The sequence below is a fragment of the Artibeus jamaicensis genome, unplaced genomic scaffold, assembly GCF_021234435.1.
Source record: "Artibeus jamaicensis isolate MK-2021 breed Jamaican fruit bat unplaced genomic scaffold, CSHL_Jam_final scaffold_474, whole genome shotgun sequence".
NCBI lineage: Eukaryota > Metazoa > Chordata > Mammalia > Chiroptera > Phyllostomidae > Artibeus > Artibeus jamaicensis.
In genome coordinates this window covers 38,325,751-38,397,839 of record NW_026522046.1, presented here as the reverse complement: position 1 = coordinate 38,397,839, position 72,089 = coordinate 38,325,751, and the positions used below count along the sequence as shown (strand labels likewise).

Genomic DNA, 72,089 nt, shown 5'->3' with positions numbered 1-72,089 from the left:
CCTGCCTTTCCACTCCTTTGGGTCTTTACTTCTGCTTTAAGCCAAGAATTGGCTTCAACGCTTAGTTTTTGAACCACCATTTGAATCCCTAAGAACTTTATTGCTGGTAACAGAAAGGTAAGTTTTCTCTTTGCCAAGAGACTATTTATTGCCTGCTAGTAAAACATTCCAACTTTTCCCATTTTATATCATTAGTTTTTATGGATTGAATTAAATTCTATGTGCCTTCAATGATACACTCTAGTAACTACAATCCACCTGGGTAAAGTCACATTCTCAGCAGATTCTAAAGTTTCCTTTTTCTGGAGAAATCTAACGGAGAGGGGAGCCAAAGACTTCACCATCACTCCCACCAAAAATGGATCATTACATCAGATAAGACTTTTTATAAGAGTTTGGCTTCCCTTTTAGTGAGAAAATGTGCAGGCAATAACAACAAAAATAGAAACTGCTCTTCTTCTGCTCGTTATTCTCATGGCAAAAGAATATACGTTCAATAGTTCCTATCTATTCTTTTACATCATTGTGTTTAAAGCCTTCAGCTTGGATGAAGTCATTTAAATAAGTGGCTCTTACACTCTGGTTTCTCTTCAGATACTATAAATCTTTCATCTTTTTTAAATAGGTGTCTCACTCTTTAATAACATTCAGGGCTAAGAATTCCATTAAAAATAAGAGGCCATTTGGTTTACTTCAACAAAATAAATATTTCTGTCAATGTCTATCTTACTAGAGTTGTAGACCCTATCTCCATTCCAGGGTGTCAGTCCATAACATGCCCCCTTATGAATATTCAAATATCCTCATTGTTATGCCTTTTCCTTGGCAGATTTTTCCTCTGATATTAATAAAAGGAACCAAAATTTCTTACTTTTTGCCCCATATCAAGCCACCTTGCTGTCCTTTTCTTTTCCTAACAGTCAAGAGTAACAAAACCTACAATGTGTGCTTATGATTTCTACCTCCTTTTTCCCTGTTAAATCCTCTGTGTGTTGTAACTTGGCTTCAACCCTAATAATTCCTCTAAATCTGCCTTAATTATCCCCCAACATCCCCTTTATGCCAATCCAAGTTCTTATGTAACTTGATCTCTTGGGCGTTGGCTTTTGGAGTCCCTTTCGTTGTTTACTTGAATTTATTCACATTTATTTACATTTTATAACTAATTACTTCTGCTCCTTTTTTTAGGTGCTTCTATCGCTCTCCCAAAACTTGAAAGTTACCTTCCCATATATTTTTTGCTTTTAGATTTTTTTCTGTCTTCAATTTTCATACTTTTCCTAAATAATTTCTTCCATGTTAGCTGTTATAACTATCTGCATCAAAATGATTTAATATTATATTGCCAATAAAAATTTCCAATTCACAGGATGCTCTAATCTAATTGTCCACAGAGAACTTATCTTCTACCTTTTGACTTTATTTATTCATAGATTCATTCAACACTTATTTATTAACCATCATCTATATGTCAGGTACTAGTTTGGGTGTTATGAAAGGAGTCAGGACCAAAAAAAAAAGTCCAAGTTACAATAGAAATGAGGCAGAAGGATTAGCAGAGTAACTGGGGTAAAGGAGTAGGTTAAGGGAAGGATTGTAGGATGCACACATTTGAGAAGGAATATTCTGAGTTTGGTTTTGTAGAGGATAAACCTGAGATGTCATTTAGAGAACCAAATACACAAGTCTCATAGAAAGTTAAATGTTTTGGTATTCAGGGGGGAGATCTTAGTTATATGTAATAAATAATACAGAAACCAGCACTTAGATGTTGAGATTCATGGTACTGAATGAGAACATCAAAGAGATGATTACAGATAGGGAATGTCAGAGGTCTGTCTGAGTCCTTGGACATATCGACACTTAGGAAGATGAAAATGGAACAGCAAAGTGCAGTAAAAAGTCAGAAAATTAAGCAAGGTTTCGAAGAGGTCACATTAAGAAAGCGTTTCAAAAAGGAATGGGGGCCAATGTTGGAAATGCAACTGGTATGTTGAGTAAGGTAAATTCTGAGCATTTTTATTGGTTGGAAACAAGGAATTCACTCGTGTCTGCATCATACGTGAATTAAGATTGGTTCCCATGAAAAGCAGAGATGTTGGCCTGTTCTGGAATAGGTTAAACAAACAATGAAGGAAAAAAAGCCATCTATGAATGACCAACCATCTTTTTGAGAAGTTTTGTAATTAAAAGTGGAAAATAAGTTGTAGTTAGAGGTATATGTGGGTAAAGTTATTTTATTTTGTTTTTGAGGTGTGTGAAGTAATATGATGATTTAATGGTAAAGGGGACAATTAATAGGGAAAAACAGAGATGCAGAAAAGAAAGGGGAAATTAGAGGAAAGGTATTCTAGAATAGGCAAGAGTAAAAGGACGATAACTGAGGTGAAATGGTCAGCCATAGACACTACTATAAAATGTTTAGTTATAGGTATAGAAGAAAATGTAAAAAATGCAGTGAGTGAGTGGATGTAGTAGTCTGAGTTTGTGGAATTTCACTTCTATGCTCACCTATTTCACCAAGAGATGAGATACAATGTCATCACATGAACACATTGGTAGGACGCAGGGAGGAGAGAGTGTTAAAGAAGTTGTTAAAGAGTCACTTAGAACAGTAAGGGAATGGAATAGGGGATTGTCACTGGATTTTCCTCAAAAATCACTAAGGACATCTTAAAATTAATAGCCATAAGTTCAATGTCTTCTTGACACTGTATTTTCAGCACAGACATATTTGGATACATGCATGGACTAGGCATAAAGTTAGATTTAACCAGAGTTTTTGTTTGTTTGCCTCCCAAGAAAACATAATGAAGGTGAAGTTTCGCAATCGAATTGAGAGTATATAATAAATAAAACATTATAGTAAAATCTAAGCTCAATAAGCAGACAAATGAAACGAGGAGAGTATGAAGGGTTGGAAAAAGATTTGAAGATTATTGCTAAAGAACATTAAAGATGAAAAAATCTATAATATAAACCAAGAAGTTCAAGAAGTGACAGGTAAACTATTGAGTCTGAGATTATTCTCAGTTTTTACTAACGATATGTTCGAGGCCTGTGATAAAACATAAAGTTGGAGTTGAAAATGGAGTGGGGATAAAATAATGATATAAGAGCAAGTCAAAGAACTGAGATGCTCAGGGAATGAAATAATTTTCTAAGTGGATACACACACACATATGGAGATATATAAAATGAACCATGTCAAAATGTTTGAAAATAAACAAAATGGAGAACTCTTTATGGAATGAGGCATAATATGCAATAAAAGTTGTAAATAACTCAGCAAATATTTGTAGTGATATATAGTGGCCTACGAGTAGAGGTGGTCAATGGGTTTCAAAGGTGGGAATTTTCAAAGAAGGGATGATGAAGGGGTGGAAGATATTACTGAGAGTAATAAGACACTTAGCTAGCACTGATGTCCAGTCTTATAAAGACTATGAAAGCATAAAGAAGCATCTGTAAGAAAAACATTTCCACAAGAAGAGGAAATAGCAAGAAGGTGAAGAGAATATTTGATAAAGCTTGAGGAGGAGGAGGAATTTGCCTAGTCTGAACATCAAGAGTGGTAAGCATCCAGGTAACAAAAAATTGGGTATGTTGAGCTTCTTATGACACTGATACAAATATAAAATTATCATATAATGAAATTAATATTTTATATTTTTAGAGTAATTGTGGTAATGAAACTGTGGGTTTGGAGGTTAGAAAATAGTGAGATATTGCTAGAAATAACCACAACTCTGATATATAATGTAATTGTATTAATGCATACAAAAAAAATCAATGAATAAAATTCTGCCTTATAGTTCAGGATATAATCTGATGTTTTTCTAAACTTTTTCTACTTCCTTCACTAAAACATTGAAAAACACTTCCTTCTAAAAATATTTTGCGGTCATTCCAGCATTCCCACCTAAGTTCATGTGTTTTTCCTATTAGCCTAGATTCTTCTAATTGCCTCTTTGGCTCCATCTTCTTCCTTTGAGTAGTTAACACCAGAGTCTCTACCCTTCCTAAGACAATCTCTTCTTCGTAGTGCTAAAGACAGATTCTTCTAACGTGAAAATTTATTAATTTCAGTTCAAGTCCAAAATTTTGTTGGTTAAAAATCTAAACACCTTTCACAGTATTCAAAGCATTTTGTAACCTGGTATACACTCTCTTTCACTCAACCATTTTTCAGTTCTAACTCTGTGTGGTTTTCTGAACCACATGTACATATCCCATCTTCATACAAAGCCTTTCATCTGCCAAATCTGATTGCTACATTTATTTTCAAGTAAGAGGTAACTCCTCTATATGGAAGCCCCTAGTTATTCAGAGCTGACCCAGTTGCCCTCCTTCCCTCTCCAGTGGTGCTCCAAGACAGGAACCATCTTTTCCTCTTCTAATTTTCCATTGAATAACTCCATTAGGCAATATGTTTGCCTTCAGGAAAGATGTTTTTCCTTTAATGTCCTTTTTTTCTACCTGTCAAGTAGAAAGCTTTCAGTAAATATTTATAGGTAAATGATGCACACCAAGAACAAGGTAAATTTAGTATCACCATGGTCTTCATTCAAATATGCTTTACTTTTTTTCAGAAATATGTGAATAAGAAAAATGTAAAAATTGGCAATATTTTTTTCTAGTAAAATTTGCTTTACATTTAAATGGAAAACGCCACTGTTATAAAAATGGTGATAAAAATCCTGCCAACATGGCAGAATGTTTTGATTTGGCAGAATGTCTACCATCATCAACACGGAAGAGAGATGTATCCCTTTTGTTGCAGGTTGATTTTCCTTCAAGGTTTTTATGTTCTGTTAATTTCATATTTGGTATTGAGGTAAAACAACTCATGATGGGTACAGTGAATCACACTATTGGCCTCTTCTTTGTCAGACTGGGAGGTTAACCTGCACATAGATGGGTAATTTTTAAACCATTTTTATACAGTTGAGTCAAAATACTTCTTCCTGGTTTGTTTTCTGTTTTTTTTTAATATTTTTTATTTTATTGATTATGCCATTACATTTATTCTATTCCCCCCTTCATTCCCCTCCACCCTGCACACCCCTCCCCCACCATTCCCCCCTTTATTCATGAACATGTGTCTCAAGTTCTTTAGAGTCTATATTTCCCATACTATTCTTGCCCTCTCCCTGTCTATTTTCTATCTACTGTCTATGCTACTTATTTTCTGTACCTTCTCCTCCCTTCTCCTCCCACTCCCCTGTTGCTAACCCTCCGCATGATCTTCATTTCTATGGTTCACTCCTGATCTAGTTGTCTTCTTAATTTGCTTTTGTTTTAGGTGTGGTTGTTAATAACTGTGAGTTTGTTGTCCTTTCACTGTTCATCTTTTTTATCTTCTTTTTCTTAGGTAAGTCCCTTTAACATTTCATATAATAAGGGCTTGGTGATGATGAACTCCTTGAATTTGATCTTATCTGAGAAGTACTTTATCTGTCCTTCCATTCTAAATGAAAGCTTTGCTGGATAGATCAATCTTTGATGTAGGTCCTTGTCTTTCATGACTTGGATTACTTCTTTCCAGCCCCTTCTTTCCTGTAAGGTCTCTTTTGAGAAATCCACTGACAGTCCGATGGTGTGTGGACTGAAATGACTTATTCATGACTCGTTTCAAAGTGTCCTTAGTAACTTAAGATATATAATTTTTATCTTCAAGCAGTTGATATGTTTAAGCTATTTTGTAAAATAGAGAGGTTAAGAAGTTTAAAATATATAAACAGAATTTATAGTTAGGTTATGAGTGTCAGTTGATCATGCAGAGAGTATCAGGGACATTCTCATTACTTCCTCAATGCTTATAACATTGTCTCTTTGTAACTACTTTTTCTTATTTCAGCGTTCACACTTCCTTCCCACAACCGTGTGTTATTGTGGGACACAAGTGCCAGAGCTGAACTAATGGGCGTAGTATTGGCCAGCAGGCATGGGACTTTATGAAAACTCAACAAATGGGATGAAGAAGACATATCTAGAATTGCATGTTCTGTCTTTGTCCTCCTGTGGCAGTGCAGGGTGTAAATGAGACTCCTATTGTGCTGACTTGGCTTCCATTAATTAAGGAAGCCGGCTTTAGGATGAGGCTCTTTATGGAAGTCAGAGTAGACTCTAGAAGCCTGCTTTCTCATGTGGTAACCCAGCAACAAGACCAAACAAAATAGGAACTTTTGAACTCTCTGAGTAGATGGGCCTGTAAACTGCTTTACTGTTTAAACTTTAGTTACATTTTCCATGATCTCAAGTTTAAAGAATCCTAACTATCAATCATATAGAGCATTCTTATAAGAAACTATCATGACTATCACATACAAGTGATACAAGGTGGTTGCTCTGTGGCGTGTTTGGAGTGGAGATGAGGAACATTCTTTACCAAAATAGCTGTCCCCTGTTTGATCTGATAACTGCAGAAATTCCATGAAGGCATTAAACATGCTGATGGGTCCAATGGTGAGTATAAAAAACAATTCTGAGAGAATGAGGGCAAAAGACTAACATGTACAAAAACTTTGCTTTCACCAGTTCTGTGCAGGTTTGGACAATGGGAAGCTGGGTTGTGGGGGGGAAGATTCCTGCTGGGGCCTCTAGAGAGGTTCGGATGAGAAGGACACGTGGGTCCCAACTCAAATTGTGTTTACCTGCCAAAGTGGCCCATCTGCCAGGATGGTAGTCCTCCCTTACCAGCCAGGTGTACCTTCCAAAACTCCTGTGGATGCTTGAAACCATAGACAGTACCAAACCCTATATATACCATACATTTTTTTCTGTCCGTTCATGTCTATGATAGAGTTTAATTTATAAGTTAGGTACAGTAAGAGATTAATAATTAATAATAAATTGAATATACTGTTACAATTAGAAAATTGTAACAGTATACTATAGAAGAGTTATATGAATGTGGTCACTCTCTTAAAATATCTTATTACACTTTATTCAGCTTTCCATTTAAAGGCTTTTGTTTGGCATGCTCGCATTGCTCACAGCGCTGAGGTTGTGCTTTAGGGGTTTAGGTAAAATAGGGGTTAATGGAGCACAATTACTGCAATTCTGGGCCAGCTGATCTGATAACTCAAATGACTGCCAAGTGATTAATGGGTAGGAGACATACGAAGTGTGGATACACTGGAAAACTGTGATTCACACCTCAGGGAGGATGGAGGAGGACTGAGCAAGATTTTGGTATGCTACTCAGAATGGCTCAGGAAATATGTATGTCTGAAAATGTCCATTGAATATTTTCAGACCATGTTTTAACTCTGGGTAACTGAAATGAATGAAAGTATAACTGTGGATAGGGGAAACTACTTTATGTAATACAGGTGCATGCAGATAGACAGAGAAGAGAAACAGAATTTGACAACTGAAATAGTTGCACTACAGTTATTTTTTTTTAGTGTAACTTTTAGATCTTATAATTTTTGGAAGTAAATTGGTATTTTTGCATTGCAAAACACAACATATATTAGGTTTTCACAATATTTAAAAACGGATCGAAACAGGTTATAATTGAAGGAACCCCGAAAATATGCTTGCTTAGCTTATTTGACAGGTCTCATTATTAGTTACAATTATGAATTCCAGTGAAGACCGAGTCAGGATTGGGATTTAGTTCTTTTTTAAGTCCCTTGGGTTGTTTGGGTATAATTTAGGGTAAAGCCAGACTAGTGAACTTTTGTCTCCATAAAAGAGTGTTGTTTATGACTTGACCATTCCCTGCCTATTAACTGCTTCCCTATTTCAACCAATAAATTTTCACAGCATCCACCAAAGTCAATGAAAACTCAGACTTCATGACAAGTGCTGGTTGCTAATGCCACATGCAAGCTTGTTACAAATCTGTGTAAATACTAAATGACCCATGAGCACAGGATTTCAGTCACACTTAATTTTTTTACTTTATGTAAAAAGTATTGTTACATTCAATAGTCTCCTTTGAATTGGTTTTTTTTTCCATGCTGGAAAGAAATAAAAAATTAAGTTGCTAATAAAATTTCTTTTCATTTATTCACTATAGTAAGGAAATTGTCATGTAGTAGACGAAACCAAAGTTCTTAAATCCAACTCTTCTGGCAGAACATATTTTAAAAGTATATTCATGTATAAATATATAAACACCCACATTCTGTTTAATATGTGTTTAATGCTAAGGAAGGTACTTAAATATTTTATTTTACAGATTTTTTATTTAAAATACCAATTGCCTTTACACGAATCATATTAGTACTTTTCCTTTGTTTTTGCTACATTCATTTTGATTAATTATTTATGGGCAATGATAAATGCATTTAATATACCATAATAGCAGATTTAATGTGTCAGCATTTTCTGTTGCTAAAAATATAAGTTACTCAAATAGAAACTCAAGTATAATTATAAATTCTTGGGTCAAACAACATGTCCTTAAAATTTTCAAGTGTGTTTTAATTAAATTTCACTTATTAATTAGCCAGAATATATTCCATGTCACATGTTCAATTCTGATATTATATTGTGTTAAATCAAGAGGCACATAGGATAGTGACCAGCAAACTTTCCTGCAAAGAGGAAAAAAATAATTATTCTAGCTATTTGATCCATAAGTTCACTGTTGAAACTAAAAACTGTTATTTTAGCTTTGAGAGCAGCATGGGCAATATGCAAATCAGCAGGGTGGGTGTGATCCAGTAAGTTTCACCTACAAAAATAGTCCATGGGCTGGGTTGGGTCAACAGGCCATAGTTTCACTCACCTGTCATCTAAATACATAGGTAAAATATATTATTTCCTAAATAGACGAATCTATTCAGTCTGCCCTCAGCATAACGTCATTATTTATTACTATTCTCATAATATACATAAATATTATTTTTAGTATTTCTAAAAAAAGTAATACTACAAAGGTTAACCAAAATGGCCCTGTTCTCATCAAATACATTTAAGCCTGCCACATACATAGGACTAAACATTGGGAAAAAGGAAAAATACATTACTAGATTCTTGAAATCAATCTTTACAATAGTATTTTATATTTTTGAAGAAATTCTATGAATAATAAATTTTATGTTGCATTTCATTTGATATTTTGAACCATTCCAAGATAGCACATATTAACATAAGTGTTAATGCAACAAATGTGAATATATTTGAAGTTTCCTTTTATAAAGTATCTTATTTATTACTTGAATATGATGTGGTTTTAATGTTAGCATTAAATTTAAACTATATTTTAATTAATATCCATTTGTACAAAAAATACATATATCAAGGCATTTAATATCATGTTATCTTCTCTACCACATTTGCTGTCAAAACTTGTAAATATTAAAAAGTAATAGTGTTTTATTTTTAGGTTGAATGCGTAAAGAGTTTGGAATTTGTCACTGTATTATTATACCAAGAAAAAGCTATATACTGAAGACAAATGACTTTACATAGATTTATCAGGGCAAAATGCACTTTGCAGTCTGAAGAGACAGCAAACCTGAGATGCATGGCCAAAGTCTGCTAATCTGGTGTAGATGCTGCTTGAGTCGTAAACTATAGGAACACGTGACTGGGAATTTTGACAAATGGCTAGAGGCTGAGCATAGACTAGTATGGAAATGAAAAACCCTTGTCCACAAACTTTCGAGATTCCCACACTTTCATGGGCTCTACCTCCAGAAATCACATCAGGATGCTATGGTGAAGAGTTATAAAAGGTTGCATGTATCTCTAGCAGGGAGAGGGGGATAGGAGCCATTAGAAATATATTCGTAACATTCCCAAGGCCTATTCCCCTTGGAAAAGGATTTTACGAGAGCTCTATCTGACTTATAGGTAGGGCACATGCCTGGCTCCAACCCCCTCTAGCCTTCCTACTTCACCCATGGAGGGAGGGGGGCTAAGAAAAACTTGTAAAATCACAGTTCAAGGTTACAAGTCAACTGAAATGCTGATATTTAAACATACAATTGTAGAAGACTTCTCCTTCCACATCCAACCCTAACACTGACAGAATCCAGGTTAATCACAGTGGATTACGAGGGGCTGTGAAACACAGACTCTGTTTGAAAAAAGAGCTCTTAGCAAATCTCAAAGACATCAAGTGAGACAAAATCTAAGATACTAGAGGAATCTGAAGCTCTGGCATCTACATCTATGCCAAACGACAGCAACAACAACAGCAGCAGCAACAACAAAGCAGAACTCTTAGCTGGATTGACATAAACCATTACACTAAAGACCTAGTAACTCAATACATCATGTCTAGATTTCAGCAAAGAAATTTACACACCATGCTAAAGGGCAAGAAGAAACATGGACAAATAAGGCAAACATCGGAAACAGATATAGGACGTATTTTGAAATTATCAGACAGAGAATTTAAAATACCTACGATTGATGTATCATGGACTCTGATGGAAAAATTGATGACTTGGGTAGTAGAAGTAAAATACATGGAAACATCAGGAAAGAATTAAAAACACCGCAACTGGTATAAAGAATCCCTTACATTATGTCGTTAATTAGACTGGACACAGCTGAGGAAAGAATCAGTGAGCTGGAATATATGACAAAAGAAACTGCCCAGATTAAACTGCCAGGAGTAAAGGAAATGAAAACTATAACATTCAAGAGCCATGGGACGATGTGCAAAATGCAATGTGTGTGTAATTAGAATACCAAATGGAGAAGAAATAAAACAAAACAGGAGAAATGTTTGAAATAAAAGTAGCTACTTTCTGAAATTAGACAAGCATAAAATAATAGATCCAGGAAACTCAGAGAATCTTAAGCAGGCTAAATACTGAAAAATCTATACTAGCCATAATGTAACTGAACTTCAGAAAAGAAAGAACTTGAAATAAGCCAGGAGAGGAGGCTAGAATGATCCCTTGGGTAATAGAGTACATTAGAATAAATCAGTATGAACTCATGTTTAGCTTAATACAGATACAGATGTTTACATGTACAAATTTCTATAGATATGGTTATTTATACAAGTTTCCGTATATACATATATTTCCCTGTTTTATCAGCTGAGGGGACCTAGTGGAAAAGACACTGAAGCAGCAACAAGCACACCTAGGGTTCAGATCTCCATTTTTAATATTAATCTCAAATAAGAGAAATCAATACTCATTAAATAAATGGTTAATTTTAGGGTTGCAGCAGGAAATACACAAAAATCCACCTCGAACATTTTGTAGTTCCAGAAAGTACTCAAAATGTACACGCACACCACAATGATGATGGCATATTAAAGAGACACAGGAACCAACCGGAAGAACTTGCAATAGCCAAAGACAAAATAATTCAAACAAAAAGAAATAAAGTAGTGTGGAATTACAACATCAATGTCCACGAGTCAATAGTTATAAATAAATGCCTAGGGAAATAAGTGAGAAAGAAGAGACCAATCACTTACGCTGAAGAATTTCAAATGATTTGTGTAGTTATACCTCCTTTGTGGAAGTACAATACTGCACTTGTTAAGTGTGGGTTGTACCTAGTGACTTTCTTCTCAAAGGCAGAGTGTAAAAAAGATAAAATAGGGGGATACCTTTACAATAGACACATCTCACAAGCACCATCTCAGCCAGGTGATCAAGGACAATAAAAACATTAGCTATGGTGGTGGTATGTGCTCTTGATATGCTGTGATGAAAATGGCAGCTTTCTTCTGTGGGCGGTCTAATCATGAGAAAGATATAAAATTCCAGTAGAAGGGCCTCCTACAGCATGTCTGACCAGGATTCCTCAAAACTGTCAAGATCAAGAACAGGAGGTCTGAGAGATGGTCACAGCCAACAGAATCTTAAGGAGACACCACAGCTAAATGTAGTGCGGTATCCTGAATGAGATCCTGGAACAGATAAAAAAGTTAAATAATAGCTAAGAAAATATGAAAAAAGTATAGATTTCAGTTAATGTTTATGTGCCAATATTGGTTCATTGATTTTCACAAACGTAACATACTAATTAAAATATTAACAATAGGTCTGGGTATGAGATTATGAGAACCCTCTATACTACCTTCTCAATTTTTCTGTAAATCTAAAACAGTTCTAAAAATTAAATATAGAAATAAAATTATTAAATTATGTCCTTCATCCTTAAGCCAAGATTTATGACTTTGTTTAAAATTTAAGGCTATTGACATTCATAAATATGTTTGGAGTCATTTATTAACTGTCCAATAGTTTGACATTTTCTTATCATTGACACTCAGTTTAACATTTCTCTTTCAACATATTTTGTGTTCTAATCAAAATAAAATGAATATCCAAATTTAAAGCTGCTACTGAAATGTTAGTGATACTGACAAGTGTCTTTGGTATGCTAATAATTCCCTCCTATAAATCACTAAGGTCCTCATACAAAACCTGAGTACTTTTTATTATTAAACATAAATCACATTCTTACCTTACCACCTGAAATATGTGGATATGTGTAATGTTTATTTCTGTGCTTAAAAGTTAGGCTGAGTGCAGTTTTCATGGCTGCCAGTTAAACCTACTGGTCTCCTACAGAGTAAATGTAGTTTCCCTATAAAAATCAGACCAGTAGTAGTGAAAAGCAGTTCTGTTTAATACATCAGTGAATGTTTCTCAATGGCTCTCCTTGCATCTTACAGTATTAATTGAAATTTTAATGGCCTAATGAAACAAAGACTACATTCGTCACGTTTGGAGGTGGTAGGGCAGAAAAGGGGGGGGGATGAGATTCTCACAAAATATTTGCCATTCGTGAGGAAATATGTCAAGTTGTTTTCTCATCCTTGTTCCTAGTGGTGGTGAACATGGTAGCACTGGTGGTGGTGATAGGAGTAAGACCGTGGTATGGCGCTGCTTCTACTTTTGGGGTGATGGTAGTGGTGGTGGTGATTGTGGCATTGGTGAGTTTGGTGACTGTGTGGTGGTTATGGGTAGATATTGGTAGTGTTGTTGGTGCTTCGTTGGTACTGTGGTGGTTTAATTAAAAATAAAACAAGTCTAAAAATCACTAAAGAATTAACTTTTTTAAGGAAAACTTGCTGGTTGCTAGAGTAGTACCCAGAACATGATTATTGAATATGGCTAATTGAGAAATTGGCCCCTGGAAATACTTTTACCCTCATGCATCTGTCAATGGTCTTGACCAATAATGGCCAACATGGCTATGTAGTACAAGGTTCATGTGTTCACATGTATCAGGCTTTCCCCCAGTCCCATTCTGGTCTTTGGCTTACCACTCCAGTGCGAGACATTAGGGATAAAAAGTAAAGTCTGCTACAATTTCCCTTAAATATATTTACAGTTACAATTTTAAGCTCAGCATGTGTACCTTGGAGGAGAGAAAGAGAACCAGACCATTGAAATGGTTGTCGAAAATGAAATTCCTTTCCATCTGAAGTGTTTCACCAGACGATCATTAACTTGCAGGTGTGCAATGCCACAAAATTCACGAACACTCAGTTAAACAAATAAAGGGAAGACCATTTGGCAACGTTAAAGCTTTCTACCTCTAAGGGGATAGTGGTAAGGGAAAAGCCTCTACAAGACAAGATTTAAGTGGCAAATACAAATGTTGGGGCCAAAAATTAGGACTAAATTTGTGAGAATTAAAACATTGTTTAAGCACATGAATACTCTGAGTCTTCCTTGTTCCAGCAGCAAAAATATCCACTCTCAAATAAGAATAAACTTAGAAAATTCATGAGAATTTTCTCTCTGCCTAGTTTAAGCATTTTATAATTTAAACTAAGCTACAAAGAATAGCCAATCAATTGTAGCTGATTCTTTTACTTGTCAAGAATTTATTTACCATCAAATAAAGTGTATTTTGTATACTTACTACATTTTTTATTTATCAAATATTTAGATAATACTACCCATACGTAACTATGTTCCAAAAGTATGTTACCGAGGGCCCTGACTTCCAATAGTTTCTATGTTTAAATATTAGCAGTGTAGATCCTTTCAATAGGAAGTTGCTGATTACTATAAAGAAAAAGTACATTTCTTTACCCAGGTCTATTACTGTCTTCTATGAAAGTTTCGTATACACTATCATAAACACACATACACCTACTATGTAAAGACATATTACAATGTTTCACCTAAGAAAAAAGATATGAGCAATAGATTTTAAATTGCTTGGCAAATTCGATGAGAGCCCCTTGGATTTTAAAGATTTATATCACTACATTGCATTACATGTTGACTAATCTATGGGTTATATCATTGCTTTTGAAATAAAAATACTCAAATCACAGGATTTCACTAGGCCTTTGTTTTTATTAGTGAATAAAATATTCTATGCTGTGAAAACAAATTTGATAAAATTTTATTATTGTTCTTTTTTTGAAAAAGATTTTATTTATTTATTTTTAGAGAGAGGGGAAGGGAAGCAAAAAGAGAGAGAGAAACATCAATTTGTGGTTGTCTCTCACACGCCCCAAACTGGGGACTTGGCCCACAACCCAGGCGTGTGCCCAGACTGGGAACCAAACCAGTGACCCTTTGGTTCACAGGCCAGCACTCAATCCACTGAGCTACAATAGCCAGGGCCAAATTTCAAACTATAAGCCTGTAATTGACAGAGAGTTAAAATTTCTATTTCATTCTGAGAATTTCATTTTTTTAAAGATTTTATTTATTTATCTTTAGAGGGGAAAGGAAGGAGAGAGGAAGAGAACTGGCCTGCAACCCAGGCATGTGCCCTGACTGGGAATCGAACCTTGGTTGCTTGGTTCCCAGGCCCGCGCTCATTCCATTGAGCTACACCAGCCAGGGCGAGAATTTCATTTTTAATGCATATGGTGAATATTAGAACTTCACGTGGGGGCAGGTTCCAATACCCCCCAAAATGCATTAACATTGTAAATAAAGGCAAAATATTGTAATCTTATCTGACAGTAAAGGATTGATGGATCCAAATAAAAGTTCCAATCTACAAAGAGATATTCCTCATCTAGATTAAAAGCTTGTATAGTTTGTTGGATTTTAAAGTCCTATAAAGTCTCTGGCATGACAGGAAGAAGAAGTGAGACACTTGGCCCTGGATTATCTGTTTTGTTGATCGATCAGGGCATTGCTGGGTGAGTGAGGCATGGCTCAGAATCTATGATGAACAACTTGTTTTCTGCCTCCGATTCCCACCCACTGTTTTCATTCATCAGTTAGCATGACAGCATTTGTTTTATAAAGAAAAAGAGTAATTGGTTGTTGCTGTATTAATGTAGGACAAGAAATAGGTAGGAGAGTATAAAAGATTATATAACATATTTTCCCTACCTAGTCTCTTAATTTGGAACTTAGTTTCCTGTATATAGGGAGTAAAAATCCCAGCAGTATACAAAACGAGGACAAAGACCAGAGATCTAGCCAAGTTGTTAAAGAGAGATACCATGAAATTTCAAAATGAGCAGAGTTCTTTGGCTGTCCAAGTGGCAGAGTGTTTGGAAGAAGTACATCTCCTCTTCTCTTTGTGTAGAATCCAGAAATAATGTGGGTAACTGGATGCTTGTGATGCATCTGTAGAATATAGGTGATCACAGAACAGGTAGCACCTGTAACAGTTTCATGGCCAAACGGATATTGAGCTGGAGAGAAAGAGAAAAGAATAGTTGGACATTTGGTGGTGATGGAAGGTATGATAAAGCTGAAGTAACAAAAATGTTGCTCAACTGCAATAAGTTAACAAAGCAAAGTCTATTCTTACATACCCTCAATAGAAGGACTCTTCATCAGTCAAGGGCCCATGATGGTGGAAGCTTCATTCTGACAGGTGCTTCCAATGGAGATGCTCTTTGATAACTCATGTTTCACGATTGTATTTATTTATTTTTATAGAGAGGGAAAAAGAGGGGGAAAGAGGAAGAGAAACATTGATGTGAAAGAGAAACATCAATTAATTGCCTCTCATAAAAACCCCAACTGGAGACCAAACCTGCAACCCAGGCAGGTGTCCTGACTGGGAATCAAACCAGCAACCTTTTGCTTTATGGGACAACACACAACCTAGCCACACCAGTCAGGGTGATAACTCATGTTATATCTATTCAAATTAGTGGATCTTTTGTCCACATAATCTGATAATACAAAAAACTGAGTACATAAAAGTAAGGCTTGGGGCATTTGTCTTTCATTTGCTTTTGACATTTGTTTGAATAAAGAGTACTTTAGAAAAATTAAAACTAGTTTAGAAAATATTTTCATAAAAACAGATATTTGCATTATTATTTATATGAAAAGACTCTTTATGCAAATCATTGTATATAGTATAATTTTACTGTTGTACCAGTATTGTCTTAGTCAAGATCTCAGTAGAGGATGGATGACGTATTTGTCTTAAATAAGAATGAAAAGATAGGAAAGAAAAGGAGTTAACTTGGATTCATTTTAGCAGGACCTTAAAGCAGGTATTCCATTCACACTAAATTAGTAAAAGGCTTTACCAAGAACTGAGATCCAAAATATTAGGTGTGATGTAATGAAAGGGATAGCACTCATGAAAAGGTCTTTTAATTTTTTAAATCCTTGCCCAAGGATATGTTTGTTGATTTGAGAGAGAGAGGGAGAGAGAGAGAGAGACATTTATGTGAGAAAGAAAGATCAATTGGCTGCCCCACCAGGGAATAAACCCACCTAGACATGTGCCCTGGCTGGTAATACAATCCACATGGGATGATGGTCAGACCAATCAAGCCACAGGACCAGGGCACGAACAGCTCTTTTAAAAGTTATTATATCGCTAAACATGTGAGACTTAGGATTGTATCTCAGTGTTGGAGGCTAGAAAAACAACTATGGAAAAACACAGATCTAGTCACAAAATTAATGTAACATATTCACAGAGTATTTTGGAGGCAGGACATGTACTATTTAACTTTATAAATTACTTACATAAAACTTCAAAGTTGTTCTAAGTAGGGAAGAATGTGTAATAACTCTGAATTTCTCAATCCTAGAATTTCCCTTTCTCTACTCATCTCCATATACAGGGTTAGGAGGAGGGTGTACTGCCAAAGAAGTGTCCGTTTCCTGGGTATGACCATGTAGAAACCGTAGATCAGTTCCGGAAATGATCTGGATAACACTCTGAATGTTCCCTATTATAGTCACCCTCAGACCAGACAGACATTGAATGCTGAAATAATTTGGGCATTTGACCATTTCCTGATGTAAATATGAATGTAATAATGTCCCTATATCACAGTGATTGTTGTGTGTTGAATAGATATTGATTTTTGTTGCTATTGTTGTCCTTGTTCTGCGAATGCTGTTTCAGATTATATACTTTCTTGGAAGTAGGAGGAGAGTTTTAGTTGATTTGACCTATTTGCCTGTCTTGTGTTTCCATCAGGAGATTTTCCAATGCATTGTTATTGTGAAAAATTGTATGAAACTGTAAGGCTTTCTGGGAACTAATTGACTGCTGCTACAATTTCTTTATTTTCATAACCAGTGTCTGGTTATTTTGATATTATTATTTGGATGGAAAATGATGAAAAAATATTAAATATTTCTTCCTTTTTCTTAAATGTCTGCCAGATATTAAGCAACAGTTAGAATGTACTTCCTTTGAGGTTAAACAAATCATACTGTTCAAGTGATCTTTACCAAAAAAGGAAGAATATCAGCTCCATCACACCCTTAAGCAAATACATCTAAAGTTGAGATTTATTTTAGAAGATAATTGCAATTTGGAGGCAATACAGATATCCCTAGTTGTACCATTGGAATATGAAAAAGATAGTAATGTTTTTCAATGCTGCAACTGCCATTTAGTTTTATAGAAACACTTGTTAGAGAAAGATAAATTTTCATAATATAACATCTGGACAGAGAGTCCAAAAATTTGGAAACTCAAATCCCTCAGTAGAGGCCATCAAAAGTTTATACAAGTGAAAAATTGTAGATTTGGCTAAATGACTCCCTTACCTTTGTGGATTCATCACTTAGAAGGAAAAAAATCTCTGGGTACTTCAAAGAATTTTGAAAAGTTGTTTTAAATTCAGAAACAGAAAATCAAGTTCACCACACTATCTCATGCACCCTAACACGAACTGTATTGTAGCCCACAGTTACAACCTTCACTCTACTCTCTCAGGCTTTGGAAGTGGATTCCAGGGAGCCAAAATCCCCGTGTCTCTTCTTTACAACTCAAAAGGAGTTTCCAACCTCCTAGGGACATATCTCATACCTACTAAATAGGAGAAGAATATCACTGAAGACACCTCCATTTCCTACACATCAATCAAAATGTATGCAGAAGTCATAAAAACTACAGAAGACTCCAGAAAATGAATGCTCCAGCAGTGACCACAGAAAACTCATGCCTGTGACTTAGAGGGTAACTGTCTGCTGGAGCTTCCACGGGGCGATGAGCAATGGAAAAGTGTAAGCCTGTTTTTTCCCAGGGCCTCTGTAACTGTTTTCATATTAGTGCTTGTGAACAGTTAAAAAAATCAAAGGAGAGAGAACCTTCTTGGAAATTGCTCTCACATCAATTTCGCCTTGAAATTTAGCCACTACAGAGTATTTTATGGAAAAAAACCATAACAGTATGTAGTTGGTAACTTATATGAAAAAAACATATAGCAATGTTTAAAACACTAGGGGACATCTCAGACTGGGCCAGGGATTCAATGATACATCAACATAAAGACGTCGGCTTCTGCCCAGTGTGAGCAGCTGATAAGAGGGTAATGGAACAAAGATCATGTCAGGTGCAATGTGGTCACATGGGAGAATGACTCTCAGTCCTACAGGGGTGATTGAAGAATTCATTGGGTAGAAAATAGCACGTGAAAAGGTGCTCAACTTTATTAATCATCATGGAAATGCAAATCAAAACCACAATGAGCTATTACCTCATCCCTCTCAGGATGGCTGTTGTTGAAAAGACAAGAAATAACATTTGGAGAAGGTGTGGTGACGGGGGCTCTCATACACTCTTTGTGAGTGGGAATGGGAATTTGTGCAGCCATCATGGAAAACGGTATGGAGGTTCCTTAAAAAATTAAAATACAACCATCAGATTTGGGTGAAACTGAAAACAAAGAAAGCAAACATACTAATTAAAAGAGCTATCTGCACTCTCGTGCTCATTGCAGTGTTATTTACAATAGCCAAAATGTGGAAACAAGCTTTGTCCACCAGTAAATGATGGATAAACAATGTGGGGGTGTGTGTATTCAAATGTATGTTGAACCTAAAAAAATAAATGAACAAGCAAAACAAGACTCACAGAAAGAGAGAACAGATTTGTGCTTATCACAGGGAGAGTGAGTTGGGAGGTGAGCAAAACGGGGAACGTATTCAGTTATACGGGGATGGAGGGTCACTAGACTGACTGTGATGATCACTTTGCACTTACACAGGTATCCAGTAAAGTTGAACCCCTGAAACTAATGTCATGTTGTGTAATATTATTACCAAACTTCTATAAATTAATGAATGATACATTGGCATTTAAAGTGGTAAGTTTGTGGTAATTTGCTACAGTTGCTTTGGAAAATGGATACAAGGAGTCACTATTTCAAAAGATCCTTCCCCATTATTGAAAGATGAACTGGAGACTAGAAGTGTCAGAGCTGTGGCACCATTGAAAGCTTTCTGCCAGTGCATTCAAACTGTGTTAAAGAACATAGCAGCAATTCCACTGCAAGGATTATATCCTAAGAACCCTAAAACATCAACTTCAAAAAACCTATGCACCACAATGTTCATAGCAGCACAATTTACAATAGCCAAGAGTTGGAAGCAACCAAGGTGCCCGTCAGTAAATGAATGGATCAAAAAATTGTGGTACATTTACACAATGGAATTCTATGCAGCAGAGAGAAGGAAGGAGCTCCTGCCCTTTGCAACAACATGGATGGAACTGGAAAGCATTATGTTGAGTGAAATAAGCCAGGCATTGAAGGACAAATACCATATGATCTCACCTTTAACAGGAAGCTAAACAACAAAACAAACAAGCAAGCAAAATAAAAACAAAGACACGGAAATAGAGAACAAGGGGACAGCGACCAGAGGGGAGAGGGGAGGGAATTTAAGGGAAAAAATGGGAGGGAGTTAGAGGAACAAATAGGAAGGACACAGGGATGAGAACCTTAAGGGGGGTGGAAATGGGAGGGAGGTGGGGAGCAAGGGGCAGGGGAGGCTGGGATGGGAGAAATAGACAAAAAACTGTACTTGAAAAATAACTAAGTAAAATTTAAAAAATAAATAAATAAAGTGAAAGGATAAGCAATTCCCTTCTTACTTCGACCCAAACTGCACTGTTCTAACAGGTTGCTTGTTCTTTGATTCTTATTCAAATGTTCTATTAAAATAAAAGCTGAAAATACATATTTATTTTTCATATGCTTGTAGACCTCTTTCAGCTTTTTTCCTTCTAATTAGTCTCGCTATTCACTCTAAGAAACTCTCTGATACCACCGGAATTAATTTAAAAAAATTTTTCCAGAAGTCCATGTCCAGGCAACATTTATAAATAATAACAACAAAAAATTTTTTTCTTACCAAATGCAATGATTTTAGAAAAGTGTTTTTGGCATTTTGTCAGTACCTAATTTTACTCTTTTCCTTGCATAAAAATTTTCCATTCTTTTCAAATTCGAAAAATATCTATTACCAATAAATAACAATTTCTTTATGCATTTTACCCAATAACTTTTCCTTCTCTTGTAACAAATTGTCTCTGAATCAATGCATGCTATTAAAATGGTATTAATAAACACTTTATGATTTTTTAGAATATGCAAATCTACAGAGCAGGAATCTTGTAATTTAAAATTTGTAGACTCCCTAGATTATGACAAGACAGCTTTGAATTGTATGCCAAGGAGTAAATGAGAAATATAATATCACATATTGATAATTTCCACAAATGTTTTCTGATGAGTGCAATTCTTGCTTAACTTAAAAACTCATATATAGTAAAATTGAACACTCCATAATTTTTGAACTGTTATTTAATTTTCCCTCATTCATTTGTTCACTTATTTATTCTGCACAGATTTATTGAGCATCTATTACGTGATAGGCACTGCTCTCCATTGTGGGGATACAGTAAGAAGAAACGCCCAGCTAAACAACCCTGTCCTCATTGAAATCACCTTATAATTCTCAGGGAAGTATTTCATGTGTTACAATGTAGCTGAAAAAAAGATTATACATGTGGATTTCTATATGTATGAGACTTAATTTAGTTCATTTAAAATTATTACAGTTTTACATAATCGTAATTCCATTCTGCTTCTAGAATTGTTATTAAAAAACAAAGCAAATAAATAAGTACGAATCCTAACCCAAAGTATAGTAGAAACAATTTACAGACTGTTTAACTTGAATGAATAATTTTTTTTTCATTTTATTGCTGGAAATGAGGAACATGCAAATGTGGAGTAACTTGCTTGAGGTCACTCGGTGAGGCTCTGCCGACTCTGGGCTCTGGCTCAGAAATTCCCGATTCCCTGTGGTTGGGCCACAAGTTCACAGCCGCTGGCTCACAGCAGTCCGGAACAGAATGGAGTTTTCCTGTAAGCCCTGGGGAGCGCGTGAGGCCGCCACATCAACGGGAGTGCCTGCAGCAACCAGGCTGCAAGGAAGGTCAGCAACCGCAAGTTCCTATTGCTTTAACCTTTCCGCCTACATGGAGGAAAGTCACTGCAAGGTGAAGTCTCGCCAAAAGAAGAGATGTAAGAACGATAACTCTGGAGGAAATATCGTGTCTAATATCCATGAATGAAAATTCAGAGTTCACAAAGCCTGGGAAAATTAACTTTTTCTGTCGAAGTCGTCCATTAAATTTAGGATTCTTGGCAGTTTTTTGACAAACATTTTTTCTTTTTCATTAATCCCAAATGAGAAAGTACTAACTCCAAGTTAAAATTAGAGCCAGGCCATGAAGGGCTGCGAATCCATAAAGAGAAGTGTGGCGTGCTGTAGACTTAAACAGTTAAGCCTGAGACTGTGAAGACAAATCAGCTTGGATTCAGCACCAGCTAAAACAACTCCAAATCCTCTGGTGCACAAAGTGCAGGGTTTCCTGCCTTGATGGATTGCAGCGCACTTGGGTGGGCTTTGAAACTGTGAGAGAAAAACAAAATTACACTCAAACCACTGGATTGCTAACATTCAACCCAGGAAAATCACAATACTGAAATCTTACAATGTGGAAAAAAGAAACACAACACATCAGACAAACAAAAACATAAAAAACATACTCAGAGGACTCAGTCTGCAGGATCAAAAGACTCACCCATGAGACCCCTTGGCTGATGCTGGGGCACTAAGAAAAATAGAGCCAGTATCCTTTCCAGGGAAGGATGGAATTCTTTAGTTTATACCAGCTCTGGACACTGTGTCCTGCTGTGCAATTAGTCACCAACCCACAGAGATCCAATTCACAGATATTTATTGGATATTGAAATGTTTAAATACTTAAATTTAATATGTATCTTCTCTTTAAGGTACCCAGCATTAATTAAGGTACCGAAAAAACCACAATGCACAAGAAAGGAAGAAAACATCTCTGCTCTCATAGAGAGCCAATGTATGTTACACATTAACCAATGATTGGAAAAGATGATGTGTAGGTATGGACATGATGATCACGTCTACAAAGAGTCAGATCAATGAGGTCTCTAGAATCCTGTACCACGGACTCAGAGTCAGTGATTTGCTCACAGGAAGGGCTGATCAGGTTATGGAGAAGCTGAAATGTATAAAGACTTCATTGCTCGACGTGGATTATTTGTTTAGGTTGGATAGTTGTGGGAGAAAGTTGCTGATGGAGATTATCGGGGTGGAGGGCATTAAAACCCCTAAGGGTTTTTCTGATTTTATCTCTTAATACACTCAGCCATTCCCTTGGCTGGTGATATTGAATATTTCAAACCACAAGCTATTTGTGTCAATTATACTGAAAGAGTGGAAAAAACATCCTTTGGTCAATTGTACCACTTGTTCCATTTCCTTCCATAAAAACAGCGTTTTCCAGAATTAAAATAAAATGACTAAAATCCTTAAAGTCGTCATTCATTCATTCATTTCCTGTGTTCCATCATCCAAGTTCTATTATGAGCTGCTGGCTTTCTCGGCTCGTGTCAAACATATCACCCTGCAACAAAATGATCGTAAATGGCATCTGATCTACCTCTCTGATTCCAGGACCCTTTTACTATGTATACCACCTTCTTTTACCAGTTCTTAAATACTAATCTTATCATGGAAGATCTCTGCTTTGAAAACTTCAGTAGTGTTTATCTACCGTGTTGGTTTTAAATTCCACTGCCTGACACCAGTCTTCTAAATACTCACTGCTTCTTGAATGTACACATGTTCGGCCTCAGCGGAACCTCGGTCATTGTTGCTTTCCTCCTTCCCTCTCTCCCTCTCTCTCCTTCCTCTCTTCTTCCCTTTTCTTTGTCCCTCCTTTTTTTTCTTCCCTACCTTCTCCCTTCCTTCCTTCCTGTCTTCCCCAAGGCCCACCTCAGCTGCCGGATACTTTAAATAGGATTAATATAAAGTGTACTGATTAACATGGAAGAAAAGAAAATTAATGCTATCAGTATTTACCATTTTTTTTTGTTTGGAAAATATCAAAAAGATTGATGACACCTTCGTTGCTGGGAAATGGGTGCTTAGCTAGATTGGAATAGTGCTACTTAGTGCAAACTGAGTTGAGGGCCCCTGGGGGGTAATTACTAAAAGTAAAGATGCTTGTGGTCTGTGGGAAAGAGATGCAAGTTTTTGCCGTTTATCTTACAGAAATGTCCTCACACCTGTGTTCTACAATGAATATAATCTCTATTCATTGTTGCCGTTGTATTTTGTTTTGTTCTTTTTTTTGTGGTAAAGAGTTAGAGAGCAAGTGTTCATTGAGAGGAACTGTTTAATAAATTTTATACCTGGAACGTCATCTGAGTAGATAAATATGATGCAGTTATTTATTTAAATCATTAAATAAGATTATCTTTTACACAGGATTAAATGGGGCTCATTTATCAATAAAAAGGGACAAAATATTTACTCATCAAAGGTGAAGGATACATTAGATACATTAATTGGTGAATGGAGACAACAAAACAAGGTCGGGACAAGTGTGTACACGCAGCGGTTTGCGTCAGGTCTGGGGAACGCGAGACTGCACATTCGAATTCACTTCCCATCCACAGATAGATGTTCTGAAAGCTCACACGAGAAACTGGAAACCCGGTCAGGGTAGGAGGAAACCTTTCACTAAATGTCCTTGTTAAAATGATGGAATTTGAAAACGTATGTTTGAAAAGAGCAAGTTCTCACTCAACATTGCAGATACACTGACTTCTCCTCAACATGGGCTGCAGTTACTTAAAATTGAAGTGGTCTTTATCCCTAAAACCAAATGTCCCTTTAGTAGAGTGGTGACCAGAGCAGTGGAGACTCCTGGGACGCGGTGCAGATTTTCGAGAGTTCCCTGTTCTGGTGTCTGGAAAGAGTTCCAACTTCATTCAGTGATTTGTAACGTGTCTCTGGCTCCGACAGGATGTGGCAGGCGAGGTGACGGCAGATTTTCCAGCTTCGTAACGATTGCATATCCAAGAATCGACCACATGTCAGTTAAATTTCCTCATGTCGGTACTTTGTTGAGAATTACCGAATACTGGAGACACGTTAGTATCTCTGAAAATTCCCAAACCCTATAATGGTTGTTGTTTTCAAAAGAACATTTTAAGGAAATGAAGAAGATGGTGACACAGCTTTTACTACAGAATCCATTATGATTATGATTGTGAAAGAAAACATACTTTTCTTTTAGAATTTCATATATAGTTAAACATTATCTTAGATCTAAAGGCGCTAATTTCATATATAGTTAACATATAAAATTATGTATAGTTTTCATATATACTTAAACATTATTTCATATATAGTTAAATTTTATGTATAGTTAATTTCATATATAGTTAAACATGATTTTAGATATAAAGGGACAAACTTGTTCTCTGAATTGTTTTTTAATTCTTGTAAATATCTTTAAATTAAAAAAGCTTCTATTGTATAAAAATTTTGAGTATCTGATTATTTATGTTTCATGCATTTTAGGCACACACTTTTTTACAAAGAAAAAATGGAATTTTCTATTTGGTTACTGGAAGATTATTGCGGTCCTTTGGTGATGTCATGTTTTCTTGATTGTCACGTTCCTTGGAGTTTTGTACTGCCATCTTTACTAAGGGAGAAATTTGCCTGCAAGGGAGAAATTTCTTCCATCCGCTGCCACCACTAGAGGTTCTGAGGCTTTGAGGTTTTCTCAGACCACCTGGGATACTCCTGCTCCATCATCCTTCTTGCTCCTCCCATGGCAGAATTCTTCAGCTTTTATTCTTATTCTGAATCCTGCCACTGCCGAGTCCAAGTGCTGGCAGCCTCTGTTTTGTATTCCCAGCATTTGCTACAACTCAAATCTGGGGTCTCTTTCTCTCCTGTAGATGCTACTGGTTTTCTCTGTGTGCTCACTAGCTGCCTGGCACACACGGAGCGGCCACAGGGTGGGTGTTTGTGGTTAAAGCACGTGGTGTGCTGGGAGTGGTTCAGCTGGGGGGATCTGCAGGCGGGGTGTTTCTGGGGGCTCTTGAGTGAGATTTTTAATGGACTGCACTATATAACTTGGACCTGCGTCTCTTTAATGCCCTGTGAGAGTCCTATCTGCCATTCTCCCCTTGACTCTTTCTCTCCCCTTTTACTCCACCAGGACATGTAGCTCCTGATTTAGTGCTCTGGATGGAAGGAGAGAAGAATTACCCCCTTTGGCAACCACCCACACCACTGGGGAACTTGAATGCTCATGGACACATTTTCCTTTTCTCCCATGGGGGTAATCCAGGACCTAAAATCATCTTTTTTTTTAGACCTAAGCTGTGGCATTTTGGGGGACAGATGACAGGGGTAAAGTCAAACTGTTTCTATTACCCATTCCAATTAGTCCAAACTTACAAATTTTTGTTATAACAGGTGCTGGATTTCTCTTCTAGAAACCTGAGCTTCCAGAAAGGCTCTCCCGCCTGACTCAGTGCTCTCCAGGGACTCCTGGACCACGGACGGCCAAGAGGTGCCGGAGCTGGTTCATGAACGTCTACAGGGTCCACAGATGGAACCAAGGCCCGCCTGTGTCTCACTGCTGGGCAATACTTGGCTCCCTTGACCAATGATACTGGTTCCATAGGCACTTTGTCCATAGATGGATGACAAAGTTTTGTTGTTGAGATGGGAATAAAAACAAATCTTATGTTGCCATGATTCTAGGCAGGAAATAAACACTTAAACATGACTCTCAGAATTAATCTCATTAAGTTTTGGACAATTCATGTAAAAAAGAAGTAACATCAGTGTTATTACACGGTTCATTACTTAGCTAGGCTGCAATCTAGAATTATCGGATTTAAACAAAAGCCGTTCATTTAGGTAAAGATCTGGAACAGTTATGGTTATTTTTAAAAATTTTTCCAGATCTGTTGACCTGAACTAGACTCATTTATTTGTGTCCAGTAAGCAGTCAGTCTGGGCACTGACGGCTGGCGTGTAGGACTGCAGCAGCGTGCTTTGGGTTTCAGAGGCTTTCTTACATGATAGATGAGTTAGTTCCCAAGCAACAAGAAGACGGACATGATATATGAGTGCACCACAAGACTCTACTTGCATTGCATTTTACACATTCTTTTTAATTACATTTATTCAGGTGCCATTGGTTAGAGAGATGATACAGGTTTTGAGGGTACACATCCATGATACTAGATCTGTACATGGTACTGTGTGCCTGCCACCTAAAGTCAAACCACCTTCCACCACCGTATACTATGTCCTCCTCCACTTCCCACCCTCCCACCTTTTTCCCTCTGGCAATCCGACACCACGTTACTGTCTGTGTCCTTGAGTTTCAGTTTTATGTGCCACATATGAGTGAAATCTTATGGTTCTTAGCTTTTCATGACTGATTTATTTCACTTAGCATAATGTTTTATAAGATCCCATTAACCAAAACAAGCCACATGGGCAAACTCGATCATAGAACTGGGGAGATAAACTATACCTCTTGTTGCGATGATCAGCAATATCACATCTGCAAGGACAAGAATACAGGGGAGGGAGTGATTAGCCATTTTCACAGCATACAGCCTACTCTCTGGCCATGAATACTCACATACCACTTCATTGTCACATATGCTTACCCCCAACCTAAGGCCTTCAAAAATATCATGTAGTTACATCACTGGACTCGGAGTCTAGTATCTCATGATTCACTTCAGGTCCAGATATGGATCCCTTAGATGCAACTCTTGCTAATCCAAAACAACAAATTATATGAATACTCAACATGCAATGGAATTGCAAGGACAAGATAATCACAATAAAGACTCTCATTAAAAAGGGTAAAGAATGGGAAGCACATAATCACTAGCACTTAGAAATCTAGGCAGGTAAATGTTGTCACACCTACTCAGTCCAGGCACAGAGAATGTTCCTTGATTAAGGACTGGCTCTGTTTCCTGGGAATGACTCCACATTTCATCATTATCTCCTGTTTCTTGGAAATAGCTCCCTAGTTCATGCAATTCCATAAATTTTAACTAACCATTCTGGGCTTTGGGCTGGCCACTGAGCTTTCTTCCTTTTCCATAAAAAACAGCCCGTGAGGGCAGCTGAACAGTTTTATCATCCTGTTTTCTTCTTTAAAAAATGTGAGGGCCCAAAGGCCTACTTGTAACTTGAGCAGTTCTAGCCCCCTGTAGTCGAAGGTGATGACCATTTTCTGGTAAATTTTCTTAAAGACTTTGTAGGATGTCTAAGCACTAGATTCTACTCTATCTCAATAAAACAAAAATAAAACCCTATCTACATTTGTTTTCATAAAAATTCACTCTGTAGTTTGGGCAGAGCGTGGGGTTGCTGTGGGACCACTTCCTGAGGTGTGTTGGGACCCATTTTTTTTTCTAGTTGAGGTATACTATACCGGAATATTTAGGAGGTCTTCTTTTAGTTAAGGCTGCTGCTAAAAAGGAGAACAGACTGGGTGGCTTATAAACAAGAGAAATGTATGCCTCCCAGTTCTTAGGCTGCAATGTCCAAAATTAAGGATTCTTGGTCTGGTGAGGGCCTGTGGCTCTAATGTCCAGAGATGGCTGTCATTTCTGAACAAAAAATGCCAACAATAAATAACATTAGCTTAGTGAAAGTATTCACTTGAAGATGGTTACCGCAAGTGTTGGCCTCAGTATGTGTCTGTATTCAGAACCTGTGAGATCCTCCTCATTGCTTTTTATCTGCCTGGCTGAGGTGAGGCAGGTGCAATCCATTGGCTGTCCAGGACTGAGTAACTAGCCACACCGAACCTTGGGCAGCAATCAGCTCTAGGAAATCGCCAGCTCTAAGAGGTAAATCCAGGTGTCTCTATCTGAAGGGAGAATGGATGTTCTGTGGCTCATATAGCACATGTCTAGGAAAACATTCTTTATAAGAAATCAGTGAAAGGCAAGCAGGTTAAAAATGAGATTGCAAATAAATTAAATATGGGAAAAGGTAATCATTCTTTATAGATTCATAAAAAACTAGAGTTACTAAAATCTTTAATTTAGACTTATCTAACACAGCTACAGATGTATTGTTTATTTTCAGTATTTTAAAACATAAAACAGTGAAGTTCTTTATGCTCTTATATTAAAATTACTTATATATCTACAATATGTTTTTCAAGGAAACATAAATAAAATGGTATATATGTATATATACATATATGTCTTCCTTCATATGTATACACATATAAAAATATAATCTTATATATGTTTAAAAACAGGTTGATATTGAAGTTTTAAGAATCCCAAACAATGCATTAGATAATTTAAATACATTTTTAATTATATATATTTATATAAGTATGTTTACATAGCAGTTGTATTTTAAGGAATAGTCCATCAAAGCCAACCATCAGGATAAAGAAGAATCTTACAGAGTTGACTGCACTGAAGATGCTACTTTCTTAAAGTTCCCATGCTGCTCTGCTCTGAAGATGCATCATTAAAGATGTCACATTCCAGTTTCGCTCACAGGTGACTCACAATTACACACTCAAAGCAGGAGAAGCAAACTCACTGAAGGCATTCTAACCCCACCTCTATTTTTTATATGAAATGGGAATGTATAAAACACCTTATAATGAATAGTTCTTTGATATAGATGATTCATTCCAACACTGCTATTAAAATACCATTTACAAGTCAAGCAGTGTGAATCAGAAGGTGAAACTTTCATACGTGAAATTTCCTCCATAAACTAAGAGTAGCATATTCTGGCATAGAACAGGTCATATTTCCCTAATAGATGCTGTAAACTTTTAATGTCAGGGAAATACTGTGTGATTTATATCAGAAATATTTAGTTTCATTTCATTTAAAATATTTGCATAGGGCCTTAAGGTGTTTCCAGAAATATATGCTCATTTTCACTGGAGTAGATGGGATTTATCAACTGGATTTATTATCCTCTAAATAGTTTAAGTGCCCCAAAAGGTCATTTTGATGAAGTAATCAAAGACCCAAATTAAACCTGCAGAAAACAAAATATGAGAACATACAGAAACAGAATTTAATGAAAAATAACAAATGATTTATTTAGATCAATTTCAGTCAGTTAACACATAGTTGCATTAGTACATATTTCTTTAAGAAAATATAGCTACTCAAAGGAACTAAAGAAATGTTTGCTTTACACATAGTGATAATAATAGAGAAATACACATTCTAAGACACCAACTTTGGCTGCTTTGTCCAACTTTTACTACTTGATTTTAGATCTCAGCTTGATTTTCACAACTTTTACGTTTTAGGAAATAACTGTGCTTTATATTCCAAGGTGCAAACAGGTGTCGTAAACTGTAATTTGGCCCCATTTCCATTTCTCCCGCTTCTGTAGTTCCCTCACTAGTGCCCACACTCTCCTCTCTAGAAGAAGAAACACTCTTTCCTGTGTGCCTGGTCCCATGCACCTTTTGCTTTATGAAGTTTTGCTCTTCATCCAACTCATGCTGTTCATATTTTTAATCCTTTTCTCCCTTGTGAATCATTTTAAACAATAAGCATACCCTAAATTCTTCAAACTGAAAAAGAAAAATCCAATAGATAACTTTCATGAACCTAACCTTCAATTTATAGTCTTTCCTTCCCTCTTTCTTTCCTTCACCATCAAATTTCTTGAAGAAATCCAGAATCAGACATCCCTGCCCAGCTGGTGTCAGGAAGCATTGGTTTAGATTAAGGCTTTGACACAGAGAAACTACTTAGACTCTGGAATTTATCCACGGCCTTGAGCAGTTTTTAACTCTGCTGTCTTTAGGATACCTTTTAAAAACAGGAGATGGCAGAACAGAACAAAGTATACTAAGGCTGATCACAAACTTGACAAATAATTTATATGGGGAAAATGAGGGGTTGTGAAAAGCTGGAGGTGTTCCACTATGGGCACTCCCTTCAGGAGGAGGGACTGCTCAAAAAACAGAAAAACATCCCCCATCCAAAGCAGCACTCAAAAATTTTTATTTTTTATTGGTTACGCTATTACAGTGGTTCTCCCCCTCTGACCACCTCCCCTCAGACCCCTCCCACCTTAGACCAGCACCGCACTGTGGTCTGTGTCTGTGGGTCATGCCTACATGTTCTTCAGCTAATTCCTTCACCTTCTTTCAGGTGAGATCAGGCGCATTCAGGGTGGTATGGCCGTAGACTCCTTCACCTCTCATCCAGCCTCCTCCTTCCCCTTTTGCACGTACATCTGTTAGCCTGTTCCATGTAGCTATACTTCTGTTTCTATTTTGTTTCTTAGTTACTTTTGCTAAATGGATCCCACCTATAAGTGAGATCGTATGGTATTTGTCTTTCACTGACTGGCTTATTTCATTTAGCATAATAATCTCCAGATCGAACGATGTCACTGAAAAAGGTAGGAGTTCCTTCTTTTTTAGATGGATGAACCTTTAACCAGACTCATCAAGAAAAAAAGAGAGGATCCAAATAAATAAAATCAGAAATGAAAGAGGAAAAGTAACAACTGATATCACAGAAATGCAAAAAAATGTAAGAAAGTACTATGAACAATTATATGCCAATAAACTGAACAACCTGGGCAAAATGGTAACATTTCTAGAAACATACCATCTTCCAAAACTGAATCAGGAAGCACCAGTAAACTTGAATAGACCAATAACAACTAATGAAATAGATGCAGTAATGAAAACATTCCCAGAAAACAGAAGTCCTGGACCAGATGGCTTCACAGGCGAATTTGACTAAGCACTCAAATGTTTGTTCTCCTAAGCCATTGGGCTTGTTTACTAACACTGTGGCCAATCAAGGTTGTAGCTCTTGAGAAAAGGAAAATGTTTGTGTTGGAAAACCCTTACTCCTCCTCCCTCCCCTCCCCCTACTTCTCTGACTCTCTCTCTATCTCTCTCTCTATATTTATCTCTATCCCTAGCATCTCTCTCTCTGTATCTCCACCTTTATCTCCTTCCTGCTTTCTCAAAATGCTTTATATTGTCATGATTCCAGGACTTTTTACATTTTATTCTTTTGTTTAGAACCCCCTTTCTTCTTTTCTCCACCTAGCAAATTTCTGTTTATTTTTCAGTTCTCATCTGTGTAGTAAAGCTTCTTTCTTCTCTTCTAGCCCACATCCTCTATCAACACGCAACACCTAAAACTTTTCACTGTGTCTCCCCTTTGATAGGATCTGTCTGTGGTGGACTGAGAATTGTATTTGTTGACTGCATAGAGTTTATATTCAGTACAATTTAAATGTACACTGTGACTTTCAAAATGTACAATGCAATTATTTCTAGGTAAAAACAATTTCATTAAGATAATTAGTGCTAATGTCTTTATTTTCAGTTACTGTAAAAGTTTAAATTTTGTGTTTACCTATTAGATATAAAATAGAGTTGTGTAAGTTTAACATTAAATTTCAGAAAGAAAATTGGGATTTGCGAGAGGGATTTGTAATTGCCAATTCTTTCATCTTAAATTTCTCTTAAAAACATGATCAATATATGGATTCTGGCTAAAATTTAATTTAAACAACATTTATTGATATTCTCCATTTAACTCCTTTTTAAATCAAAGTATAATTCTTATGTATATTCTATTTTTTTCTCTTCAAGTGACTATTATAGTTGAAGTCACATTTCTTCCGGCAATATGTAAGTTATTGACTAAAAAGTATGGAAATCATAAGAATAAAATTTTAAATGTTTAGCCTTATATGATTCAACAGAGTATTCATTGGGCCAAAAACACCTTTAAAAGTAATTCTGAAGACTTAGCTCATCTTTGAAATATAGATCCATTACTTTAGACATCCCATGATTCAAGAAGGAAGTGCAAAAAATGTGATAAGGATAGCCTGGAAAGAGAGAATTCTCCAAGGAAAAGAGAAATCTTTTCACAAAACTAAAGAACTGTTTCATTGGTTAATTCTCCTGTGTCTGTTGTTACTACAAATTTCTGCTCAATCCTTGAAACACATGTGCACACACTTTTTGAATTATTCTTTTGATGAGCCATATGGAGAAAATAGTACTTTTCCCCCAGAAGTATGTTTAGCCTAATTACAGATAAAAACACAATGAAATTCAAAACAATCACAGGTACAGCCTGTAGTCAGAAATGTTTACCCAAACAGGGTAAACCCATTTTGCAAAAGTTAGAATCTTCTGTTAAAATCAGGTAAAAACTGTAATATCCACTTATTTGACCCAGAGACTCATGGAAAATGTGTCAGCATTTTAGTTGGTTTGTAGTAGGCCTGAGTGACCCCTTTGATGGTGGGTGGATGTCTATTTATAAGTAAGTTCATTTTTGTATAAGAATAATGGAATACATAGCTTTGAAAATTACCTATCTCAAAATGTCTCATTATCAAGAAATGGTCCTCAGACAGTATTAGAAAACATAGAATAATTGCAAACATTATAAAGTAGCCTTTTGTTACAAAAAGTAATTCGACAGTAAAGGTTTTAGGAAAATTTTGAACTAAAGTTCTGTAGGTTTTAATCAGTTGTCTACCTCATTTTTTTTTATAACCGTAGGAGGATGAGTAAAATCAATTTAAAAATACACGACCATGGAGTGTTGTACAAAGGCCATTGGATGTTGCAGGAATTTGCTCCAACTGGAATGAGTAGGTAAAGGCTAGAATGAAATATTTTGCCAAGTAGACAGAAACCACAACAGCTGTGAATGAACCATTAGTCACACATTTGAGGTTCTGTCATTCATTCTTCAATGATGTTCAGTTTTTTAATTGTGTAAGCTTGTTTGGATTTGTTGGTGTCTTTCTCCAGCAGACAATTGGACTCAATGGTAAAATATTCCAGCTACACGAAGGCTTCTTTGTATGGCTTCATAGAAGTTAGTATATCCAAATAAAGTAAACTGAGATCATTCAGTGTTATCAACAACCATTGTTAGGTTGATGATGGCTCATTGTATCTAGTGTAACGTCTGAAAACTCAAAGAGCTTAGAAGCAACCTGTGTAATTGTCCACGGCTGGGAATAATGCAGCTGTATATGATGTTAAACTATAGAGTAAGTCAGAAATAGCATGTAATATTTCCAATTCATAAGTTTGCTCTATATTCATAGTTTTTTCTCATACTGAGAGTTACCAAATTATGGAAAAGTAGTAAAAAATTATAAAGAGAAGTAGAACAAGTTAAAATATTTTAGAGGTAGAACATTGCTTAAAATTTAAGCAAGCTAAGACTTCTATATCAGTTTCAGCCTTAGGCACTAAACTTTATCACACCTATGATGTTTGAAATCATATGAAATTGGTCTAGTAGTATATTTAACATTAATGATTTTATCCTTCAGTTCTTAAATTTTGTTAAGCCTTTTTAACTCATCACGTAATAGAGGAATTTAAAGTTTTTCTTTACTTAGCAATGTCAAATGATCAACTGTAGCCATCAAATTTTTATAACACCTCTAGAATCCTAATATGTTTAAAATAACCAGTTGACAAAGAACACAATGACTTAGAATTCTAGTAGATTGATAAGATAATCATTACTTAAAGCATTAGTTTCAAGACTGGTGCATGTGGCCATGAAAGACTATATCACTTCCCCATATGATACACAATTTAATCTATTTAGTATCAAGAAATTCTTTGTTCCTGGAATGCAATTTGGGCAGGTGTAACTGACAAACCCAGATGGAGGGACTGCCTCCACTTTTCCAGTTGTCAGGTCAAAGCCGTGGAGTGAGGCAAAATCATGATGTGGTATCGAGCTTCTTGCTTTTTGTGTACACTCCCCAAACCTCCTTTTACTTCTTTCTCTTAACCAATTGGCACATCCTGCACCAGCTTTGGGATCTCCTGTTGTGTTCTGTCTTTGATTTGTATGTCTGCTGTGACAAAGTGCCATAAAAGGAGTGGCCTCAAAGATAAGAAATTTATTTTCTCACAGTTCTGGAGGCCAGAAGTTCCAAATAACCTGCTGGTAGGGCCACGCTGATTTCAAAGAATAATCCTGATGCCTCTCCCAGCTTCTGCTGGATACTGACATTCTTTGGCTTGTGGCAGCATAGCTTAAATCTCTGCCTCTTTCTTCACATGGCCTTCCTCTCTATGTTTTTGTGACCTTTCCTCTTTTACAGAACATAGTGGATTGAGGGCGCACGCTAAATCCATAAGGTTTTCCTTTCAAGATCTTTAACCAATGACCTTTGAAAAGGTTTTGTTTTCCGTATAAGGTCTCGTGAGGTTCTGGAGGACTTAAATTTGGGGGTGGCGGGGCAGTTTTCAAACTGTTCAACATGTTTTTTCTCTTCTCACTTATGCAGAGTTGATTCAGCAGAAGCCTCAGGCTTCCTTGGGTAGCTCCAAGTGTTTGCGAAAAGCCAACGTCCATCTCTGGCAAGGGACTATACAAAAGGTTCTATTTCCAGTACTTTACTAATCAGGGACATAAAATAAACACTTTCATTTATGCCACCCCACATCACTGTAGGAATAGTAAGCTATGTGTTTGACTGGAGTTTGGATTCCAAATGTCAAGAATTCTAATTGTACAATGGAATGTGCCAGTTGGCAGGGCTGCAGAATTGTAGCTTCTGGAGCAACAGCTGCATCTCGATGTGTGTCCCCAACTGAAAGAGAGGCTAGAGAACAGAAATTCTTAACTGCTTCCAAGATAGACTAATGGATGGAATCAACATAGTTAGACATGCACATCTGTTCCTGCTGACATCAATGAATATGTTATTTGGCAGGGCATCTGTGTCTGTGTTGTTGAAGAAGAAAGAGTCAGAGCGCCCCTAGAAAATTGCCAGAAGCAAACTGTGTGTGGTAACGTTTTAGAAAAACATTGCAATACAAGGTCATCAAGGTTGGGGGGGGAAGACATTCAAGATGGCCTGTTACTAAGCTGGTCACAAGGAACATAGCTGGCTGCTGGGTGTTGTAGGATGTGTACAGAGAGGTCTTTTACATCCATGGTTAAATTTACTCCTAGGTGTTTCATTTTTTATTCATTTGTAAATAGGATTATTTTATAGGTTCCTCCTTCTGATAGTTCATTATTGGTGCATAAAAATGCAACTCATTGCTGAATATTTATTTTGTATCCTGCTACTTGACTGGATTTATTTGTGATTTCTAATAATTTTTTGGTGGACTCTCTAGGGTTCTCTTTATTCAATATCCTGTCATCTGTGAATAGTGACAGTTTACTTCCTTTCCAACTCAGATGAATTTTATTATCATTTCTTGTCTGATTGCTTTGGCTAGGACATTTAGTACTATGTTGAGGAAGAGTGGGGAAAGCAGACATCCCTGTCTTGTTCTTGATCTTAAGGGAAACATTTTTATCTTGCCCAATGAGTGTGATGTTGGCTGGGGTGTGTATAGACTTTATTATGGTGAATTATGTTCCCTCTATCTCCACTTGGCTGAGTTTTTATCATAAATTGGTGCAGCATTTTATCAATTTTCTTCTTCATCTATTGATATAATCATGCCATTTTTATCCTTCATTTTGTTTAGTATACTACTTTTATTAATTTGCAGATATGGTACCAACCTTACATCTCCAGAATAAATCCAACTTTATCATTGTATATGATGTTTTTTATGAATTGCTGGATCTGGTTCACTAATGTTTTGTTGAAAATATTAACATCTATGTTCATCAGGGATATTGGCTTATAAATATTTTGCAGTGTTTTTATCTGGTTTTGGAATTAAGGTTTTGGAATAACTGTAAAATGAACTTAGAGTCGTTCCTTCTCCTGATTTTTGGGGGATAGTTTGAGGAAGATAGGCATTCTTTTTGAATGTTTGGTAAAATTTGCCAGTAAAGTCATGTGGTCCAGGACTTTGATTTGTTAGTAGTTTTTTTTATTACTATATCAATTTCATTGGTTGTAATCTGTTTATTCATATTTTATGAGATTTTTCTCTGGAAGAAAGCAAAGTGGGGGAATCTCTGAGACTGGATAAAAAAGCAAAACCGAGAGGCACATACTTCTTTTACATTAGTGAGTAAAGAATAGTTAACAACAATTCCACTGCTAGGATTATATCCTAAGAACCCTGAAACACCCATCCAAAAGAACCAATGCACCCCAATGTTTATAGCAGCACGATTTACAATAGCCAAGAGTTGGAAGCAACCTAGGTGCCCATCAGTAAATGGATGGATCTAAAAACTATGGTACATTTGCACAATGGAATTCTATGCAGCAGAGAGAAAGAAGGAGCTCCTACCCTTTGCAACAGCATGGATGGAACTGGAAAGCATTATGCTGAGTGAAATAAGACAGGCGGTGAAAGACAAATACCATATGATCTCACCTTTAACAGGAAGCTGAACAACAAAACAAACAAGCAAGCAAAATATAACCAAAGACACTGAACAGGCAGACAGGGACCAGAGGAGAGAGGGGAGGGAATTTCAGGGGAAAAGGGGAAGGATTCACAGGAACAAGTATAAAGGACACATGGACAAAAACTAAGAGGAGTGGAAATGGGAGGGAGGTGGGGAGCACTGGTGGGGTGGGCTTGGATAGGAGTAAAAAACAGAAAACTGTATTTGAACAATAATTAAATAAAAATATTTTTAAAAAAAGAATAGTTAACACTTACAGCACAGAACCCATGAGAATGCGGAGTTCTGGGGTCTCGTGCTCTGGTGCCTACGGCTGTGCCTTAAGGAATCTGGGAAAAGAGATTACTCTCACATTTCAAAGGTATGCTATCTTAGATCCAAAAAATGAAAGATAATTTCAAAAATAGAGATTGATCTTTGACAAGGAAGCCTACAAGCCTAGGATGGAACTACCCAGCATGGCCAGAATTTAGAATTAGAATTTCTTAGTTAGAATGTTTATGTTTAGTCCCATCTGTGTGGTTGGTGTAGGTCTCTGAGTTTGTAAGGCCCACCATGCAGCCTCCCCTGAGCTTGTCAGGTTTAGTATAGGCCCCCTTTTCATCCACAGTTTAAAATGTACTTAAATAGAAGTTTCTAAGACAGTATAAACAAACTTGTTGATTCAGAAATCTCTGTCTCCTTTATGTTTGGCTTCCTGTCTCTGGGATTCAAATGTGGCTGATAACAGAAAGACACAAGAGCAACTTTGCACTATTAAGGCACACCTGCATGAGTTTTCTCCTAATATTTCAGATTACCAAGGCAACCTACATAAGAAAACAAACAAACAAAATTATTCAGAGAATACAATTTATTCATTTGTTTAGCAAATATTTATTAAGCGACTACCATGCATGAAATATATTAGGATGCTGAGAACAGTATTATGAACACAAGGCTTAATCTCAGATCGCTGACAGTCCAGTGGTAGAGGGTGGCCAGGGGCTGGGAGGACGCAGCCACCCAACAAATCGGTGTTTCAGTGCAATGACGATGACTATTAGAAGAAACACAAGGAGTTAGTTTGAGAAGAGGGGGGTGATAAAGAAGAGACTCCTTTGAGGAAATGGCATTTTACTTGAGAATTAAGGACCGTGTAGGGAACACAGAGATTAATGGTGGGGAGGGGAGAATCCAGGGAGAAGAAATAGAAGATGTTTGGATTTGAATGTGAGCGTGAACTTGATGATTAAAAGAAAGATTTATAAAAAATGAAATAAACTAAAACCAACGTGACTGGAAGAGAGTAAAAACACAGGAGGCTGGTGAAAGATGTGGCTGGAGCAACCCTAGAGGCCTCATTAAAAAGTTACGGAGACACAGATAAGAAATTAATACACACCAGATGAGAGGGGGTTGGGGGCCTGGGTGGAAAAGATGGAAGGGATTAAGAAGTACAAATTACCCGTTATAAAAATAGTCATAAGGATGTAAAGTGCACCATAGGGAATACAGTCAATAATATCGTAATAATGACCGTATGTCCAGTGTCAGCTGGGTGCTAGACTCGCTGGGCTGAGCACTTCATAGGTACATAAAAGCATAATCACTGTGTCATACACCTGAAACTAGTGTATGATTGTATGTCGCCTGTAATTGTCAAATAAAATTTTATTTTATTCTAGGAATATTCATAATAAACCACAGGGTTTTTATATAAAAATGACACAAACAATTTAAAAGGTTTTCTTTCCTGTCATTCTGCTCAGCTCTCCCCCTCTCAGAGGCCTCTCTGACTCCTGTGTCAAACACAGTGACCGGTCCCCACCCCCATCCCTGACCTTCTAAATGCCCTCACTCTACGGCACTTTTCTTTTGCCTCCTACCCGTGAATTACGCACTTATCATTTCTACTGTCTGTTGTCTGTTCCTGTTCACTAGTGAAAGCACAGAAAGGGCAGAAAACGGTCAGTGTTTGTGGCCAAATCCGGAGCAACCTCTCTCTTAGAGAGGCACCTAGTACAAAGGAGAACATGTGCTGAATATTTATTTGTTTAGGACATAAATTTCACTCTTGGCTAAATCGCTTATTACACTTTCAACCTCTCTCACAAATTCACACTCGACAGTTTAAACTTAAGTGAAGAGTACATAAAATAAGTTCTTTTTCCCTTCATTTTTTCCCAGTGAAAAGTCTTAGCATTATTTATTTAAGCTTTGTGGCAGACATGGTCACATTTTCAGCATAGAGGTCATGAACCAAATATTCTCATCCAAAAAGATATTTTTTTAACATCAGACCCAGAGGTACAATATTGGCAATCAGCATGTGCAGTATTTTTCTGGGCCTGTTCTCACACATATTCATTTCGCAATCCACGGCATGAACTTCACATTGAGGGGAGGTATTTTTTTACGTTCACATAGTGACCCCCTAATATTATATGTAGCTAAGCTCAGTCTGCCTATAGATGCTGTAGCACAAGGCTAAATAGATTTAACTTCTGAGATATCAGAAGTGTCACTGCCCAGAAAGGGCAGGCTGGCATTTCCGAAAGGACACTGACCCCGTCTCTAGAGGGTCTGAAGTGTTGGCCAGTAGAGGGCAGCTGTAACTCTTTAAAATTGGTTCCGTGTGTTGACCATGGGAAGATAGGTTTCACTCACTTACAAAGTTATTATTGCCTCCAGCCTATTTTTATTTCCTTTCTAATCATCCAGTATGCACTGATTTTTGAACAAGTGATATATAATAATCAAAGTCAACAGATATGCAAAAAATAAAATCACTGTTATCACCACTAGCCAGAGATAGCATAATTACTTGTGCTACAGCATCTATAGGCAGACTGAGCTTAGCTACATATACTGTTAATATTTAGTATATATTCTTTTCTGTATATATAGATACATAAATTCTATTCATTTTTCAAATATGAGATCATGAAGTGAATACTATTTAATAATAGTGTTTGACAAGTAGAGTAAAATATAGAAGATGAGTTTGGAATTGTATCTTGTTCTGCTAGTAACTGTTTTAAAAAACAGAAGGAAAGCAAACCCACATTGATGGGTCATGTCAAAGGGGCAGGGGAACCAATTGAAAGAGCAACCTGTATGCATAGCTGGAACAATTTGGGCAATATGACAAATAAAATAGTATTGAGCCATAATCCAAGGTATAAAATAAATATCAAAGTCCATATAGATACCAATGAAATGATTAAATAAGTTAATAAATGTGGGAAAAGATAAATCCAATTTGTAGAAGATTCCCACATAAGTGAATCATCTCCTTTCCTTAAGTATGGGCTGCATTCAGAGACTTCTTTCCAAAGAATAAAGTATGGGAAAAGGGGGCAACTTGATAAAGTAACTTCATAGTTCAGAAAGCTGGCAAACACTACCTTAGCTAGACAATCAGGGTCAACATCAGCAAACCCAGCAAACCCAGTATAAACTCAACATGTTTGATAAAGTAGCTCTATCTCTGTGTTTTCCCTCCCCCTAATTTATAACAGAGGAAACAAAAGACTGAAAAAGACTGAGGGCAAATTTCATGTCAGTTGTATTTCTTAATTTAGTATGTGGAGGGGGTCATGAACTAAGGAGCTAGAAAAGGCAAGGAAATGGCTTCTCCCCTAGGGCCTCCAGAAAGGAATTGTCACGAACATATGTTTGTGATGTAGTCTTTCCTGTAAGTCAGCGGGCATCTGCTCGGCTGGCTGCCTGCTGAGCATTCTGGCACCAAGGAATGGACAAGAGTCACACAAGGTAACTATGCTATTTACCCAGCTTTTGCTGAATGCAGGTTCACTCAAAGTAGAACATCAACATACTTTAATATCCTACTCACACTCTAACAAAAAAAGGGAATTATAACACACACACACACACACACACACACACACATACACACACACACAGCAATTAGTGGGGAATAAGAAACTCAAGTCCCAGAGTCTCAGTCTGCAGGTCCAGGAGACAGCACAGAGGGCAAAGGAGTCATCAGCATCTTTCAAGGAAGGTGCTCCAGAGCAGACAAAGTCCTCAGTCCAGCAGGGCAGAGCCTCTGGTGGTCAATGCCAAGTGAGATCAGTGTTGCAAGGAGTAGCACTTTGGTGTGGAGCTTAGGTGTCTCAGCAGTGGTCTGGACACTTCTCACCTCAGTTATACTTAGAAGGTAGCATACTCCACCCTTCTGGGTCTCTTGATAATTGTCCTGGATCTCCTGATGAGAAGTGGGGAATTTCCCCAGGAGCCTACCTATGGGTGGGTGGTTCCACTCTGCAGACATGGCTGCTCTGGCCATGTGTGCAGATATCTTAGGTGTGTCTCTTTGCCAGATGTGTCTTCTCTGACTTAGGTAGTTTCCCTCCTGAACCAAAGTGTCATGGCTGACTGGCAGCCATCTCAGTTGACATGAGTGGCTCCATTTTGTTTTATATATTTTATGATATCTAGATTGTACCAACACCGTTTTACTGGTCCAACTCTCCATAGGAATATAGCCCCAATGATACCTTGACTTTAGCCTATATCAGACTTCTGACATCACAAATGTAAGATACATTTGTGTTGTTTTAAGCCATTAAGTGTGTAGTGTTGTGTTAAAGCACTCCTAGGAAACTAAATCCCAGTAACGAAATCCTCTGGTTCACAATCCAATATGGATCTTGTTTGTGTTAAGTTTTGCATTGAAACAAATAAAATTATTGAAAAAATTAGCATAGTTATTAAAGTCACACAGATACTCTTTAATTGAACTAGTCTAGATATATCGTATTTAGTGCATAAGAATATAAAGAAATAAATATTAACTAAATGATGCAGATACCAACTTAACAGCATCTTTCTATGCTTTTGCTCCCAGCCTTTGAAAAAACTGCTCTACTTATTTTGTCATTCTTTGTTAGCCATAGTTTCCCTTTCTTTTCCTGAATAATTCCTCTTTTCCTTTAAGATTCATGTCAGGTATAGACTGCTTCTAGCAGCCCCTGGCTACATCTAGCTGGGATAGATATTTCTTCCACTTGTTTCTTTATCTTCTGTATCTTCTAGCACTCAGTATACTATTCTGTCATACGTTTGGGTGTTTTCTCTACAGCAAAGAAAACTCCTAAAGGAAACGTCTATACCTTACTTGCCTTTGTCACTCCACAATAATCCCTAGTGCTTTCCCTGTGCTGGATTCATTAATCTGTTGTTCCAAAATAAGTGGGAATAAGTGATCATTCTTTTCTTGAGTTTTCTTAGACCCACGGACCATGAATAGTCCCCTTGCTCCTGATAGGTTCCTAGTGTATACACCTGCTCACTTGTTTTCTGGCTTAAACAAAACAAAACTAACCAACCCTAATGCTTTTTCTCTACTTCAAATTTCTCTCTATTCTAGCAATTTTCTCCAACTATAGAGCTTCTAAGACACATCCATACTCATCATCTCCTCTTCCTCCCCACCCATTTTGTGTTCATTTCTCTCCTTTGGTAAAATGGCCTTTCTTCTCACCTGTATTCATTCACTATGGCTACCAAAACGAAGGACCCCAGACTGGGTGGCTCAAATGACAGAAATGTATTTTCTCACAGTTCTGAAGGCTAGACGTGAGATCAAGGTATCAACAGGCTTGGTTTCTTCTGAGGCTTCTCTCTGTGGTTTGTAGATGAGCTTCCTCTTGTGTTTTCACATGTTTGTTCTTCTGTATGAACAGATGTGTGATGCTTCTCCGTAGGTCCAAATTTCCTCTTTGTATAAGGACACAAGTCAGATTGGATTAGAATTCACCTCAACTGCCTCATTTAATCTTAATTACATCTTTAGTGCCCTATCTCTAAAGCATCTTTGAGCCACAATGTAAGGTACTGGGGAATTAGGACCTCGGCCTATGAATTTTGGGCAGGCAAAATTTAGTCCATGACACCAACCACTGGTCAATACTAAGGCTTTGAGTAACTTCATATTCTCAATACAATGAATGGTGTCTAATTGTTTCTGGTTGAAATTTTTTGGTATTTTGCAAAGGTTAGCACTCCTTTCTTCTTGAAATCCTTTATCTTCCTTGATACTCATGCTGCTACCACTTGTTTTCCTTCAAAACCTCCAGCCTTTATTCTCAACTTCTTGCATATCCTTCTTTCTTTGTCCTTTATATGTACTGTAATCTATAGTCCTCTGTCCTTTCTATATCATTTCCCTAAGTAAACTCATTCAAACGTTCTGTTAGATAGTCTATGTGTGTAGTAATGAACACCAGCTTTCTATTTCTATCTCACACCTCTGTGCTCAGCACTTGACCTATATATTCAAATGCCTACCAAATGTCTTTGTTAAACTCAGAATATTCCAAACAAAATGTGCTATATTTTTGGCACTTGCTCTTTTGTTATGTCCACATTTGCATGCATGAGAGTTCTATTTACCCATAAGCCCCCTCTTGATATGTATTTTCCTGAATTCATGGTTTCAGTCCTCAACCTTTATCTCTATCTCTATATCCTGTTTCTCTAGGTCTCTTCACTTCACTGCAGTCTCAGAAATACTTCTTAATTCAGGACACTCCCTGCTTCTTTCCTGAAATACTACAACACCCTTTTATTTGGCTCCTGGGCCTCATCTGTTTCCATACCCTATGACTAGTCCACCCTCTACATTATCTTCAGAATGATGTTTCTAAAATTATAATCATGTTATTTAGGGCCTGAAATCTCTACATACTTCTCCAGAGTTTTTAAGTTAAAGTTTGGAAATTTATGATAAGTTCTGTTGTGATCTAGTTTTTTTACTACCCTTTCAACAGAATCTCCAACCAGCCACCACTGTACTTCTCTTTAGCTAAACAAACCACGTTACATCTTCAAAATCCCTCATGTGTTTCACATATTTGTGCTTTTATAGCTGCTGTTCTTTGCAAGTAAAATTCCTGCCTTCTTGTATCATCTGGCTTCCTTTTTGTCTTTCGAATTATGAATTTTTTCCTTTCAGGCAGCCGTCCTTGACTGCCGGTCTGACTAGATGGCCCTTTTCAGGCTCATATAATGATCTGTAGATATTCCCCCACTGTCCTTATTACATCTAATTTTGGCATTGATTTATAAAAATATCTCCTAGAAAAAAGATAGGAGCCATATTTTATTTATTAATGTTTCACTTAGAAGAATAGTTGGAAATTATTAAATTCCTCATGAGTAGGTGGATAAATGGATACCTAATGATAATTATTCATCAGAGTTAGGGTTTTGAAACCAGCCTCCAATTATGGTGATAGCCTATTTTGGCTAATAATAAGACTTTTTCGAGCTATCTTCTCTTTATTTAAACAGGGGATAATACTTTCAAATTTGTTCTACCTACACTCTTATTTTTGTAGGGTCTTTGGACATAGATATAATGGTAAGAAAAATCTCAGAAAATTATTATTCCTGTACTTTGCTCTACCCACTCTTGAATACCAGTTACTAAATGTCAGTTAAACCAGTTATTATTCACTTTTCCCTGGAACTCTGCTAATAATAGCTTAGGCTGAAAGTGAAGTGAGAACAAACAAAGTTCTTTTTGTATACATTTGAAACAAAATAAATGCCACATATTTTTAAATTTAAAGCACGCCCTGTATTTTTTTTATTTTTAAAAAAGTGAGATCAAGTCCAAATTATTAGAATTTGAATTATTTTTTAAAAACTTGGCAAAGAAAATATATTCATGATAAGCAGAAACAAATCATTTATTCGTGCAAAAACACAGATGACTCTTAAATATATTATGCCAAACTATGAAGTGAAATAAAAAGACATGAGATATATACAGCTGTATACTTCATGCATCCCTTTACATAAGATTCTGAAGAAGACAAAATTAAAAGGCTGAAAAACAGATCAATGGTGGCAGGGTTTAGAAAAATGTGGGCAGGGATAAATTGTAAAAAAAAGTATCCCAAGAGCATTTTGAGGGTGATGGATCTCCTTAAGAAAGTGGAAGGATTTACAGGAACCAGTATAAAGGACACATGGACAACAACTAAAAGGGGTGGAAATGGGAGGGAGGTGGGGAGCACTGGGGGGGGTGGGCTGGGATGGGAGTAAAAGACAGAAAACTGTACTTGAACAACAATTAAACTAAAAAAATTTTTTTAAATAAAATGGAGATGCATGCTCTATGTGTTTGTGAAAACAAATAAGACCATGCACCATAATTAGCCTTATTGTATGGAAATGTTAAAAACAAATAAATCCGAGTATAAAGATGAAATAGAATGCAAACTGTGGCAAATGAATCTAACTGTATTCCAAGTAATCACATAACTCCACTGAAGGAAATGGAGAAGAAAAGAGCTGTTCATGGCAACTTTGGGAAACAGTATTTTACAAGAATATTGTATGGCTAAAGAGAAAATGAACTATATACAAACACTGTATTCTATCTAATTAGTAACTGACTAGCAATTCTTAGTCAGTTATATACTATTCATATATTATATAACTGTCAGTAAATATACTATTGATAATGAGAGCCAGTTTTCTCAAGAAGCTATAAGAGAAAAGATAGACTGAACCCCGTGGTGAGAGAATGAATTGTGTGTATGTATGTGTGCACGCGCAGATCATAGACAGACAGACCGATAGGCAGATAGAGAGACGGATATGTGTGAGAGCATGTATTAATATACATACGTATATTTCCTATATGTATCCTCTGAAAGCTACTAAAAGCAGTGACATCTCACTAGCAATGGCTATCTTAGCTCCCAGTTCCTGGTTGCCAAATACCATTTTCTAATGAAAACAATTATGACTTCCTAGAGATCTTGGTGATTACAAGACCAGGGCAGGGAAATGTGTCACGAGGTTAGAGCATCTTGTGGTGCTAGAAGTTAAGAAAGTGCTCAATGCAAATGAACCAGCAAACAAAGAAATAGGGATGGGAGCACGTCAGACAGCTGCTTGAGCCAAACTGAATGAGCAACCTGATCAAGTTTTGCTGTTCGAGCTGAACAACATTAGCATCTACAATAACAATGAAAATAGTCTGAAGAATAAGGTGACAGTACCATATTCCAAGTTGATCACAATAAATTGAATAAATAATTGTATTTATTTGGAGGCCCTTCCGTCAGTGTTGTCAGCAGCCCAGGGACTGTGGCTGCCAGGGCCACCCTCAGCCCAATGACAGGCCGCAGCAGCGAAGGGTGAACAGGGGTCATTTTAAGCAAGTCTTTCCCTTCTTAAGGGTTAAAACTTCGGGAGAGAATCCCATCTGCTGTACAGGTGGCACTCTGCTGAGCACCTGTCGGCCCTACAAAGCAAAGCCCACCAGGACACCGGAAGAGACACACCTAAGTGAAGCACAAAAGCCCAAGAAAACAAGGAGAAAAGTGGAAGTGAGACGCACCCCTGTGGGGACAGACACTGAATAGCGGGTTTTGAACGTTTGCCTGACTGCATACCCCGTGGCCCTGTCAGACGGTTGTGCCCAATATGTTCACGGCTTCTGTAACCATCTCTCCACGAAAGTGGAGGAAAGCTGCCTGCATGGTGTTGCGGCTGCAGGACCACGACAGCAGATGTGCCTGGACTCAGTTCTTAGGTCCTGTGAGGAATGGTTCAGACCAGTGGTTTGAGTGTTCCACTGGCAGAAATTCTCTTGGAAATAATCCAAAGCAACCTTCTTGAAGGCGTCCAATGGTCAGTGAAGGAGCACATCAAAGAAGACTTCCAGGGAATGTTCGAGTCAGCCAGCACAGGAGGAACTGTTAGCCACATTGAACTGGCTCATGGCTGACCCTTTCATGCCAGCACCGGTGGTATTTTGTGCCAATGGCAGAGTTTGGGGGCGGTCAGAGTTAAGCAGGAGACCCTGGCCCTCAGATAGAAGTGTCCCACCTCACAGCCAGGACACCTGCTCTCCTCTGTGGGCAGTCTGCCAACTGTCACCATTTTTCTTTGACCCAACCTTAGGTGTCCTCCACCTAATGAAGATCTGCTGATGAAAAAGAGTAACAATATTTTGTATTTGATAAATAATGTTGTTTCTTACAAGTAATTCTAACCAATAAATTTAGAAGAACTAGAGGAAATAGAAAACTGCAATTAGAACTCACAGTTGCAGACAACATCCACCCATGGATACTGAAATTGGTGGGCAAAAATTTAAGTGAAAATGAGATAGTTGCATAAACTTGAAGTATTTCTTCCAAAATATGTAGTCGGCACAAAGAAAAACATAATGATCTTAATTTTATAACCATAGCAGATACAATTTTAACCAAGGAATTGTTGTTAACAGCCCAGTAACACAGAACGACATCCTGCACTCGCTGATACAATGCAGACAGAAGCCATGTCATCTCTATAGCATCCTTCCCAGTAATGTGTGACCCGATGATGGAAATGAGGCAGATATTAGCAGATGCAAATTGACAGACATTCAATAAATTAACTGGCCAATAATAATAGAAAGTGCCAAGGTCATGAAAGATGAGGAAAGACTAAGAGACTGTCACAGATCGGAAGATCATAAGGAGACACGATGAACGCATACAACTTAGGATACGATATTTGAGACAGGACCAGAAGTGGGGCATTACTGGGGAAACTAGTGTAATCCAAATAAACCTATAATTTAGTTACTAGAACTGTATCAAAGTCATGATCTTTGTCTTGACAATTGTATATTTATGTAAGATGTTAACATATGGGGAAGCTGGGGGGAGGAGGGTTACCAGACTTCTATGTACTGATATTGTAACTCTTCTGCAAATCTAAAATTATCTCAAAAATAGAGACAGGCTCACAGATGGAGAACAGGATGACAGCTAGTGGGGGGTGGGCTGGGAGGTGGGGGGTGGAGGGATGGGGACTCCTGGACGTAGACAACAGTGTGGTGATCGCTGGGAGGAGGGAGGTATAAGGGGACTAAATGGTCATGGGGAAAATGCAGTAAAGATGAAATCAAACAAATAAATAATATTATCTCAAAATAAAAAGTCAAAATATTTAAATTGAAAGTGTTGGTATTTTAAATCTTATTTTTAAATAGAGTAAGTGCTACAAAAATCTCTATAAGAATGTTGGGAGGCTTAGTATAATACTTTGGTATGAACTGGGCTTCTAAGGAATCCTTTAAAAATATTTCAAAAATTTTTTCCAATCTCTGAGTTAAGGAGAATGAAAATAACAGCAAAGTGATGAAAGAGTGATGACAATTTAAAAAATAGACATCGTTAGCAACATAGTCAACTAACCACTCAATTGATGTTCAATACCTCATTTTGTATTCATAAAACACAGCAACATTTAAGACACATCACAATAGACCTATGGGGTGAGAGTGGAGGGGGACAGGTTACTGAAAAGAACAGTTCATTTAAAGGGTTCATTTATTAATGAAAAAATAAAATAAAAGCTTCTCTTTGAATTATTTCTGGTTTCCTCCCGAGACATTTGAGCTGGTTGTAATTAATAGAATGGCAATTTCCTCATAACTTTGTAACGTAAGATACAAAATAGGTTTAGAGCCAAGCACTGTACTGTTGCAACATATTTAACAAAGCTTCAGGGCAGTGCATTTTATTAGGGTGTTGCTCTGTTAAAAATAGTATTTTAGGATTTACCCAGATCACTATTAAATTACATCATGGGCTTAAAACAGTTAAAAGAAAACTTTACAGCTATCCTGAATATGTGCCTAGAGCACAATTAACTAAATGAGCTGTGGTAGGAAAGGTGAGGACGGACAATACAATGATAGAAAGAAGCCAAGTACTGGAGCAGAATGGGACATAGCAGCATTCTTAGCTTTTGGATGGATCAGAATCCACTGAAGACTCTCATTGAGGATACAGATCTAATCAACTTTCCCCACTTTCCGCTCTTAACCAATTACACGTAGGTTTACAGCATCAGAATGTTGCAGACATTCAAAAAAGGTATATGTACATCCCAGGTCCCATATTTGCAATTGGACATAAAAAAATACCTGATATAAAGAAAGTTAATATATTAGACCTGAACTTTGTAAAGTCATTCTCACTATTCATGAACATAAAAAGCATGATGACATTTTGCATTGAATTTTAAGCTGTGACATGTATAGTATTTTTATCATTACTCTAATAATCTAAAATATTGAGTGAGCAAGATGGATCCTTTATCTTCATAATCGATCTCATTTCCAAGCTGGCACTTGACCAGAGATTGGCCATCTCGGAAAGAATAGAATTGCAGTTTAGACAAAGATACATGTATTCTTTTGTTCTCCCATTAGGTCTTCTATTTAAGTCAATGGTATTTTTGATGTATTTCCGAAACCTGTTCATGCAACATGATCACTCTGGGCGGCACTTCATCTCCAATTCTGAGAACAAGGGTAACAGACATATTATGGGCTTTGTACATTTCTCTATTTTTACCTCCACATCATTAAAAGAGAGACATTTCTTTCACTGACCTCTAATACTACTGGAATATGAAACATTAATGCACAGGTCTATTTGGTGATTTGGTGTAATTAGTTAGTATAGTAACCATGCCCAGTGAGAGTTGGCTACAGAAAATAAGATTTTTACATGCTAGGTATGTGCTCTGCTGCAATGCAGGGCTGAAAGCCAGGGTTTTCAGTATAAAGAAATGAAACTTGTTGACATTTGGCTGAACAACACACACAGTTAAACAAGTCACACACTTGGCAAACATTCTGAGATCCAAATATAGCAGGCACTTCAATATAATTTGGTCTATGACCAGATTTTCCTCAGATTAGGGATGTGGCGAGTGTTCTGCATTTTATTTTATGCCCCAAGGATGGCAGCTGATAAGTGTGTAACTTTCTCCATAGAGGCCAAGATGATTTTTTAAATATGAATATCACAAACAAATTAGGTTAGAAAAACAAACATTTCTCTTCTTTTTTAGCAATAGTAAAATTTTCTGCTTAATGTCAAGCTCCTAATAAGTCATAGCATCAGCATTTAAAATAAGGTGTATATTTCTTGTATTTTATAATATATAAGAAATTATGCAATATTCAACATATAAACAATTGATTAAAAAACTATTACTTAGCATTGAAAAGCAAATAGCAAAACAAAATCTATAAGAATAGTCTTCCTATAGTTAATTAAATATCATAAGTAAACTCATTCATCTTTGAAAAGGATATCTTTTAATATCGTGCTTTATATTCAAGGGCAGAGCTTATGTTTTATAGGTAAAACAATCATAAATAGGAAGAAAAATAAACTTGATTTTAAAAAATCAATCATCTTTATACATATTGAAATATAAAGATTTGATAATATATCAGGTTTTGTTCTTAAATCCATAAAAACTATATCTTAAGTATTTTTGTGGTTTTATCTAGTTGAACAGCAAACATCTTTTTTGTCTCTTTATTTTTTACAAACAAAAAAAAAATTCTTCTACTTACTCCCCTGATTTAATATTTTGAGATTGAGGGCAGCCTAATGAATCTCTATTCTTGACTTCTGAAAATGATTAACCAATGATGAATCATATGTCTTCCTACTTTCTCGACAGCAAGGATGGAGCTGGAGAGCGTTATGCTAAATGAAATAAGCCAGTCGGTGAAAGACAAATACCATATGATCTTACGTATAAGTGGAACCTAATCAACTAAACAAACAAGCAAGCAAAATATAACCAGAGACATTGAAATAAAGAACAAATTGACAGTAAACGGAGGGAAGTGGAGAGGGGGGTCATGGGGAAAAGAAGTGAGTCACCAAGGAGTGTGTATAAAGGACCCAAGGACAACGCCCAAGGGAGGAGGATTGAGTGTGGGAGGTGTGGGTGGGTGGGATGGGGGAGAGCAGTGGGCAGAAAATGAGACAACTGTACTTGAACAACAATAAAAAATGAAAAATACAAAAAAATAAAGTAAGATGGCATTTTCGATTCACTAGGGACCTACCACTAAATTTGAATACACACTTTTCTATAAACATTACATTTTAGCTTTGAATGTGCAGTTTGTCTTTTAAGAGGTAGGTACAGCCAATAGGAAGTAATTGGGTGTGGTTAGAGGATGATCGAAAGCATTTTGGAGTCCTTTGTTAATAGGACAATCATGGGACTACAACACTGATTGAAGACGGAAAGTAGAACGCTCTTTAATAAATGTAAGTTACACTAATTATTAAATCTGAATCAGACAGAAGATGCATAACATCCTCCTTCACATTTCCAGTGAAGAACTTCCTAATAAGAAGGGTTGAACAGAGATTGAGGAAATAAAACTCTTCAAAGAGATAAAAGATACATTGTTCATTCTAACTGACAATTTGTCCTTTCAAACAATTTCAAATGTTGCACTCTGTTCTTTTTTCCAAAGTGAAACCATATTTGTGTTAAGTGAAGTATAATTCATTTATTTATCTCTGGTTATCAGAGGCCTTTCAAAACCTCAAAATCCATAAGGGTTTGTCCTTGGAGAAAGGAGAGTTCTTGGCTTCTGGGTCACGTTTATTTACAAATGTAGGTTTGTTTTTGATAATTATTATTATTCTTCAGGGGTTTAAACTTCTGATCTAATTAAAAATTTCAGACCTGTATCTAATTCAAAGCTCGTTCTTGCTCCTTCATTTGAGAATAGGATTAATTACCAAGGGTTTCATTAATTTGTCCTTGAAATCAATGTTAAATGTTGAGAAGCAGTAGGATATCGATTGCCCCTCATTTTTGCTTTGCCTGCTTTACTTAGAACACACTTCTTGAAGTGCATGTAGAAGGTTTTGTATTATGCTTCTCGCTGTTTTTGACCGTAGAGGAACACTCAGGAGAGCCTAAAGCCATGACAGAGTTGTCCTGAAATGAACCGGTTAGAAAGAAAAACAACTGGCAGTCGATGACTGAGCGAAGTGATATTTTGAGGACAATGCTGGATGTTTTGACAGGGATTGTTTTATCTAAATGTGTCTGAAAGTGGGAACCCTGAAAATGTCTCAGGACAAAAACCACCCAGGGCTGAGTTGATATCAAGACGCAAACATTTCACCTCATAAATTTGAACACCCACCGTAAGTGAGTGGGACCAAGTTGTTACACAATCATAATGTAAACATCAGCTCTGCCCCCGGCATTCAGTTACTACTCATTTCTTCCACTTAGATAGCTCTTTGCCATTCTTGCCACACTCCACAGGCCCCTCTCAAGATGGATGGATCTGAATGGGATCGAACTTCAGGAGTTCAAATAATTTCCTTGATTCTGATTTTATCTTTGACCAACAGGATAAAGAAATGAAAAAATGTATTATAAAAGTGTCTGGCCTCTTGATTAAAATAATCTTATAACCCTTTTAAACCCTTTTAGCTGAACTAAAAAAAAACCCCAGAACTTTATAGTACAAACTCCATTGTGTGATCCATCAACCTTTGGAAAGGATCATCAAAATGCCATCCTGTGACCTTTTCTATTCAATCCCTTGCCTCCTGGCTGGTCTCCCCTCTTCACTTTCTTCTTTACTTTGGGAACAGTCAATGGGACTTCAACCTTGTAACCTCAATTGCATTGAGGGACATCGTGAAGCTCTGTTCAGCTTGCTTACTTAATCATAGTGACCTAAAGTCCACATTTACTATAAAATAATATTTTTTGTTCTCTATGTGGAACAGCTAGGCACCCATAAAGAAAAGAAAATTCTTTCAGTGTAGTTCTGGTCATCCATTGCAAGTGTAAGAGACTTCAAACCTCTAATTTCGCTTGGCTAAAATGATGAGATATGAAAGAAAATATACATTCACTGACATAGGCTTACGACTCGTATAAAATGTTCCCTGCATTCACTCATATTATGGTTACTTTGTAAAGATGAGCATAGATGGCTTAATTCACCAAGTTTTGATCCAAAGTCCTTAATCCTTTAATGCAAATAGAAACCAGACTAAATAAATGGCTTGCCTGCTGACAGCTGGAAGGGGCGGGGTTGGAGAGAAAGGACCCATGAACTTGGCAGACAGCAGTGTGGTAACTGCAGGAGGGCAGGCTGTGGGTGGGGTGGAAGAAGGTATGGGGGGATAAATGGTAATGGAAAAAATACAACAAAATATTTAAAAATAAAAAAAAGAAAACTGGAATCTCACAAATATGTATTGTTCTATCTTATCTCTCATCCTGATGAAGACTGTAAAATTGGATGCTGGTTTCATTATTTACAAATTGAGTCCAATATTATTTATTTGCACCAAACAGATTAACATGTTAAAATATTTATGGACTGTGAAAATATTGGGAGTTTCCTAAAATTTTTCCAGATTTTGAAATTTCTGAACTCAATGGAATGTAAACAAGACTTGCCTTATTATTCTTCCCCCTGCTAACCATTGTGTGCTTTGTCAAATCTCCTTTCTCTGCCTTTGGATGGTGAGGACTCGGGAGTCTCCTGGCTTTGGGTCATGCTTATTTACAGATCTAGATTTTTCTTTAATAATTACTATTAAGCTTAGAGGACTTAATTTTCCAATCTAATCCAAAATTTCAAAATTGTATCTAATTCAAGTTTTCTTCTTTCTCCTTCTCCATAGCTTAATGAACTCAATGTCTAATGAGGGTTAAAACCCTAGGTCTTGTTTGTTTTGTTGTGTTGTCTACCTCTCCTCTTAACATACTGCATCCTTCTAAATTGATAGAAAAATAGAGTGTTGAGAGGAAGAAGGTAAATTTGTTTTCATTCAGGTTGGGTTATTTGCAGACTTCCTTTTATTGTCAAAATCTCCAAGTGGGGCACACACACAAATGCTCTTCTTCCAAGGGCTGTATCAACAGATTCTTCAAAATTTCTCTTGTGAGGATGTACATACCATAATTCCCTAATATGACTCTCTGGTGGCTTCTTATAACCCACCTTTATTTCCTGGATTCCTTCCAGAATCTCCCTCTGGAGGGAGGCAGATGAGGCAACTGGCTCTTCTTGACAAAATCATGTCCAGTGATTCCACTTATATGCCATGGCATTTTCTCGACTTGCAAGAAATACACGCATTCATGGCACAGTGCATTTGCTTTACGGTTTTGGGATTGGCTGTGTACTGAACGACCAATTGAGGGAATGGCCCTTACTATTGTGCAAAAGGGTGGTAGGTTGCTGTTTGCCATGGCTAACACTGGGAATGTAAGCAAGTTTCTGTTATCGCAAGAAGTTCCAGAAAAATCTTCTACCTGCAGCCCAGGAAAAGCTAAAAACAAGCAGCTGTGCTGGTGCATAGTCTAGACAGTCTCTTCTATGGGATGAAGGAAGACTGCTTTATAAGGGACTTAAGGAGAGCTAGTTATAGTTAAGTAAGTCCTGAGTGTTAGTGTCTAGCTGTACATCTCTTTAGAATATTGGTGAGGAACTCTAATATTTTCACTGCTTTTCAATTTCAGCTACAACTTTGAGAAAAATGCTAAAGGCCATTCAAATCTACATTTATAAGGCAACATGAAAATTTTGGCAAAATCTAGTCTTGTTATATGTGTTATGTCTTGCCCAAATCCACTCTGTGAGTTTAAATCTGGTGTCTCAAATATTCTGCCACTAATTATGATGCTTGATTCAAGTTTCAAGCCAGTGCCCTTCATCAGAATTTAAGAGTTTCTTTTCATTTCTACTTTGGTTTTTTAAATTATAGAATGGCGTGTTTTTCAAAAGCATTTTTCTACATCTATTGAGATGTAGAAAACCCATCTGGGATGAATAGCATTTACTCATCTCAAAAAATTTCACCAGTTTGTTTCTCTGTCAGTTGTAAATAAATAGAAAACAACACTAACGACAACTAGAGCATGTTTTTTCTCACATAAAACTAGCTGAGAAATTGTAGTAGATGAATAGGATTTATTTTTAAACATCTAATCAAGAATCCAGGCTTTTTTCATCTTTCCCAGTGCCATTCTGCTATTCGCAATTTATTCAACCTCATCCTCATGCTTTTACCTAATTTTCCCAAGGGAGTCATGAGAATTCCAGATCTCATGTTATCATTCAGACAATGAAGAGATGAGGGAGGGTGTCTCCAAGACCGCTGTTTCCTTTCACTGGGACAGAAAAGTTTTTCACTCAAACACTTGGATAGATTTGATAATATGTCATTGGTCACAGTTGTGTCAAGAGAAGATATAAAAGGCAAGTTTAAAGGATACATTACTGACCAAGGAAATACAATTTTTATTAGAAAGCAAGAAGAGAGGAATGGATATTATGCAAGCATATGACTTGTCTACAAAACCATCCTTGAATTCCTAGGTCAAAATCAAATGGGCTTTGATTAATTTTTATGTTAATATTTTTATCTTTTCTTTTACATGGATGATTTATGTTTTGAAAAGGTTTCTACACTTTTTATAGTCTGAAAAACTTCACGTCTTTGTGCAATTGTTCTTTACATGTTTGACAGAATCAGCTTGAAATACGCTATATCTCAAAGCATAAACACAATGCATCTACACTTTTACAAGTGTTTATTAAAAAACATTATATAGTTGGTGCCCTTCAAGGAAGGATAAATTTATTTAACTCTCTATTCTGTTACTACACTCCAGCATATTCGTTTATTTGCCTTTCACAAAAGGAGCTTCCTAGCCTGGCCAGATGCTTCTAGATCCTCAACTAAACAAAACATCTGGTTTCATTTTTTTTTAAAGAAAGGACAGCAAACTCCACATTCTTTTTCTCCCCAAAGCTAGAATAATACACTGACAACTAGTTCACAAGACCACTTCATCATGCTCTTGTTCTTTACCACTCCTTTATGTCAACTCTCGTGTAAATACAGCTTCAGGGGAACCGCGCAGGGATTGTGCTAATGGAAGTGCTGAAGCTAAGGACAGCTTGTTACAAATGGACAAACAGAAAGGACACCCAGTGATTTGTTTATCATGTGATTGTAGATGTGCTTCGTGTGCTGTCATTAATCAAGTGAAGATACTCAAAACACACGCGGAGGCCAAATGCTGCCTGAGTGTCATCATGCACTCAAGCTGAACAATCTGTCCTCGCCTCTGGGGAACATGGGAGACTCCTTTGCACCGAGTTCAAACACCAAAACTTTTGTTTGCATGTTCCATCTTTAGGGAAAGTATATATGTATCCTCTTACAAGATATAGAGAGTAAGGCACATATACTAAGTAGTTTTTAAGCCAATAATGATTGGGAGGAAAAACTAAAGAGGACTACTGCTTTTGTTGGTGGTATGTACCATTATATACATGGTAGCAATGTAACTACACGTGACCAGAGGACTCCCTCTCTCTTGCTTTGAGACTTGCTAGTTTGTAGACAATATATCCTCAGACTGCATTGTTGACTTTTCCATCTCCTATGCGATATATTTGTCATGGTGGAGGATTCAACCTTTCTTTAAAGGCATGGTGAGTCTTCACTTTTGGTCACTAATTTCCTTAGGACTTAATTTTTTATTTTTCTATTGGTAGATAGCTGAAATCATACAAACTTTTAAAGACAAATAAAATGTTACAGCTTTTTGGAAGCATCTTCCCCACTTTCTCTCCATGCTTGTGCTCCTACTGGGCATATGCTAAACCAAGGATTGAATTGCTCCTCAGTGCACATCACTCTGCTTCTAGCATATCAACAGTCCTCCCTTAAATGATGTAGTAGACTTTTTTTAATGTGTCTGCCTGCTACCAACCCGCCATCTCTAACCCCCTGCCTCTAGTCAAATGGATTCTCTGTCTTGACATTTGATCTAATCTACACAAAAATGATTAATTATAAATCATTCTTTAGCACTGAATTCACAGAGTCTTTACTGGAAGGCTGATGAGTAGATGTAACGGCTGACAATACAGACTTTGGTGTTGAAGCTATAGGGACCTCTGCAGCATCTGGTTGTGTAGGAAGGTCTTCAGAACCACAGTCCACTGGAACATCTCCTGATGTTCTCATTGTGCATTTTGGGGTCTCAGATTCTTCGAACCTGGGCTTGGGCCTCAGCACAAGAGAGCTGAGGTAGGTAATTAGTACTTTCTGGAATTCTACAACTCTGTCTACAGGTGCTTGATCCTCAGTATGTATTCACTCACTTCTGGAGATGGGCCTTTCGGCACATCACCAGAGATGCTCTCTGGGTGTTATGCTTTGCATTTAAGGCGTGAACTCCCCTCAGTTCCTCATTGTTCCTCTGCAGGGTGTCAATGCAACATACTCTTTGTACCTTTGAAATGCCCGAATCGTTGCCTCAGCAAGGGGTGTGCTGTCCCTGGCTCATCTCCCCAAGGTGCTGTTTCAGCAAATTTTATAGAAATGTGTCAATCCTCTTCTACGGACTTCTTTTACCCCCACATGTGACATAAAATTGAGTCCTTTCAAGCTGGAAAAGGAGTGATTTCACTACAAAATGTTGTATTTTACTACCTGTACAGTACCTGTCTGATCACTTTTGCTTCCAACAGTGTGAATAAAGATCTTCCAGGAAGCAGATCCCAAGATTGTATTAGAAGAACAAGGGATTTACCAGGAATATATCTGTTAAGAGCATAAGAGAGAGGGAACAAGAGTAAACAGGGAGAAATCATAGATCACCATGCAGGCCAAAGACTAATGGCAAAAAAAAAAAAATAGAAGGTGGAATAGTGAGAACCTCAGAATTAGGCAGAGCTGTGAGAAAGTCTTGAGTGGTCTGCTGGGAAACCCCAGCAAATATTACATGTTCAAGGAACCCGTAGTGGAAAAGAAATGGCCATATTCTAGTATTGCGCTGTGCTTAGTCATTGGCTGGGGTGTGGCTTCATTGTGAAGGCTGTCAACCAACTATACTCCTCACAGTGTAGTTTTCTCTTGAAGATCTGAGTAATATACTTCCATGTCTGCTACACCTTCTTATACACAACAACCAGAAAACCAATGCCTGTGAAGTGACTAGTTCAAACACTGGAACTCTGCCAGTACCTTAGGTTTCTTGCATCCCCTCCTAAGCACTCCCCTTACTATCGTGACTTCCAAACCTATATATTTTTTATTAGTTGTTATGAGACATTATCTATATGGCATCATAACCTGAGCACTCTTCTGTGTTGACTGATTTCATTCAACATGATGTTTGTGAGACTTAATATGTTGCTACGAGCTGATATCATGAATGAAGTTGCTATGAAAAATTATGTCAAGGACTCAGTGCACATCTGCTCATATTTCTGTTGAGGTTATTCAGTGGAATTGCTGTGTTCTAAAGACAGGCTGTCTTCGACTTTAGCAGATAATGTTAAAATATTTTTCAACGTGGTTGTGCCAACTAGATTTCTTTGGCAGTCTATACAAGAAGAGTTCTTCCATATTTTAAACCATTCCATGAATGTATAATGGTATTTCTTTGTGGTTTCAATTATATTTTTATAGTTGGACATTTTTATGCAGGAAAATCTGTCAGATATTTCCCTTTGGTTAATTCAACAGTTTCAGACATTTTTTTAAGAAAGCATTTTATCTAAAGGTCAAATAAATATTTATCAATATTTTCTTTCAAATAATTACTGCTATTTTGTTTTGATTTAATTCTTTCTACTGTCTGCAATAGAAGAAAACTCTAAAATTTTCTCCTGAATAACTGATCAATTTTATACCATTTATTAAAATATAATTTAATCCCCTTCAAGTTGTGTTTGTTCCAATATTTTGTTAAGTTCTTATGTAGGCTTTATAAGGTTTTTAGACTATTTCTTCTTTTTCAACATATCTATAAATTCAATACCACATTATTTTATTATTGTAATTTTAATATATTCCTTACTATTTAATGTTGTCATTCAAGTAATTTTTATGACACAGCCATAATGTGGCAATTGTAATTGTTTTATTCCCACATAAAAATAATTATAAGCTCCTTCTCTTTCCAATTACTTTATCTAAAGTTTATTTTGAAAAAGTATGGATTTCCTTTTGAATTGTATTAAACTGAATTACTATTTTGGAAAGTAATAAGCCATCCAATCCCAGAACATAGTGATTTTCTCAATGTCCTCAAGTCTGTCTGTTTTTCTGTCTTTGTATCTTTTCTTTAATCATCAGGTTATAATTATTGTTGTTTTTTTTTTTTTGCTTTTAATACTTGCACTGAGTTTTTCTTATTGGGTCATCTAAATAATTTTATTGGGTTATTTTGTTTGTAACTGTCAGTGGATTTCTACTGTCTGCTGGCATTCAATATTTTTTTATTGGTAAATGTCTAACATGGGCAAACTAAGTAGGTCACCCAATTCAGTTCTTCAGTACTACAGACATCATTTAGATATTTCCTCTGAGGGAAAAATATCAGTGCAGTAAGTTCTATGATGGTTAAAATCTACTTAGTAGTATTGTATGCTAGACTCTGCAGTAACTGCTCTACATCCATTGACTCATTTATTTTTCAAAGGCCTGAAGCTTATTGTTACTGGCCCCATTTTACATGTGAGAAAAATAGGGTACAGAGAAGTTAAGGAACTTTCCATGGTTCATACAGCTGGTAAGTGGTAAGAGCCAATTTTAAAGCTAGGTTGACTTGGGTGGTTTTGTGTTTCTAATCAGTACACTGAACAGTCTGTGCTTAAAAAAAAATGTACAGGATGCACAGACATTATAGCCCTAACTCAACAGAAAAGGACAATTTAAGCATGACAGAAAGCATGTCCTGGATACTATAGGTTTCACTAGAAGAAAAGACAATGGCTAGCCAAATGATAAATAATAAGAATTAAACATTCTTGGATGGGAAAAACTCAAGATGCTAGCAAAAGAAAAAAAAGACCAGATTGATGTTCATTCACTCTTACCAATGTCAGTTTTGAGGCAAGATTGATGGAATCGTGGATAGCTCATTGGTAAATTATTTAGGAAAAACACATAGATATGTACATAACTTCTATAAGGGGAGCAGCTAAATGTATAAAACAACAGTTTCCCACATGAAAATAGTCCTGTAAAATTAGGAAATTAAATTAATTTTTACCAGAATAGTGATTTTCACATTGTTCAGAAAGAGTCCACTATGAAAAATGCATTTTACATCCTCACAGTGCACATACAAATACCACACAGCAGACGCCACTCTCACACGTATGTGCTGCATGTTCTGTTTCAATTCTATTTTACTTTTTATGTCCCTCACACTCTATTCTGTCGAACTAATGGGTAGCTAATGAGTTTAACTGGCAGTACAACAAGCTCCAGAGGGAAGAATCAGAAAATAGATAAAAACAGGGCTTAGGAAAAACAACTAAGCAGTATTGAAGTTAATAGCATAGCAGATGGATGGAAATCTTTGTATTTGTGGAAAATCTCACAAGAACTTGTAGGTGGGGCTGGGCTATCCACTGAAGAAAGAAAGTCAGCGATAAAGGATGACAGGTAGACACACGGATTGCAATATTATGTCCAAACTAATCTGGCAGGGAATGATAAAGATAAGATGGTAGACAGTGATTTTAGAAACTGGTTCTCAACATTTTTAGGCTTTGAAACACCTCAGGGATGGCCATTGCCCTTCCATCAGTTCCAGGGATTTACTAAACCAATAGTTCTAAAGAGTGAGATGCATGAGAACTTGGGAAATAGGGAGCTTGATGGATCTAATTTTGAGGAAAATACTCATATCACTTTAAGGGTCTTATAGGTTCTCTAAAATAAGGATATTTTCCTCTAAGAATAAATATGCACCTTCTCTCTGCAATAAATGCATCTAGCAGAAGCTGAGATTGATGGAGGATCAGGACTGAAGCACAGAGGCAGAGTCTAATAAGCAAAGAGGGGTTTTAGTAAATATTATTTAGATTTTTTAAATCTATTAAGTAAAGATATTTTTCAAGACATTATGAAATACATGATGTTTGTTTTTTCTGATAAAAATACACTGCAAATAATCTGTGATATTGTGTCTTGTGTGAGCTAGATTTAGTTTGTAAGGACTGAATGAATAGGTTTACCTCATTCCAAGGGAATGGAGGTACCACACAGATTTTGACTCTGTGTCAGCCTCTGTAATTTCTCTACATTTAATGATTAAACGGTGATCTTGTGGGAACAGCACCACTCCATGAAAGTGGACACAGGATACTGGCCTTGTCCCCTACAAACAGAAAGCAATGACCCAGTTTTATCATGTGTTACAAAAGTCTGTGATTGTTCTTGTTGTTTACAAAATATGTTGGTATTTCATCTAAACTATTCTGAAATTACCCTTCTATAGGTCAACTATGCATATTTAAGTAGAACAACAGCAACCAAGATACTGATTTTGATCAAGTTCTAAACTTCTTCAGAATATACAAAAAAACAAATGTATATTTAGCGCAATCAAACTTTTGCTGTATAGAAGGCAGTGGAGACTTGTGAATTGTTTAAAGGATAATGCATAAATCTCTAAGAAAATTTATGACTGTTTGCATCTCAGCTTACCAGATTTAGTTATAGCAAACTCAAGATAGCAAAGTTTTGGACACAATTTTGTTTCTATAAGAACAGGTTCCAAAGGACGAATGAGTTCTTTGGAGCTGGATACAATACACATACAATAAGACAACTAAATATTTTCATATACCAACCTTAACTTTTTCAAGGTCAGAAACATCTTTGAACCAATGACTTCCTGACAATTCGACCCAGAAAAATCTCTCTGCAGTTGTGAGAAAGCCTTAGAGTGTTTGGCCCTCAAAAGAGTTTTAGGAAGAGATGAGCAGAGTTGTGACAGTAATGTAAAAACTAGAGGAAGTAAGAGTTAACATCCCAGAGTGCTGAAGAGAAATACTTATAAAATGCTCTTGAACATTTACAACAGATGATATATTTATTCTCATATTCAAAATTTTAAGGATAATTTGTTTTTACTGTAAGCATGGTTACTGATGGGAGCATTGAGAGAGGCAAACTAGTTAATAAACACAGTGAAGAGTAACCGCTGTAACCATGCCCCTTATCTAGTAAGCTTCTGGCTCTTCTGGTGTCAGCTCATGCAGGAGCAATTATTTACTTTGGCTGTAAAAAGAGGACTGCTCTCTCCCTCTCCTCCCAAACCTTTGTCTATTGAGAACTGTCTGTGCTCCAAGCAAAGAAGACCACCTCATGGTTTCAAATCATGTCTTTATTAAACAGTGTGTTTATACTATGTTCCCACTCAGCTTCTTATGAAGTGAAAGGAGGGGAGAGTCTGACCGCTGTGGTCCTGCTCTGTTTTTATACAATTCCCGTTTGTTAAAAAATAGTGACTTCTATTAGCCTCGCAAATTCAGTGCCTGTCCCCAGCCCTCCAGCACCTCTGGGAATGTAAGGTCCTAAACTACAACCTCAAGGAGAAGCAGTCCCCTGCGACCCTTCCCGTTGACACCATATTTAATCCTCTCAGAACCAGTCTGAGGCAGGCATTGAATTATTTCCATTTTGCTGGAACCTGAGGCTCAGGCAGATTAAGTAATTTAGTCACCTGTAAATCTGGTGAGAGACCGAGCCAGTTTAGGGCCCAGATTCTGTCTTATTTCAGTTCACCAGGCTGAGAGCTTCTGTGCCTTTTCCCACACTCTTCTATCTCCCACTGGCAAAATTTTGGCAGTCTTTCTGATTTTCACAAACAGAGGTGTTCTCTCCCTTCTTTTGGCTCCAGTGAACTTTTTTCTCATCTCATTCTAGCAGATGTTAGGATCCTGTTTGCCTCGGCCGTGCCCAGGATGATTTAAGCTACAACTAACATAGTCTTGAAATAAGTGTGACTTCTAATCTACTTCTGGTTTCGAGAGCATCTGAAAGTAGGAAGGAAATGAGCCCTTGAGGCTTTCTTACTTTTTATCATGCAGTCCTCCTTTTCAGATCTCCCAAGAAGTTATGTCAGTTAACATGAATTAGTTCAAGTTTTTATTTTACATATATTTCCTTAGTTCTTGTTCTGTGCTGAGCATGGCTGTAAGCAGTAGGGATCTAGTTCTGAACAAAACAGAATAGAACTCTGTTTTTCTGAGTCTTGTGTCTTAGGAAAGACAGACACTAAAGAACAACAACATGCATATATATTTCAGGTTGTGATCAGTGATAAGGAAAATCTTGCAAACACAGAACAGAGGAGTGGAAAAGCTTCTATTTCAGCTAAGATGGTCAAACACAATCTCATCGTAAAATTAGAGTGAGCTTGGATACAAACAAAGCAAGGGAATACAATGCGTACTGGGAAATCAAGCAGCAGTTCTATGCTGCTGTCTCCAGGGACCCCAGTTTTTGCTCTTAAGGCCTTCAATTGATTGGACAAGGCCCAAATACATTACTCAGAGTCTACTGATGTAAACTGAACTACATCTACAACATATCTTCACAGAAACATCTACGCTAGTATCTTATCAAAAAAACTGGACTGCTTGGCTTTGCAAAATTGACACATAAAATTAACCATCACCATGTGTAAGTTTCCTCAAGAGAAATGCTCTCAAGTTTTTAAATTGAAATCAGGACTAATAATAGTGCTTATCATGAGCCAAACACTGTTTTAAACCTTATCAATATTGTTTCATTTAATCCTCATACATACCTAAGAGGTAAGGACTAGTTTTCCCCCAGTTTAAAGATTGAGGTTTTGAAACTTGTTCAAGATGATACAGCCAGTAAAAGAAAGAGCTGGGATTTAATCTCACCTTCTGGGTGATCAAGCCTGAATCTGTTCTGCCTTTGAACAACAGAAAGAAAAATTAGAAGAGTTCTCTACCCTTCTCATAAAAGGAGATATATATATATACATACACACACTTTGTACATATAGTACTTGAGTTTGTATCTGAGACTTATCCTTAAGGAAACCTATATCTCAGGGATATTTCCAGGTGGTCAAGAAGCACCAAATGGTTAACCTAACTCATTCTATTTCATCTTTAATATTTTTAAGTGATATCAAAATTTTAAAGTTCAAAGACATCCTTAACATGGATTGAAAAAATAAAACCAAAATGTCAGTTACTGAGGAGTAACACACGGCTGAAACAGCATCAGTCTCCTTGATTAACTTTGGTTGCCCAAATATCATGTATACATTCTTGCTAAAAATAAGGTACATTTTTCATCATTTGTCAGTTTGAATCCATGTGCTCATACTATGTAGAGTGCAGATAGAGAAATACTGCGTCTCTTCCTTCTTTAGGGGGTGACTGACATTGTCAGTAATCCAATCTGCCCTACGAAGAAAGGAAAAACACTAGGTGTCTCTGTATTCAAATGCATATAAAGTTCACTGAATACAAGAATTTGTTGCTTTTCTTCTTTTATGTCTGTTCTGTGTCTGATGGATTCTCAATGTCTTGGACCTGAATACTCTAAATCTAAATTTTTAAAACAACTTCAATTTATTTTCTAGAGAAACATTGCAACTCACAGCTAAAACAATCTGGACCTATGTTTCCTTTGCTTTGGTTTACAGAACATACTTATTTTCTTTGCTCCTCTAGTATAATTGTTTGACCCTGAGTTTACAGCATAAGAGATGCTGGCAGGGAGCACCCACAGTGACATCACCTTCAGTGAATGGAAGAGCAATCTTTTTCTTCTCAATGGGAAATACTTTATCAGGCCAGATACAGACTGAGCTGGTTGTGCTACCCAAGAGAGAGATTATGTTTTCTGTGAATCAGGCTCATCGAGTGGTTAGATTCTGACTGTAGGGCTTCTTGCATCCCTGATTGGCACTGCGCAGACATCATAGATCTACAGTGTGTTGACATGGACACAACAGATGGATTTGTTCATGTTCAGTGATAAAGACAGTGTAAGAAAGCAGCTGCTTCCGAGTACGTATAAAATAGCAACACTTGGCATGAAGTTGTTCCGTTCATTTTCTTGTACCTGCATTTTTGGTAGGAGATGAAAATTAGACATATATATTAAAGTCAATAAAGATAATTTTAAAAAAATTAAAACATGGTAACGTTCCTAAGATTTCAGAATGAATCCCAGTAATTACACAGTAAATAAGCCAAGCTTTCTTTTACTGAAAAGAATGGTGGACTGATCATTTAATATTAGTATTTAATAAAGCAAGTGATGTATAGACTGACCCTAAAGTTCCTTCTAGGTGTATATCTTCATAATATCATATTTATTACTCTGTTACTACTGAGTCAATGTTTTTAATTGAGTCATAGTTTGGTTTTGCCATTATTTTTTCTGCAGAATTCGCATGTGCACTTTGGTCAAATATATCTAAACAACAAGTAGAATATTTTTTGGCCTTTTCAAAAACATTCTGATGATTTGTTATAAAGTACCAACTATGACTTAATCATTTCCAATTATGTGACTGATACTAGAAACTTTAAACAATCACTATAGTGGAATGAGGAGCAGAACAAATGTCCCTGGAAGGATTCAGGACTCATCCACACTCATCTTTTGCTTAAGTCATTTCCTCTTAGAAGGCCCCCCTCCCCCGTTATCTTTTCTTTCAGTCTTGCCATATGCTCTCTCCATATAGCCTGAGTAATCTTTTTAAGGGGAAAATATGATCATATGACAATTCTTGCAAAACCCATTTTTGGCTCTTCTTGACCTTCAGGACAAGAGTAAATGTTCTTTATAAGACACTAAATATGTGTTCAGATTCCCACCCAAGTCTCTAGCCTCAAATTAGCATATCCTTTGCCCTTCTCTCTGAATTTGCAGCCTTCTCTACTTCTCACTCATTCACAGTTAACTGATATTAAACCTTCACATTTTGAATCAAATATCACTTACCCAAGAAATAGGTCCCTGACCCATTGGAACATGTTAGGGTTCTCAATTTTGTGTCCTTACTTTTTACCTTCATGTTACTAACCACAGCTGTAATTTTCTTTTAAAAAGTTATTATTGGTTAAGATCTAGTTGTTCCAAAGAACTGTAGCTCTATGAGGGCAGGGGCTCACTCTGATCTTTGCTAAGTCCTCTATCCCAAGCACCGAGCACAGTGATTGCCATATAAAACATATACCAACAAACAAAATCCACATTCACGAAGAACCTGAAGTTCTGGGATTCCAGGTGACTCCCCCAAGGTTATATATAACTGAGAAGTGGTGGAGCCAGGGATTATATCCACGACTACCTGCCTAATTCCCAAGCCAATTAATGTGTGATTCCACCTCGAACATGAATCGATCACCATGGCTTTATTTTACAATGCTTTGGTATAGACCCAGTGGTTTTCATCTGTGCTCATTAATTTAAAGTTTAATGCTGAAGTAGTCAGTTGTCTAAAGTAGTCAGTTGGGAAATTGCTAATTTAAGGATGGTCGATTGCTATTATGTCAAAAATCTTACATCTGTGAAGCTTCAGTTATCAGATCCACTTTAATACTTCATGCTTTACAGTAGGTAGAACATTTTTAAAACAATAATTCTTATTGATGGCTTAAAAAAGTATTAAGCTATGTGTTTTGGCTAAAAATACAGGGTCTGGTACACATTACACCCTTTCAATTACAAAATTATAAGTAATTCCATAGCATAACAATATCATCCTCAAGCATACCATATGATATTTTAGATGAATTGTTCCAATTAAAACTATAAGTTATTGCACCCATTTTATTACCCTACCAGCCACACTCAAGCAGCTGCTACTTCTGCTGGATCCTGTGGGGTTTTTTTTAATTAATTTTTTTTAGTTATTTTTCAAGCACTCTTCGCTCTTGTATGAACAGGGCACCTAAATCAAGTAAGGAGTGTAGCTGCAACATTAGTGTATATCTCTTAAGTTCTAGTGCCCAAATCATTGATTTAGGATGGTTTCTGGATGCCTGATGCAGAGAATAAGGGTAATAGAATATTACCTGTATTGAACCTTCAGTGTAAGAATGTGGCTGGAGCTCACAGAAGGACTAAGAATCTGTATCTCCACAGAACTCACAGACAGGTCTTCCAAAGTACTCTGTGTATTAGTCTTCATAGGAGGCAGAGTATAATCTTTAAGGTGCTTCTCTTATAACCTAGTAGCAAGATTGTGGCAATCTCTCTCTCTAATCTCAAAAGTCTTTGGGGACTGCCCATTATCTTCCAAATAAAATTCAGAAGATATGTATAAACAGGTGATTCACTGATAACTTACTGTGTCAGGAGCCCTGGGCTTTTTAGGTTAATGGGACTGTCAACTAATATAGGAGAGCTTTGAGGCCAGTTGAATTTGAAGTCTGTTTTGGAAATCTACGTAAGAGCATTTTCTGAATGAGGCATATGTATAGAGAACTAAGGAAAGAGCTCTGTGTTGGAGATTTGTAAAGCCTTAGTAAATAAGAGAGCATAGAAGCCTCTGGGATCTCCAGGGTAACTGTCACTCATATGAAAAGACAGTGTCCAGTGGCCAGGGATTACCAAGAAGATGGCCATTTCCCCAAAATTCAAGGTCATATTCTATGTTCTAAGTAGAAGCACTTTAAAAAGCTTTGGCATTTTAGAAGTGCTCAATACATGTTGTGAATGAATAAATAAATGAGCAAATTTGGCAACAATTGAGAGAGAAAAAGTTGGTCTTAAATATTAACCAGAAGAGACTGCTGAAAAGGATGTGTTGTGGAACAGCAAGCTGGGTCCCACTGCCCGCCTCCACCCTCCAGGCAAAATTCTGGAGACAAAGATTTTGTAATAAAGGAAAGGAGTCTTTATCCAAAAGCTACACAGTTTTGTAAAATGGCTTTCCACAAGTTAGTCTCTCAAGCCTACCAATCAAGGAGAAACCCTTTAACTCTTTAGTTACAGCTTTAATCACTTCAACCTACCAACTAAGGTTAAACTGTTTAACACTGGAGTTCCCCCATCATTCCCCTATTAGTTTTTAATTATCTTATTCATATAGGATTAGTTTACAAACTGAAACAACATAAGATACAAGAGCTACACAATTTTGGAAGAATGGCAGGCTTCTGCCTCAGAGCCCACCCCCTCTAAAACACCCAAAGAACAACCCTGCCCCCCTCTGCCAGGCCAGCCTGATCCTAGGCTGCACCCAGACTTTCTTCCCCCATCCAAAATCCATCCAAAATACTGTCCTTTGGGAAACACAGGCAGCTGCAGCACAATTATCCAGGCACCCCTGAGGAGGAGAGAGCCAGAGAGCTGGTCTCTGTCTTCCTTTTATTTCAAATCTTCTGGCCCATAATTCCACGTGCTCTGGAGACTTCTTAGCTTCTCAGTCCATCCCATTCTAGACTGTTTACCATCACCTCTGGCAACCTCCCCCTACTGCCCCTCCCTTCTCCTCCCCAGTGATCTGATCACTTCTCTCTGTATCAGATGTACAGATAGGGATTCATTTTAATTACAGATATTATACTGCTCTGGTTATTTAAAAAAGTGAATTCTTTTCAAAACCTGTTCATTTATCTTTAATACTTTAGTTGCCTTGTTAAATAAAATACTGTATTTCCTGGTTCAACTATACTTAAAAATAGCTGTTGTATTTGAGATGGATTAATGTTTATCCTCTCCACATGCCCCAAGGCAGAGTTCATGTGAGAAAACACAGTTTAGTTCAGAAACCTAAAAAAAAGTATGCATAAATTATCTCAACACTAAAATGTCATTAACTTAAATTGCCATGTATATTTATTTTTAATGTACCTTAATGTATTTTTTCATTAGCATTTATTCCCCCCGCCTGTACCTTTTTTCATCTCCACCTCCCCACCCCCAGCAATTTCCACACTGTTGTTTGTGCCCATGGGTCCTTTGTCTCTCTGTCTCTTTTTTTTTTCTCGGTGTACATTTCTTCCCAGCTAGTTTGAAGCAGATTGATGTTCCAAATGAATGGGTATTTTGATGTCTGATCCAAAACAAAACTTAATCTTTAAAAAACCATTGAATAATTTTGATTTATAAAGTGTTGATTAATGGCCCTGTTGATCTATTGCTGTGTAACAAATCACCCCATATGTGGTATCAAATTTAAATAACTGTTATGCTTGTAGATTATATGGGTCAGGAATTCACACAAGGCAGACCAAATGTGCGTTTCTCTGCTCTGCAGTGATTGGGACCTTTACTTGAAAGACTCAAATACCTGGGTGTGGCTCAAACAGCTGGAGGCTAGAACAATCAGGCTATCCGGGCTATTGGGGAGATCTTTAGCATCAAATGTGGTTTTCCCCTGTGGGCTTCGTCCCAGCTTAGCAGCCTTGGGGCATTTGGGTCTCTTACACAATGACCCCAGGATCAAAGAGCAAGGGTGCCAGTAAATCAGACAGAACTGAGTTTCATAACCCAGCCTTGGAAGTCACATGCTGTCACTTCAGCCATACTTTACTGGTTGAAACATTACGACCCTATTGAGTGAGGGGACATAGATCCACCCCTAAATAGAAACAGTGTCCAAAATTTCCAACTAGGCTGTAACGCAGGCACATGCTTTCTATTCCATTCTTTCGGAATGTAATATTATTGTGCATATTCAGCCCTTGGGGGCTGAAATGATATTTTTCATGCTGTCATCTGTTTGTGCTGTCTGCGCATGAGCTCTTTTGGTGTTGAAGTTGAAAATTTCCAACTTTCATTTGAACGTGAACTCTATTTGCACAGCAAAGATAAATAACCAGGTTAATTTATTTCCATCAGTTCAACTGGTAAAGGAGGTGTTTGGGGAGCTGTCACCAAATATACAATTACCAAGAGTATAGGTGTCACTCATTTGGAATCAGATGCAAATCTGCTCTCCCTAGTTTGGCAGTTTCAATATCAGCTCTACATAACTTGGAAGTTATTCTACATTCTTTGTTCTTCAACTTCCTCACCTCTACATTGGAGGCCAAATTGATACTGACCACAAGGTTGCTATGAGGATCAAGTGAGAGAGCATGAATAAAAGCACCTAGCATGGGGCCTCACACTTGGGAAGAACACAATAAATAGGGGCATTTCCTGGGTCCAAACAACATGATCACCTTAGCAAAAGGAATGCTATTAATGAACACAGATAAGGACCTGAGTTCAGCCAACTGTTCACATTCTTTCTCCATATTTGAAGGACATTCATACAGGAAAGAGCCCACTGAAAAAATGAGTTCTCTCATCCTAAAAGTCAATTATATTTTTACTTGAAACAAAACAGATTTCAATATCCATGACACCAAAGTTGACTCATAAAATGCCTCAGCTTTTGGCTCTATTTAATGTGTGATTTTTACGTATTCACTTTTTATTTGCTTCTGCAGTTGAGTCTTGCTAGGCCAACAGGCTCTTAATTTACATTTGGGCCATGCCCATCCATGGGAAAGCATTTTCTTTATATTCCTTAGAATACTGCAAAGTCTTCCTCCAAATATGCATTTGGTTGAAGTTTACAAGATGGATTTAGCAAGTGTAAACCAGCCAGGTTGAGACTGTGCATGCCTTCTGGGCACAGGTGGGAAAGTCTCCACCAATAGGCTGGCATGACTTGCCATAGGGAGCTGTCTTATGGAACCTGAATTTTTGAAATAGTGAATCACACCTCTAATCGCAAAGTGCCTTACACTATACTTTGGCATCATTAAGGTCTTTAATACCATCTGGAAAGGAAGGAGCAAAAGGTTTCCTAGTAGGTGGCTTATAAAACTCTTAAGACATTTAGTGACCACATGTAATGTTTAAACTATTTAAGGCACTTTTAAAGGAGCTATTTGAAGCACTCCAAATGATTACTTCTCCTAAATCAGCACTTGCATGATCTGGGTTTTAACAAGCAAGACTGGTTTTGATTTATGAAGTGCAAAAAAGGCACCTGAAAAAAATATCTACTTGAATTTTGCTTCCTTTTAAAAAGACCTGAAAGGCGGTTTTGTAAAAAATAAAAATAAAAATAAAATAAAATAACATAAATTCTCTTGGGGTAATATTTCACATGCCAAGTAGAGCCTGGAGCTCATTTTATAGCTGTTTTATGAGTCTCTAAAATAGTGATTTATAATGGAAAAAATGACACAATTTTAATTATAACATGATGTACCGGATATTATAATGAGTAAAGACAATTTCTCAAATACGTATAGTGTTAAACTTTTGCTAAAAGGCTGCTAGAATGCTCATTATGATGATAATTCTCAGTTATGCTTAGATCCCTACCTACCAAGCTTCTTTTCTTAATAACCATTATCATTTCTTTACATCTATGATGAAAATACTGTAGTAAAATGTTTGTGGAGAAATGAGACTCCTAGTCTAACAACCAAATAAGGGGAAATATCATTAGATAGTACAAAATGCAACATTCAACAATTACTTGATGACAATTGTCTTATAAATTTATTTTATACTTATATAATAGACCACCACACCCATCTACCAGAAGTTGGTGCAGGAGGCATAAATGCTCTGAGAAGTCATAGTATCTGAGGCCCCGACAAGTGCTGGAGAGGGGAGAAGCACCAAGGAAGGGCCCCTGGGATTTACAGGAGATGAGGGACCCTCTGGTCAGTCTACATCCACAGGACCAGAAAGGGGGGGGGGACTGTGAAACCACTTTCTGTTGCATGGTCAGTGCCTGCAGAATACATGTGTGTGTGTGGGTATGTGTGCACATGATTGAAATTGGAGTCTGCAACACATATGTGTTTTAGTAAGTAAAAAATGATTAGTATGTAGAAATAAATAACAAATTAAAATGCCTAGTAAATAGAGAAAAATCTTAGTGAGTAGAAAAATAATTGTTAGCATGAATGTCAGTGAAAAGAGACTTTAATTGTACAGTGCAACTTGCCATGAACTATAAATAATTAGTTAACATAAGAACAATACACAGCTTAAAATGTGACTTTTTTTTACTTTAAAGAATACTGTATCTTCATCCCTTCAATTCTTAACACAGAAATAATTTCATGGAGCACTTTGGTGTGAAGATTGTTTCATTCCGTTGAAAAATTACTGAGCTGCTACAATACATGTTGAATGTTATTTAGTCCCTTGGTGGCCACCCTGAAATCTAAAAGGCAAACATAGTACATGCAACAGGAATTCAATCTAAACATAGCACAAAACAGATGAATGCTCTATGTATAAAACTCCGACAATCAGAAGCTTATTTGGGAAAAATCTCACAGCTATTTTTCTCCTCAATGCAGAAAGATGCAATGATGGACAATTCTAAGTTCCACTCAGTGCCTCGGGCCATTTTGCAGAACATAACCTAGCTTTCTACGCACATCAGTTAAATGCAGCTCCAAGCAAGGATGGGTTTCATAATACAAATATATAAATACATACATGTTTATATATATTATATATAAATATATATATTTACAAATATATATTTTTATATGTTA

The 72,089-nt window shown here is 36.9% G+C and overlaps 1 pseudogene; it reads left to right on the top strand.

Moving 5' to 3' along the window:
- Positions 1 to 12,781: 12,781 nt before the first annotated feature.
- Positions 12,782 to 46,860, top strand: LOC128626262 (39S ribosomal protein L48, mitochondrial-like; annotated as a pseudogene).
- Positions 46,861 to 72,089: the final 25,229 nt, after the last annotated feature.